Below are 72,089 nucleotides of genomic sequence, written 5' to 3'. Positions count from 1 at the left end.
GATCAACTTACCACCTAGGAATACCAAAAGATCATCCCGCACATTCCTTGATCTGCACTTCCCCAGCTGCAAAGGAATGAAATACAAACTAATGCATGCGTCAAACTTCACCTACCTGAGCACACAGTTATGGAATGCACTACCGCGCAGCTTGAAATCGGTCTACGAAAGAACGAACTTCCGCTCATTACTGAAGACCCACCTCTTTAATAAAGCCTATCACAAAGATCAACCAATGTGAATATGTACAAATCGCCTATCTATATTTAGAATTGTCTCTTAATATCTGCTTGTACACTATTATTCTGTCTTATTATCATCATGCTGACCAAAACCCTGCAATACTAAATGTTTATTAACTAACATTCTTCCACTATTCATGATGTATTGTAAGCCACTTTGAGCCTGCAAAGAGGTGGGATACAAATGCAACAAATAAAATCAAGTATGTAAAAACCTATCAAAGTGACTTAAATGAGGAAATAATGTATATATGAAATTCATATACTAGTGAAATGTGTGAAGACCATTTTAAAAACATGAATGAGTGAAGAAATCAGATTGCTGAAAGAATTGCTATCCAGTATCAAACCTTGAATAACAAGGGAAACGAGTAAGAGCGTGCAAAAGTTTATTTGCCCAAGTAAATTGACCCAAAAGCAATTGCGTTCCTTGGTTGGCTGGCACCTGGGGCAGATAACTGCTGTGCACCCCCCCCCCCCCCCCCCGGGTGCATTCTTCTTGCCTGCTGGAGTGCTGGGAGCAGCTGCATGGCTGTCGGCTCTGCTGGTTCCCTCTGCCCCGGAACAGGAATTAACAGCAGAGGGAGCAGGGAACCGGCAGAGACGACAGCCCTGCACCATTCCTGCAGCATGCACCCAGGGCAGACCACCCGCACTGCGCCACTGCCCAAAAGACCCTACATGGGCCGTGTTTCAACACAATGCTTTCCTCGGGGGATCAAGATGGTTCAGATAGATCAGTTTCTCAGAGAATGTAAATGGTAATAACCATTAAGATCAGTGCTTTTTTTGTAGAAAAAAAGGTGCCGGTACTCATTGTGGGCGGGGTCACCACATATGGCTCCACACCTATGATAGCCACACCCACATTGGCCACACCCCTTATAGCAGCCATGGCGCATATAAACAGACATCATTGAAAATATACTAGTATAGGAGAAAAAAATAACATGATTTTTTTCATTATAAATAATTTCTGTAAGCTGCTACAGCTCCAGTATACCCAGTGCAAAATAAGACAGCAGATGTAAACACTAAAATGAAAATAAAATGATTTTTCTACCTTTGTTGTCTGGTGACTTTGTTTTTCTATCCATATTGGTCCCAGTCTCTGATTCTGCTGCTATCTGTTCTCTTAACTCCATTTCTAGAGCTTCCTTTCCATTTATTTCTTTCCTTTCCTCTTCTTCATTTCTTGCCGTACATCCATAAGTAAAAGCTGGATCCTCCTCTGCGGAATTGACTGGAGGAGGTACAACATGGATCCAGCTTTTGCCTATTTTCTCCATCCAAGTGCAGTTTTTCTCCTCTCTTTCCTTTCCCTCATCTCCATCCATGTGCATCTTCTTTTTTTCTTTCCTCCACTCCATCCATGTCCAGCATTTCTCCTCTCTCTTCCCTCCCCTGTATCCATATAAAGAAATAATTCTCTCTCCCCTCTCCTCCATCCAAGTGCATTTCTCCTCTCTCCCCGCCAACCCCTCCATCCATCCATCCATGTCCAGCAATTCTCCTCTATCTCCTGCTCTCCTCTCCATCCATCCATCCATGACCAGCCATTCTTCTCTGCCCCCTGTCCTCCCCTGCCATCTGTGACCAGCCATTCTTCTCTGCTTCGTCCTCCCCTGCCATCCGCGACCCATTCTTCTCTGCCCCCTGTCCTCCCCTGCCATCCGTGACCAGCCATTCTTCTGTGCTCCGTCCTCCCCTGCCATCCGTGACCAGCCATTCTTCTCTGCCCCCTGTCCTCCCCTGCCATCTGTGACCAGCCATTCTTCTCTGCTTCGTCCTCCCCTGCCATCCGCGACCCATTCTTCTCTGCCCCCTGTCCTCCCCTGCCATCCGTGACCAGCCATTCTTCTGTGCTCCGTCCTCCCCTGCCATCCGTGACCAGCCATTCTTCTGTGCTCCGCCCTCCCCTGCCATCCATGACCAGCCATTCTTCTCTGCCCCCTGGCCTCCCCTGCCATCTGTGACCAGCCATTCTTCTCTGCTTCGTCCTCCCCTGCCATCCGTGACCAGCCATTCTTCTCTGCCCCCTGTCCTCCCCTGCCATCTGTGACCAGCCATTCTTCTCTGCTTCGTCCTCCCCTGCCATCCGCGACCCATTCTTCTCTGCCCCCTGTCCTCCCCTGCCATCCGTGACCAGCCATTCTTCTGTGCTCCGTCCTCCCCTGCCATCCGTGACCAGCCATTCTTCTCTGCCCCCTGTCCTCCCCTGCCATCTGTGACCAGCCATTCTTCTCTGCTTCGTCCTCCCCTGCCATCCGCGACCAGCCATTCTTCTGTGCTCCGTCCTCCCCTGCCATCCGTGACCAGCCATTCTTCTCTGCCCCCTGTCCTCCCCTGCCATCTGTGACCAGCCATTCTTCTCTGCTTCGTCCTCCCCTGCCATCCGCGACCCATTCTTCTCTGCCCCCTGTCCTCCCCTGCCATCCGTGACCAGCCATTCTTCTGTGCTCCGTCCTCCCCTGCCATCCGTGACCAGCCATTCTTCTGTGCTCCGCCCTCCCCTGCCATCCATGACCAGCCATTCTTCTCTGCCCCCTGGCCTCCCCTGCCATCTGTGACCAGCCATTCTTCTCTGCTTTGTCCTCCCCTGCCATCCGCGACCCATTCTTCTCTGCCCCCTGTCCTCCCCTGCCATCCGTGACCAGCCATTCTTCTGTGCTCCGTCCTCCCCTGCCATCCGTGACCAGCCATTCTTCTCTGCCCCCTGTCCTCCCCTGCCATCCGTGACCAGCCATTCTTCTGTGCTCCGTCCTCCCCTGCCATCCGTGACCAGCCATTCTTCTCTGCCCCCTGTCCTCCCCTGCCATCTGTGACCAGCCATTCTTCTGTGCTCCGTCCTCCCCTGCCATCCGTGACCAGCCATTCTTCTCTGCCCCCTGTCCTCCCCTGCCATCCGTGACCAGCCATTCTTCTGTGCTCCGTCCTCCCCTGCCATCCGTGACCAGCCATTCTTCTGTGCTCCGCCCTCCCCTGCCATCCATGACCAGCCATTCTTCTCTGCCCCCTGGCCTCCCCTGCCATCTGTGACCAGCCATTCTTCTCTGCTTCGTCCTCCCCTGCCATCCGCGACCCATTCTTCTCTGCCCCCTGTCCTCCCCTGCCATCCGTGACCAGCCATTCTTCTGTGCTCCGTCCTCCCCTGCCATCCGTGACCAGCCATTCTTCTCTGCCCCCTGTCCTCCCCTGCCATCTGTGACCAGCCATTCTTCTCTGCTTCGTCCTCCCCTGCCATCTGCGACCCATTCTTCTCTGCCCCCTGTCCTCCCCTGCCATCCGTGACCAGCCATTCTTCTGTGCTCCGTCCTCCCCTGCCATCCGTGACCAGCCATTCTTCTGTGCTCCGTCCTCCCCTGCCATCCGTGACCAGCCATTCTTCTCTGCCCCCTGTCCTCCCCTGCCATCTGTGACCAGCCATTCTTCTCTGCTTCGTCCTCCCCTGCCATCCGCGACCCATTCTTCTCTGCCCCCTGTCCTCCCCTGCCATCCTTCTGTGCTCCGTCCTCCCCTGCCATCCGTGACCAGCCATTCTTCTGTGCTCCGTCCTCCCCTGCCATCCGTGACCAGCCATTCTTCTGTGCTCCGCCCTCCCCTGCCATCCATGACCAGCCATTCTTCTGTGCTCCGTCCTCCCCTGCCATCCGTGACCAGCCATTCTTCTGTGCTCCGCCCTCCCCTGCCATCCATGACCAGCCATTCTTCTCTGCCCCCTGTCCTCCCCTGCCATTGGCGGCCCATTCTTCTCTGCCCCCTGTCCTCCCCTGCCATCCATGTCCACTGATTATCCTCTCTCCCCTCCCCTCTCCTTCATGTCCAGCAATTTTCTCTTCCCTGCCCTCCCCTTCTTCTCCAGCCCCAGCATCAGACCCTCAGCCCCAAACCTCAGTGTCTGTCCTTGGTCCCTTTTTCTCCTTGCCACAGAGTCAGACTCTTCTCCCTAAATCAGCTCCCTTCTCCCAGCCCCAGCAAAATACCCTTCTCTCTCTCCTCAACCCCTAGCGCCCAGCATGTGCCCTGTTCTCCCATCCCCAGGCTCTGCCATTCATCCAACCCCCACATCAAACCTTCTCCCCACCCGACGTCGAGATCCAGCGCCCCTGCCCCAGCTGCCCGCCCTCTGTGCTTCCCGACAGCCCAGCTTTCCGGTCCAAACCTCCCCCCCCCCCCCCGCAACGCGTTTCAATCTTTTATTTATTTTTTTTTCTTGCAGTCACAGCGCCGGCGTTGTTGAGAGGACCAGGCTCGCCTCCTCATGCTTTCCTTCCCTTCGCTGTTCCGATTCGCTGCCTCTCAGTGTCCCGCCTTCGCGGAAACAGGAAACACGTCACAGGAAGGCGGGACACTGAGCGGCAGCGAATCGGAACAGCGAAGGGAAGGAAAGCATGAGGAGGCGAGCCTGGTCCTCTCAACAACGCCGGCGCTGTGACTGCAAGAAAAAAATAAATAAATAAAAGATTGAAACGCGTTGCGGGGGGGGGGAGGGGCGGTGGTTTGGATCGCAAAGCAGGGCTGTCGGGAAGCAAAGAGGGCGGGCAGCTGGGCAGGGGCGCTGGATCTCGACGGGCGGCAGGAACGCAAGTCAGGAACCCTAGGGAAAAAAGGTGCCGGTACGCCGTACCGGCGCGTACCGGCACAAAAAAAGCACTGATTAAGATACTGGAGCACAATACACTGCGTGCCGTGGTAACTGGTCCTCTCTGGCAAATAAACTTTTGGATGATCTTACTCCTCGTTTGCCTCGGTCATTTCAAACCTTCATCACTTTCACCCCTGTTGTTTTTGCTTGCATTCCTGGGGAACCAAATTCAATTCCCTCTGCAGTTCCATGTGACCCTGGGCAAGTCACTTAACCCTCCGTTGCCCCAGGTATAATATACTACTTAGATTGTGAACCCATTAGGGACAGTGCCAGGACCTGTACAATTGTATGTATGTAAACCAATTCATGCTTTCAAGAGGTGCTATATCAAATTAAGACACGATAAGAATGATGATAATATCAATACATTCTATATGTATTTTCTGATGATAGTTGAATTTCTGTCTTTTAATTTCTTGATATGTTTATATTTTGTGTATTTTAGATACTTTTGATATTTTTTTACGTGTTTTATTTGACTGCTTTATATTTTTTAGACTCCAGAAGCAGGTGCAACTAGTGCTGAAACACTGCTCTGTGTCAAGTCTACAAAGTGTACTTCATGAATAAATTCTGTTTGATATATCTTTGATTCCCTCATGTCTTTTGGAAGTGCCATTTTCTTCCTTGACTGCTTTTGCTTCGCTCGTAATGTTCTTCGTTCCTCTACTTTGGTGGTTGACCCCTTACATTTAAAAAGAGGCAGACTGTGTTGATGTTAAATTCGAATACCCTAATGGGATTTTAAAAATGTACGAATAATACAACAAAGGGGCATTTGTGCATAATCTGCCGGATTCCATATATGGTGTGATAAGGTACGTGCGCGCCGAGGGGATCCAAGATGGCGACGGTATGAGAAGCGTTGCCAGTCGCGTCTCACTTTCCTCTGCGAAGTTGCTCCTTACCTGAACCCTGGAATGGGGAAACGGAGAGGCAAGATCAGGGAGGCTCCCTCTCTCCCTGACGGGACAAGTCAGCTTCAGCAGGCTAAGATGGAGGATTTTGCAGTCGCGCTGGGTCCAGGGAAGATTTCTACTCCGGTAGCTGCGGCTGGCGCTTCGGCGTTTGCCGACAGTGTAGATGGGGCTTCCCTTAGCCCAGTCGAACGTGCGGCTCCTCCACAACCAGGAAGTGAACGTCTCCAGACGAGCCCTGTAGCTCAGATCCAAAGTGGAGAGCAGAGCGTGCAGGGAGGGAGCCTTTTGGAGACATGGGGCGATCAGAGGGACGACAGCTTGGGAGCTCCAGAAGCGACCGGCTCCTGTACTGCCAGTACAGACAGTGAGTATCCTGGGAAATGCTGCTAAAGCACCCCTTCCTGAATTGACATTGGAGAAAATGGAAAAGCCAGCCGTAGTGACGCTAGAGTCACTATGGGACTTAACCTTTATTGCACATTCCTCCCTACAAACTGTGGTAACTAAAAATGCTGTAATTATTAAGACTTTATCAGAAACTGCATTAGCCCAATTGCAAAAGACTGAACATCAAGCTGCGGAAGTAAAATCTCTTACTGAACGAACGAAAAAAATGGAACTTGTGGGTCAAACATTGATTACAGATAAGAATTTTACTCTCCGAAGGCTGGAATGTCTTGAAAATCAGTCCAAGAGACTTAACTTGAGGCTAATAAATTTTCCTGGTTCGCCTCTTATTACTACAAATGATTAAAAAATACCTTGTGGAAATATTGGGCATGTCAGAAAATTCACTACCACCAATAACTAGAGCGTTTTATTTGCCAACTGATTCTAGAGTGGAGTCTGAAAACCTTCCTCAAGGTGGTGCAGTGATGAATCTGACTACCTTTTTGGAGTCATCCTTAGAGGTTGTAACGAAAAGAGCAACATTATTAGTCTCATTTGCTTTAGAAATGGATCGGGATGCAGTACTGAGACTTTCTTTAAGACATTTGAATTCAGTTTTTTGGGGTCAAAAATAAGAATATATCCAGATTTATCAAGAGAGACTCAGAAGAGGCGTAAAGCCTTTTTGGCTTTGCGCACAAGAACTGTGGCAATAGGAGCTACCTTCCTATTGAAATTTCCTTGTGTATGTAGAATTATGTTTCAATCTAAACAGTTTCAATTTTTTTACCCCAAACAGCTAGAGGAATTTCTACTTAGTAGGGAAGAGGTTAATGTAGTGGTTTAATCCCATATGTACACTGTTTAACAGCCTTGGAGTGAATCACTCAGGACGTGACGCTTCATTAATATAATTTACAATGTATGATTATTTCCTTTAGATTATATGATTAATCTTACATCTTGGATTGATTTCTTATTCTTGTGGTCGATAATTATATGAAACTTAAATAGTATTTGCTTGTTTATATAATTTTTCATTTCCAAATTGTGCATTATCATTCATAAATGTGAAATTATGTTTGTTAAAAAGTTTAATAAAAATAAAGTTTTTTAAAAAAGGTACGTGTGCACCTCAATTGATTAATGAGTCACTTATCATTAATTGGATTTAAGTGGAATGTACGCACGCACTTTGCTCGGCATATTCTATAAAGCAGAACGTGTAAATTCTCAGACTTGCAGCCAAAAAGGGGGCGTAGCAATGGGAGAAGTCTGGTCTTGTTAGGCCTATCAATCACATCTATGCACCCAGTTATACAATTTGGGCCAGTGTGCATAGATGAAGGCATAACATTACACTGGCGTAAATGGATGTTCCTCAATGTAGGCGCATCCACCCGGCCCATGGTTGATGCGCCTCTGTCTGATGCACCTAGATTCTAGGTAAATCTCCTTAATCGGTCTCCCAAATCAGCAAAGGTATCTCTATCCTATATAATAATTTGCACGTTCAACGTCTGGATGCCTGGGTTCGTAACATCCATTCCGATTGGTCCGCCCTTGCGTCAAAACGTAATGACAGAGGGCGGAACAATGAGAGGGAAGGGAACACTGGAGGCGAGCTGATGTCAGGAGGGATGTTACGAATGGAATGGAAGCCAGCGCCAATCAGCCAGAGAAGTTCAGGTACAAATCGAGGTGAGGAGAGAATCTCAAGACAGCGAGGGAGGGAGGAAAGGAAGGGGAGGGGAGGGCAAGGCAGAGGAGAATTGATGGGATGGGAGAACAGTAGAGGAGAGAATCGCGGGACACAGATGGGAGGGCAGGGAAGAAGAGAATCGCTGGACATGGAGGGGAGGGAAGAATCACTGGACATGGAGGGGAGAGCAAGGGAGAGAGAAAAAAAAAGCTTACAGGACAGCGTACCTAGGGCCCGTTTCATTGTTGAGGAAACGGGCATGGTTCCACTAGTATATACATAATTGATCACCCAGCTGTAATTATTTCAGTCTATTTATAACACCATTCAAATCAGACTTCTATTTGTATTTCAACCATCTTGAAACTTTATTTTTGAACAAAGAATTCTTTAAAACGCTTTACAGCTTCAATTTGTATCACTTGCATATCTTCCAAACAAGTTTACATAACCATAAGCAGAAATGTAATGACATCAGGGGTGTGGTTATTTGTTTCTGACGTTCTGAGCCCTGAATTTTTATATAAAAGGCGACACTGCACATGGGGTGGAATGAGCACAAAAGATGGCAGACACCGATGCAATGTGGAGAAAAACTGTTCTGCATGTAGGTATGTGATATATCTTTTGTACTGTTTTCTGACTATTAAGAGTTTTCAATGAAGGTTGATAGAATGTAGGTGGAGGTGTCCGTGTTGTGCACTTTATGTAAACTTTGTTTGGAAGATATGCAAGTGGTACAAATTGAAGCTGTAAAACGTTTTAAAGAATTCTTATGAAAAATATGTTCAAGAATAAAGTTTCAAGATGGGTGAAATAATTACACCTAGATTCTAGCCCAATGTAACTTTGGTAGTTAATGCTAAATACAGTAATTAAGGGGCTCTTTTACTAAGCCGCTGGAAAAAGTGGCCTATGGCAATGCGAGCACATCTCTTGGGCGTACGCTGGGCCATTTTTTACTGCGTCCTGGACAAAGGGCCTTTTTAAAGGCACCGGAACACAGTCATGTGTTAAGATGGTGTTAAGATGAAAACCAGCATGTGTCCATTTTGGGCCCGAGACCTTACCGCCACCTATTGACTTGGCAGTAATCATCGGCGTGCGTACAATGCAACCTGCTACACTAACCTTAGGCCACTCCTCCATTCCCATCCTCTACAGCTGTAATGATGCTCGATGTCTCCACCTTTCTATGGTGATGATGATGAAATGGCTTCATAGTGTCTTGTACCTCAACGATAGCTGCTGTTTCTCAGCTCTGAACCAGTACTTGCCAGCACACAGTATGTCAAGTTCCTCTTTATTAAAGCAACAAGAAACATCTCAACCTAACATTTCAATGATCATTTCTGCACACCAACTTTGAGAACCTATAGTCCACAGTCTCTTAACATTTTCCCCCAAATGTTTCCATCCCCTGATAGGTTATACCAGTCTTAACATTTCCCCTTTTTTAAATTAAACTTTATCTATATTACTACTACTACTTATCATTTCTATAGTGCTACTAGACGTAGGCAGCACTGTACACTTGAACATGAAAAGACAGTCCCTGCTCGACAGAGCTTACAATCTAATTAGGACAAACAGGACAAACAAAAGATAAGGGAATATTAAAGTGAGGATGATAAAATAAGGGTTCTGAACAAGTGAATAAGGGTTAGGAGTTAAAAGCAGCATCAAAACGGTGGGCTTTTAGCTGAGATTTGAAGACGGCCAGAGATGGAGATTGACGTACCGGCTCAGGAAGTCTATTCCAGGCATATGGTACAGCAAGATAAAAGGAACACAGTCTGGAGTATATTAAAGCACAGTACAATAAAGAGAGAAACAGACAAGCATAAATGGGAGACTGAGTGGGCCAGAATAAACTTCCTATGCCTCTGTCTCCTTCTGCCAGGGCTGATCAGGTAATTCATATGGAGAAGGTCAATAAACTGTTTGCCAACAGTATTAGAAGAGAAGCAGGCTGTTTGCTACGCTCTCCCTCTTTTGCTGCAAATCAAGGGTTGCTGAACAGGCCCCCTTTTACAAAGCTGCGGCAAAAGGGGGCCTGTGTTGGCATCAGTGCATGTTTTAGACGTGCGCATGTTTTAGACATGTGCCGAGGCCCCCTTTTACCGTAGCTGGTAAAAGGGCCGGTCTCGGTTTCCTTCAGGAAATGGCTGGGCAGCAAGTAAATCACTTGCCACATGGCCATTTCGGTTGGGGGGGGGGGACCCTTACCACAGCCCAAAGGACTCCTGCGCTAGCCCGGTGGTAACCGGGCAGTGAGCGGAACTGCCCGATTACCGCTAGGTAGTATCTGGCGCTACAAATTTGTGTAGTGCCAGAAATGACTGCACGGTAGGAGTGGGAAGTACCGCTGGGCTGCTGCAATAGCTCAGTGGTACTTCCTAAATAGCGAGCGGTAAGCCTGCGTTGGGCTTACCGCCGCTTAGTAAAAGGAGCCCCTTGTGTTGTTCAGAGTACTTAAGTAAAAGTCAAAATAAATGTATATTTTAATTCTTAAGTACAAGTACAGTGAGGAACACATTTGAAAATGTACTTAAGTGAAAGTAAAAAAATTATTTCCTAATGGAATACTTTTTGAGTAAAAAGTAAAAGCACCACAACTACAATGAATGCAACTATTGTTAACGTTTTTATCCCAACAATGTTATTGCTCTACAATTATATCCACTTTGCTCTTAGCAAAAGTACATTTTTGAAAATGACTGTCATTCATGCGAGTGCACTTGTGCGTCATTAATCCAGCACAGCTCAAAAGCTCTTCAACAAATCCACTAGAGAAAATGGATTGTTCAGTGTGATAAAAAAAATATTCCTTCAAATCAGTTCAGATTGCAATATTATTGATGTCTTCTGACTGCGTCTGCAGCGTTTTATCATGGGAATCTCCGAGGGGCCCTTTTACTAAGCATGTCAACGTGTGGCTATTCTGAGTTACCGCATCGCTCATGCAGTAATTTCATTTTTTTTAGACGTGCACCAGAAAATATTTTTATTTTCTGGCCTTCGTGTGGTAATCAGGCAGTAATCAGTATTTTATGTGCGTAGACCATTACCACCTGGTTACCACTTGAGACCCTACCACTAGGTCAATGGCTGGCGGTAAGGTCTCAGACCCCAAATGGACGTGCAGCAATTTTCATTTTGCCGTACATCCATTTTCAGCCAATTTTTTTAAAAAGGCGTTTTTTACAAGTGCGCTGAAAAATGATTCTGTGCACAGCCAAAACACGCGTCTATACTACTGCAGGCCATTTTTCAGGGCACCTTAGTAAAAGGGCCCCTGAAACACTTAACTTCCATATAGGAAAAAAAAGAAAAAATACTTTATCATCATTATTATCATCTGCATTAGGAGTAGTGCTGTCTAATTCATCACTTCCATCTCAAAGTTGGAATCATTGGGACTGATATTCACACCATGGGAGTTAGACTGGTTAACAACTTCCGCCATCAGTGCTAAGCCTGGCCATTTTTGGCCGGTTTAAAGATAACCAGCTAAGTCAATATTCAGATCAGTGGTGTAGCCAGACAGCCAATTTTGGGTGGGCCTGAACCCAAAGTGGGTGGGCACAAAACTTTCTCTCTAACCCCCTCCCCCAGCATTTCCCAACTCAAAAGATAAATACTTTAGCTGATGAAGATCCCCAAGCTCTGTCACCTGAAAATTTCCACCAAAGATGGCCAGAATTTACGTTTACCAAGCTTGGTCGGAAGCAACAACTCCTTGAGCCACCGATAGCGGCACCCCATGCATGCTTAGTTGTCAGTGGCTCAAGGATGCTGCCCCCATTTGCCAAGCTCAGCAGAAGGGATTTCTGGCCACCTTCAGTGGAGGTCCTCAGCTAGCAGGACTTGGGGATCCCAACCAGCTACAGTAAGGGTCAGGGCTGCTGTTAGCCATGCTGGGGCCCAGGGCAGAAAATAATGAAGCCCTCTCCTCTTTAATCTCCCCATCTGCCCTTACAGTCTCACACTGACAGACCATCACCAAATACAGAACAAGGGATAACAAATTAGAAATAAAAATATGTAGACAAAAATTGAACTGAGAACCTCAACATTTAGTGCAACAGTGGAGAAATAAAAACAAAAATGCATTTCCTTTTCTACTGAACACAATAAAACTGAACATATTCCATTTAAAACATTCAAAATAAAATTATTTTTCTACCTTTTGTTGTCTGGGACATTTTATTTTTCTATCATGTTGGTTTCAGTTTCTCCTTCCCACTTTCCCGTCGTCTTCTGCTAATTCTTCAAGCAACTGTTGTCCATTTGTCTTTTCTCTCCTCTCGTTCCATTTCCTCACTACAACTGCTTCTGAAATATTGATATTTCCATTTTAGCTCTTTCCTTTCTGTTTTTTGTTCTTTTCTGCCTCTGTCCACTAAAATTTAACCCTCTTTCTAAACTTTTTCCTCCTTTTTACTTTTCAGATATCTATCAAATTTTCATCTCCTTTCACCCACTAGCTCACCCAGCCTTCCATTTCCTTCCATCATCAATCTACGCGCCATTACCATATTTCTACCATCTTGCAAGGGCAACACAGGGCATCACACAGCCAAATTTTAGACACAATGCAAGTATTAAAAAGAGCATTTAGCATCAAATTTGAGCAATTTAGATCATACACAGCAAACCCTGGTGTGTAAATGAAACCCATTGTGGACAATTCCAAAGCAAAACAAATATCCTCATTCCCTATGGTGTGACTGATACTCAACTAGGAATGAAACTGGATAAAGACTGGATGCAAAATTAGAGACTTTTTCTTTAGCAATGCTGTGGTACAAAGGACAAAATCTGACTGCCTACAGCAGAACTGCAAGAAAACTATAGTAGGTTAAAAAAAAACCCTCCTCCCCACGAGAGGAAGAGGAGAGCAGGAACAAACAATTGCATCTTCTGTATATTGTTATCTACCATCTGTAATCACTATCCTCTCATTCATTTCATCTCCCCTCTCTCTTTATCCTTTCTTCACTCTCATAGCCTGACATCTCCCTTTTACCCCCTCCCCCCACCAGCATATGCCTGTCCCCTCCCTCCTACCCCTCCCTCCATTGTCCTGCATTTCTCTCTCTTACCCATTGTCCAGCATATCTCCCTTCTTCCCCTGGATCCAATATCTCCCTCCCCCCTCTCTTGTGCAGCATCTCTCCTTCCCTTTGCTCCACCTCTATGTCCAACATCTCTCCCATATTGTCCACTATCTCTTTCTTTCTCTCTCTCTCTCTCTCTCTCTCTCCCTGCCTTGAGCCCCTGGTCTAACATCTTTTTCTCTCCCTTCCAGCCATGTTCAATATTTCCTTCTCTCATCTCTCATCTCTCATCTCTCACTCCCTTCCCTCCACTGTCATGTCCAACACTTTTTTCCTCTATCGTCCTTTGCCACTCCTCTGCAGCCTTTCCCTTCCTCTCCCCACCACACCCATATCAAACAATTCTCCCTCTCTTTTCCTCCTGCATCTCTCCCTCCCTCATGTCAAACAATTATTTCTCCACCCCACTGTCTCACTCTCTCCACCCCACCCCCTCTCACGGGGCAGGCCCAGGGCAAGGACACTGATGCCCAACCACTAGTTTCTCCTCCTGGCCACTGCTGTAGTGTGGCGGCCTTGAGGAATTGCTGCAAGGCAGCTTTCACGCCCTTCCCTGCCTCTCTCTCCACCCCTGTGTTCCACCGCACCTGCAACGGAAATGCTTGTCCTCCCCGCCGGCACTGCCTCTGTCCCTGCACGCTACCCTGCCTCTGTCCCTGCCTGCATTCTTTTCTTCGATCGTCGCGTCGCCGGCAGCGCTGCCATTCACTCAGGCAGCTCCGCTCCCCTCTGCCGCATCCATCCGGCTCTTTCTGACGCACTTCCTGTTTACGTAGGGCCAGATGGACGCGGCAGAGGGGAGCAGAGCTGCCTGAGTGAATGGCAGCGCTGCCGGCGACGCGACGATCGAAGAAAAGAATGCAGGCAGGGACAGAGGCAGGGTAGCGTGCAGGGACCAAGGCAGCGCCGGCAGGGAGGACAAGCATTTCCGTTGCAGGCAAAGCTCTTGATGCAGAGAAAAGGCAGCGCACGACATGCGAGGGATGTTGGGTGGGCCTGGAGGGAAAGTGGGTGGGCCTGGGCCCATCCAGGCCCATCCGTGGCTATGCCCCTGATTCAGATTTAGCCAGTTATCTTTAAATCAGCCAAAGATATACCAAGTTTTCACGCAGCCAAATTTGGCCGCAAAACCCAGTTTAAAAATCAGTCACCAAGGTCTACAGCTGCTGATAGACCAGTGGTTCTCCACCTTTCTTCTCTTGTGACACATCTGACAGACAACGTTAATGTACGTGACACACTGAACACTAAGGGGCCCTTTTACTAAGCCGCATAAGCCTCTACGCATGCCAAAATGGAGTTACTGCATGGCTACCACGTGGCTCTTGTGGTAATTTCATTTTTGCCATGTGTCCGATACGTGCGGCCAAAAAATAATTTTTATTTTCTGATGCATGTATCGGATGTGCACCAAGTGGCTGTCGCGTTCCCGAGGACCTTGGCATACTGTCAGGCTTCTTCCCCGGGAGCACTGGGTTCGTGAATCCTTGGGCCACTACCGTGGAGCGGCAGTGGCAGGCAAGATCACCTTCAAGGTAGAGACGAGACAAGACTGGACCGGAACCCCGGACTGGAGTTCTACACAGGAATACACAGGACTGGAACGCACCAGACGGGTGCGCACTGGAGTGGATCCCACTGGACTGGAACACACTGGAGCGAAGCCCGCTGGACTGGAACACACTGGAGCGGAACCCACGGGACCGGAACCCGCTGTACAGGAACACTCTGGACCTAGGCTTCACCTACGCTTAGCCACCTTTCCCCGAGGGTTGAGCCCTCAGGTTCGGGCAGCCGGCAGGGCTTACAGGAAAAACCGGAACTGGAACTTGCAAGCAGGAACAGCAGGAATCAGGATACAGAAGTGCCCCCAGGCACCTAGGTGAAAGCAAGGCAGACAGGCAGGGAATGTCCGGGTTCCGGCAGTAGGCAGGTTCAACGCGATGGTCAGGTCAAGGAGCAAGACTATGGCTGGATCTCCAGTATTAAGGAGTACTGGCAACAGACAGAACAAGGGCAGAAGCTCCAGAAGCAAAAGAAAACACACACGGGAAAACCAGAAGGCTAAACACAGGAAGACTAGGAAACTGTACACAAGCTAACAAGAAAGCTATGCCCAAGCTAACCAGTCATACACTAGAAACATACACTAAGCAAACACAGGAGATCTAGTAAAGCTGTACACAGGCTAACAAGCAAAGCTGTGCCCAAGCTAACAAGTCATACACTAGAAACATACACTAAGCAAACACAGGAGAACTGGTAAAGCTATACACAGGCTAACAAGCAAAGCTGTGCCCAAGCTAACAAGTCATACCCTAGAAACATACACTGAGCAAACACAGGAGATCTAGTAAAGCTGTATACAGGCTAACAAGCAAAGCTGCACCCAAGCTAACTAGTCAAACACTAGGAACTCACACTGAGCTGGACAATGTAGCCGTGCACAGCACTCTACATACCAGGGCCCTAGACGATGCAAAGGCAAGGGCTGCAGTCTCTAAGTGATTAATAAAGCCCTTCAACACCAGAGGCACAGCTGCAGCAATCTCCTTCCTCCAAACAGAGGCTTGACACTCAGAGAAGTCAGCCCACAGGAAGGACAAGCGGGAGCCATCTTGGATACTGGCATAGAGGAGTCGGCAGCCATCTTGGAAGAGGCATAGCCCACACAGGTGAGGTCCAGTAAGGCAATCAGCACACAGAGCCAGAGAGAAACTAAGACAGAGACAGACACAGAGACAAGCAGAAGCCAGCACAGCCACTGACTCCCAGAAACAGGGTAAGAATGAGGGTGGTCACGGCCACAGACGTGACAGTACCCCCTCCTCAAGACCCCCCTCTTGGTCCTCCTGAGGAGTTCGGGTGTCCAGGAGTAACTATGGTGAAACCTCCTGATGGGTCTCAAAAGCCAGACATAGATCACTGGACTGGAAGTCACAAAGAAGTTCAAAACTGGCAGACAAAAGTAGAACTTGTGACCAGGAGGCTCCTTCGAATCACCACGGGGCAACCTCAGGAATGTGGATGCATCAAAAGGAACAAAATTCAAAAGGAACCCTTCCCTGAGGGAACCCACAATGTCTTGGACCTCTTGGCAAATCCATGTAATGGCAGGAACAAGGCTGGAACCACTACCCCAGCTAACATCAGAAGCTGGGCTGGGGCCCGAAGTGGCATCCCAGTCTTGACAGGAACTAGAAGTCTGAACAGAAGCAGATCTGGAACTGGAACTTGGGTTGGCATCCAAAACGGAGCCGGGATTGGGACCCGGACTGGAATCAACCCCTTGACTGTAACTGGAACTGGATTCAGGAACTTGACTGGAACTGGGACTCAGCAAGAGGTCCGCTTCCTGACGGACACTGGAACTTAGGGCGACCTCAACATCTTGGTTGGACCTGGAACTGGAAACGGACTCAGCCTCCTGGCTGATACTGGAACTCGGAGCGGACTCAGCCTCTTGGCTAGCGCTGGAACTCAGAGCGGACTCAGCATCTTGACTGGAACTGGTACTGGAAATGGACTCAGCCTCTTGGCTGATACTGGAACTCGGAAGAGATTCAGCTGCAGGGCTGGACGCACCCCTCTGGCCGGACTGGGATGTCCCTCTAGCGTTAGCTTCAGGAGTCGTCCGCCGAGCAGGGTCCAAGAGGAAATGGCCATGGTATCCCCAGAGCATGCGAGCAGGGTGAAATGCAAAAAATGGGTTTCTCTGGACCCCAAGCCGTTGAACATGCCTTCTCTCAACTATAGCTTCGGGGGTATTCTCCAAGGCTGAATCAGAACAAGGTCTATCACAGTCCTCTTGAAACGTCATCTCATCCTCAAGAGCAGTAATAGAAGCAAAACTTATGGGCTGGACGCCCACGCTGGAATCAGGAACGGAACCGGGGCTAGGACCCGGGCTGGCATCCAAGTCTGAAGTGGAACTGGAACTCTGGACAGGAGCTGGACCGGGACTGGGACCCGGACCAGTATCAGGGTCTTGGCTGGAACAGGCACTCGAGGCGCCCTCTGCCTCCTGGCAGGGACGGAACTTTAACTGAGGCTTGGCAGAAAACCCCCTTTGGACAGGGATCGGAGGCTCGATCTGAAGCGCCACTCGAACTGGCCTTCGGAGCTTGATTGGAGGTGCCCTCTGGACTGGAAGAGGAGGCTCCACCTGAACCACCCTGTGGACTGGCACCGGAAGTCACGTTATGCAAAAGAGAGATCTAGCTGTAGGAAGAAATAGGCAAATTGTCGAGGTCCCTTCTGGACATCGAGGATAAACGCAGTTCAGAGAAGAGCCACTAAAGTGATAAAATGTTACACAAAGAGGCTTAAGAGCAGCACCCCTGGTGTTTTGTGATTCTGCAGTTGTAGGAAGGGTGACAACACCAGTTTTTCTTCTACAATTCTCTTGTCCCTGTAGAGCCACCATGAAGCAGTGGTGAAGCCACAGGTGGACCCGGGTGGGCAGGGGCTCACCCACTTTAGGTTCAGCCCCACCCAACAACTGTGGTAGTGGTGGTGCACATTATTGGTGTTGCTATGAGGATCCCCAAGCCCCCCCCCCCCCAGCTGAAGATGTCCTCTACCAGAGCCCCCTTAGCATCTGGGAAGTCAGCAGCAGCCCCATGCATGCCCAGTGTGTATGAAGTGAGCGTGTGTGTGGTGGGGGAGGGTGCCGTTGTTGGCAGCTGGAAGTGTACCATTGACTTCCCTGCTGTTCAGATTGTCCAAGGGACTCTGGTGGGTCTTGGGGGATCTCCGCCAGCCAAGGTATTAATGGGGGGGGGGGGGGGAGAATGCGTGAGCCCACCCAATCCACCCCTGGGCTCACCCAGAAATCCACTTCTGGCTATGTTACTCCCATGAAGTCCAGAGAGCCAGCTCAGGTCATAAAACTGAAGGGTGCTGTCCCACAGGAGCATGTTCCAATGTGTTGGTCACACAGCAAAAGGAGGAGAAGAATGGCCTACATGTTGAATCACATCTTCCTCCTGCCATTCTGGGTCTCACTGCTCATTTAAACTCTGCACCACACAGCAGCATTTGACCCTAGGTAGCAGAGGAGAAATGGGCCTGATGTGCAGCTGCTGTTATCGATTAGGACAGAGGTGGGGGCTGTGTACAAAAGAGGTTGATGTGGTGTGGGGTTATCACTATAAATTTCAAAAATAAAAGAAGGGAAAAGCCTCAGAACACTCACAGGGGCACTATTATTGTCGTGCTCACCTTATTCTAGTCATTGGCTCAAAAAACCTTCCTACAAAAGCTTTATTGTTAAATCAAACTCATATTATATTTATACATGGCAGACTTTTCAAAAAAGTAGCTATCTCAATAGAACACATCTGAAAAAAGCAACAGCACCAAATTCAAATACTTCTGACAGTAGTGAGCACTGGAAAGAAAGTTATCATCTTACAATTTGACATATCGAGTGCTTTCGACATAGTCGACCATAATATTCTATCCTCACTATTGGATGAGATTGGCATATGCAGAAATGTTTATAAGTGGTTCATGGGCTTCCTAAAATCTAAAGCATACCACCCTTCCTTCCTTCCTTCTCACCCATTACTTCCCTCACCCGTAACTGTTTTGTCTGTCTGTATTATTTAGATTGTAAGCTCTTTTGAGCAGGGACTGTCTCTTTGTGTCAGGTGTTCAGCGCTGCGTGCGTTTGGTAGTGTAATAGGGGGCTAAGGGTTAAGGAAAACAAAATATAAATACTTACCTGGGGTGGCAGGACGGTTTTGAGGCCGTTCTGAGATGGCAGGGTCTGCTTGGGAAGTTGGGGGTGGCACCGCGTTGCCAGGAGGACCGTCGCCGTCGTTTTTGGTCTCCCGTGGGGGAAGTGAGCACATCTCCGGGAGCGGCGAGTTGGGGCCAGGTAGTCGGTTGAGGAGGCCGGGGTGTTGCACTAGAGGAGTGCTCTGGGCCGAGTGACGATTTTGTTTTTTTGTCCCGGAGACGATTGAGCACGTCTCCGGGTATTATGGGAGCAGGCTGGAGGGCGCGCGGAATTTTGGAGGTCCAGGGACTGTGGAGCATGTCCCCGGACATGAGGATGTGGGTGATTCCCGGGGCTGTTTCGGGGCATTTTGGGCCCTGTTGCGGTTCTCTTCGCTGGAAACGGCGGCGCGCGTCTGGAAGAAGACTCCGGGAGGGCCGAAGCCGGGGGCTAAATTTCGGGCCTGGCCACGGAGGTTTTTTTGTTTTTCCTCCGGTTTTGAATGAGGGCCATCGGGAACGGAATCAGCGGGGGTCGTCGCGAAAGAGGAAATTCTTCTGTCAGGCAGGGGGTCGTTTGACCCGAAACTTTAATTTATTTAATTTTAAAATGTGGAAATAGCGTTTTTTATTTTTAAAAATTCGGGGTTTTGAGTTTTTTAAATTTGGTTTTCAATTTTGGGGTCGGGGATTTTTTGGGGATTTTTGTAGCAGGTTAGATTTTGAATTTGGATATTTTTAGTGGGGGTTTTTGGTAGGGTGCTGTTTAAAGGGGTTCTGAAAGAGTTAATTTTTTTTATTCGACGGGGTAGGTTTAGAGGGGGGAGTTTGAATTTTTGGGATATTTTTTGAATTTTTTTGGGATTTTTAAAAGGGGTTTGGGGGGAAATAGTGAGGTATGGTTTAAAAAGGGTTAAATTTAAATTTTGAAATTACAGCTAGGTAGGGAATAAAAGTGTTATTGAGTATGGGAATTTTGGGGTAGATTGGAAGATGTTTAGTTGGGTTTTTATTTTAATTATTGATTTCCCCATTATTTTCTATGGGAAATCAGTAATTAAAATGGGGATTTAGCACTGCTGGCCAAGATTCCGCTGGTCAGCAGTGAAGCTCGGAATGTTGAGGGAAGATGGCTGATTGGTTGGGAAGGGCTTGGAATGTCACCGAAAGCTCCGTATCCTTGGTTACGGAGTCGTTGGCGGTTGGCAGAAGGAGTTGGGATCTGGTGAGGAGAGGGTGTGTTTTGGAGTGGCTGGTGGAGATAGGTGATTTGAGGGTGAGTGGTGTTGATTTGAGTTGGAAGAAGGGAGTGATTGGTCAGGAAGAAAGTGAATAAAGAAGGAATTGGTGTTAAAGGGTGAATTAATGCTGGTGGGGCTGATTTGTATATATTTGGAGTTGAATGTGAATGTTGGGATTACTGGGGGGGAAAAAGTGATTGTGAGATGTTGTGTTGGGTTCCTGTTGATCACCTGATCGCTCCTTTATTAGTTTAGGGTCTATAATAAAATAAGGTTAGTTTTTTTTAGACTAGGGAATTATAGTTATATTTGTTTAAAAGTTAAAATTTTTCCAAAGTTTTGATAGATATAAAAAATAATGTCATCAGGTGGGAGTTTCTGAAAGGGAGAGAGGGTCTTGCCTCCTTTTTGGTTGTTAAGGGTGAGGTTTAGAACGTGGACAAGCCGGAGAAGTGGAACAACTGAGAACACGGGCCCCCACGCAAGAAAGACCAGCGACGTTCCAAAGGAAGCGTAAGAGAGAGACGGTGTTGCAGCATACTCGGAAGCTGGGACATTGGAAGAAAGGAAAGGGAGGGGGTAAAATAAAAAGAAGGGAGGAGTACTTACCTGGATCCAGGAAAGGTGTGGAATCCTGTAAAACATAAAGGACACACAAAGAATCAAAATTCTTATATATGTAACAGATTCCTGGAAAGAATTTTTGGGTAATAGGGGAGAAATAATCACAAGAGTAGATATACTTATCTGATATTGGGGGGTGTGGTAGAGCAACCTGTGGAAGAAAAAAAAAGAAAGAAGGTTAAACACATAATTTACATTGCAAACTTTATACATTGTCTGATTAAAATTTTAGAATGTTAAATTAAATAAGTTATTAAATTTCTTCATGTAAGGTGTGGAGGTTTCTTGTTCTTGACACTGGGAAAATATTGAAATTAGTTAAAATTCCTCTCCTGCTTCAGAAGTAGGGGACGAGGTTAGTGACTGTTGTCTGCTCCTCACTCCTGGGAACTGTTTCCTGAAAAGTCGTCACGACTACTTCCATCAGGCTTACCAGGGTCCAGTTTATTTACATCATCCCGGGCGGGAGGGCCGACTAACAGTAGCGCTATACAAATGCTAATAATAATAATAATCTATCTCACCAGCCTGGTTCCCAGACTTCAGTGTGCCACAGGGTTCACCCATTTCCCCCATACTCTTTTGCATCATGATGGAACCATTAGGGCTCATACTGGAAGTCAAAGGTATAAAATCTGTTGATACTCTCATTCAGGATATCCTTAACACTATTCAAAACATCCTTGATCTGATGGAAAATTGGGCCTCTGCCTTCCATCTCAAGCTAAATTGGGAGAAAACCAAATTCCTAATCATTTCTAATCCGCATATCAGTCCCCAACCTTACCAGCTTCACTATCAACTCCATGGTCTCCAAAGCCTTCAAGTCTCTTTGGAAGTTAAAAAGAATTAAACCTTTCTTTCCGACAAACACTTTTCATTCTCTTGTTCAAACTTGGGTTTTATCTCAGTTAGTCTATTGTAATGCAGTCTACCCAGGGAATAGGGAATCTCTAATTCAGAAACTTCGAACTACCTTAACCACAGCGTCCAAATTTGATAGGGCATCTCCACTCTTAATTAGGTTACATTGGCTACCTATCACAGCCAGAATTATATTCAAAACTTGCACGTTTATTTACAAAATAATCTACAGGATGGATCCAGATTATATGTTGGAACTGATAGATCTCTCCAGCTGTAATGCTTCTCCAAATTCAATTATTCGGCACTTTATTAAATAGGGATTTCTCACAGTTAGAAGTAGAGAGGTGTGGTAGCCGTGTTAGTCCACTCTTAAAGGTTATCAATAGAAATCAAACAAAATAAAACATGGAAAAGAAACTAAGATGATACCTTTTTTATTGGACATAACTTAATACATTTCTTGATTAGCTTTCCAGTCAAATGGTGGAATTCCATTCCAGGTGAAATAAAACGTATCTCAAGTTACTTAACGTTCCATAAATTCCTAAAGACATTCCTCTTCAACAAGTTTCTTCACTAACTGCACAAAATTAATGTTTTTGAACCGCTATGATTCTTCCTCTGACATCTTGGGCAATTATTACTGTACAACTTCTTTGTTTGCCAAACTGGCTTAACTTTAGCTATAATTTCCACATTAACTTGATCTTTTCAAGTATTATGACTGTAAACCCATTGCTTGCCTAACTTTTGTAACCTGGTTTGATAGATCGTATGAATTTCTCTTCTCCTTCAGGTAATTTTACTATAAACTTCTTTTTGATACCCAGTTTTGTTACACACTGAGTTAGAAATTGTGTGCTACCTTTTTCATCATATGTAAGCCACATGGAACTGAATAATGAAATTCAGATAATGTGGGATACAGGTACCAATAAATAAATAAATAGGTGAATAAATCCTTCAGTCGCCAGCACTGGGGTGAGTTAGGTTTTGTGTAGGTAGTAAGTTATGAGAACTTTCAAAGATCTTGCAAGGTACCAGTTGTAGTTCAAGAATCCTGGAAACCTGTCATATCCTACATGATGCTCTGATGCCACCCAATGGCCAAATGGTGCCACTGCTCTGTGCCTCTGACAGAAGATGGGCTGATTTCCGAGAAGTCAGCTGGAGGGAAATCTGCCACGGGAAGAGAAGAAAGCATACACCCACAGCCAGGAGCTGAGCTGAACAGAACAAGGTACAGTGCCCCCCCTCCTGGCAGAAAGTGGGTAATACCTTGTATAGGAATAAAAGAGTTGCAGTCACAGAGCAAGGGCAACACAGGGCATCACACAGCCAAATTTTAGATACAATGCAGGTATTAAAAAGAGCATTTAGCATCAAATTTGAGCAATTTAGATCATACACAACAAACCCTGGTGTGTAAATGAAACCCATTGTGGGCAATTCCAAAGCAAAACAAATATCCTCATTCCCTATTGTGTGACTGATACTCAACTAGGAATGAAACTGGATAAAGACTGGATGCAAAATTAGAGATTTCTTTAGCGATGCTGTGGTACAAAGCACAAAATCTGACTGCCTACAGCAGAACTGCAGAAAACTATAGCAGGTTAAAAAAAAAACCCTCCTCCCCACAAGAGGAAGAGGAGAGCAGGGACAAACAATTGCATTTTCTGTATATTGTTATCAACATCATCCATCATTCTGCCACCCTATGCTATGAGACTTCCCCAGCTGACAATATAGCCTTGTTAAGCCACTTTTCTCATTTGTACACTAGGACTAGCATTAGGGGGGGTGCAAACAGGGCAATTGTCCTGAGCACCATGTTTTTCAGCGATAATGGAAACAAATGCCGGCCATCTCCAACCCGGCAAAATCCAAGGCATTTGGTCGTGGGAGGAGCCAGCATTTGTAGCGCACTGGTCCCCCTGCCATGCCAGGACACCAGCTGGGCACCCTAGGGGTCAGTGCGGTGGACTTCAGAAAAACCTCCCAAATGCGTAGCTCCCTTACTTTGGGTGCTGAGCCCCCCCAACACCCACTACCCACAAATGTACAACTCTACCAAAGCTCTTAGGGGTGAAGGGGGCAACTACATGTGGGTACAATAGGTTTTGGAGGGCTTCCATTACCAGCACAAGTGTTACAGGTAGGGGGGGATGGGCCTGGGTCCGCCTGCCTTCAGTGCACTGCGGTACCCACTAAAAGTGCTCCAGGGACCTGCATACACGCAGGCCTCTAGGACTTGTTGCTGCTGTATAACCTTGGCACATCAGTTGACACCTGAAGACTAATCTCTTTGAAAAAGTCCTTTATTTGAATAAGCACATTTACTCACAGTTAACTGCAGATCACAGGTTGTGCCCCACTGGCAAAGAGTCTCCCTGGTACTGAGATTAGCAGTAGGTCAGAGCTGGCAGAATGGTGTACAATGCCCTCTTTCAGCAACATTCAAGGTAATAACTAAGTTCTCTAACGTGGGTGACACATGAAAGGGATCTAAAACTGGCTTACAAAAATGGCCACTACCTCATGGACTACCGGAAACAAAACAGGGCACACTCTGACCCAGTTAGCAGGGGGGAAAAGCACCATGGGAGTACAGCCCAGTACCCTACACCCACCACAATGCATTGCTGATGTGACTCTGCAGGGCACCTAACAGAAAAGGTGTCACACTCACCCGAGAGCCACATCGCAACCAGGGAAAGGCTGTCGGAGGATACAACAGATTCTGCTGTCATGGAGGTGGGTACGGCATTTGAGGCTGGCATACAGGCTGGCAAAAAGGTTTTTAGTTTTATTTTTTTTTGTATGGGAGGGGGTTGGTGACCACTGAGGGAGTATGGGGAGGTCATCCCCCATTCCCTCCAGTGGTCATCTGATCATTTGGGGCACCTTTTTGAGGCTTGGTCGTGAAAATAAAAGGACCAAGTAAACCCAGCGATATACTGCTTATCGCCGTTTTTTTTCCGTTATCGCCGAAAGCTGGCCATCTGGTAGCTACACCCATGCCTGCCCATGTCCCGCCTTCGCTTCGCCGCCGACATGCCCCTTTGAACTTTGGCCGGCAACGCGATGGGAAAGCGGCGATGTTGCCAAAAAAGCGGCTTTCGATTATACCGATTTGGCCGCTTTTCCGAGCTCGACGGCCATCTCCCAATTTATGTCAGAAAATGGCCGGCGATCACTTTTGAAAACGAGCTGGTTAGTCAAAATTCAGGAATTCAATATTTCAGATCTTTTATTTAACATGGCTACCAAAAAGACGGGATTTAAGCGTTGTGCTACGTGCACACATAAACTATCTATTACAGACCCTCACATGCGATGTCTCCATTGTTTAGGAGAACATCATGACACAATAAATTGTTTTTCTTGTAGGAGCATGTCACAGAAGTCTCTAGAGTTCGAGCTCTCAAGCTGAAACAATATTTAGCTACTTCACATTCGGAGACTTCATCGGCAAGTTCGACAAGGAAAAATTATACAGCTCAATGTTTACCTCTATCAGCTGATTCAGCACAACAGAATGACACTTCAATCCCTGCTCTCCCCCTTACCTCAGTGCCCGGGGATCAGGTGCCTTCATTTCCTGCTCTCCCCCTTGCTTTAATGCATGGGGATCAGGACTTCTCTTCGAAGAATTTGCGAACTGTGTCAGTGTCAGCTCAATTGCCTGAGGTAATTTGTGCTGACTCTCTGCCTGACATCAATGCTTCCACCTCGGCTTTGAAATCAACTGTTTCAACGAGGTCAGTTTCTAGACATCGGCGTCAGCATTCCTCAACGTCATCCCCATTTTCTCTTAGTTCAGGTCAACTAAACGGAGTCGAGCTCACTCTCGGCAGCGGCACCACAAGCCTGCATGATGTCGACATTCTAGGCATTATCTTGTGCCTCTTCTATATCTCATAGAGGCAGAGGAACTAGATCTCAATCATCTTCCTCTAATGCACAGTTGCAGTTAATTAATTTACTCACACAGGTTCTGAAAATTCAGCAGCCTGTTAAAGAAGCTTCTTCTCTTCCATCCAAAGCTAAAGAGATTATTATACCTCAGTTGCTTTCATCCAAAACTTCCTCTCACCATAAATCTCCTCATAGGCAGGAATTATGGTCTGTTTCTCCTTCAAATTCTAGAGAAGATATTGTTTCTCTAAATTCACCACCAAATTCACCAGTTCCTTCTCAAGTTTCATCAAATCATAATTTACAACCTATGCAGTCTGTTCATCAGATACCCTCTACCTCTAGTTTACACTCACCTAAACAAGATGACCTTCAATCTGTACAAGATGATTCTAATTCAAAGTTTTTAGCTAAGTTAGCTAACACATTGAATATTCCTTCATCCTCTCAGAATGGCTCTTCTGATGACATAAGATCAGTAACCAAATATCTGAATGTCGTTAAGGAGGCTATTGCCCTTCCTGTAGCTCAAGTTCTCCAAGACCACCATAAATGAATCTGGAAAAATCCTTACTCTATAAGACCTACTCAGAGAGCTTTAGAAAATAAATATAAGGTACAGGAGGTTTTAGGTCATGATAAGAATCAACTTCCTCACGCTTCACTGGTAGTTAAATCAGCAATGCATCAAAATAAGGATATAACTAACCATCCTCCTCCAAAAGACTTAACATTTATGGATATAATGGCAAGAAAGGGTTTTCAGTCTGCTATGCTTTCAGCTCGTATTTCAGTTCACACTTTTCAACATGTTGAATATTTATATACCATTATGGATGAGTTATCCAAGTTGCAGTCCCTATTGCCTCAGGAAAACATTCCTTTATTTGTATCTGTTATGGCAAATTTAGAAGAATATTCTAAACAAATGATCCGAATGACTCATGACCAATTTGATACCTCTATCAACGGTACGACTACTGCAATAGCGGCAAGACATTTATCCTGGCTGAGAACTTCAGCTTTAGGAGAAGACATTTATGAAAAAGTAGCTGATGCTCCTTGTTTAGGTGATTCATTATGTGGGGACAGAGTTAAGGAGTTAATTGAAGGTCTCAAAGAAGATTGTACAACTCTTGATACCTTAGAACAGGATAAACATCAACCATCCAAATCAAATTATAAAAGGTTACCTTACTACGCCTCTAGGAATAGATTTCAACATCGTAAATCAATTTCTAATCAGCGTGCATCTTATAATTTTAAATCTCATAATAACCGTTACAATTTCCATAATAGAGAAGGAAGGGAGAGACGTGCTCAGAAACCAGCTACTACTCAACAACAACAAAAAGTACCATCTAGTTTTTGACATCACATCTCAAATTCAGGATCCAGTGGGGGGCAGAATTCAAATGTTTTTGGATGCTTGGAGTTCAATAACATCAGACAATTGGATTTTACGGATAATTCAAAAAAGTTATTCCCTTCCCTTTACACATACCCCACCTACGAGCACCTACACATCTTCATGTCCCAAGGTCCCAAATTCCACTATTACAACAGGAAGTTCACAGGCTACTTCAACAGCAGGCTATAGAGTTTGTTCCTCTTCAGGACAGGAACAAGGGGTTTTATTCCCGATACTTCCTCATCCCCCAAAAAGGTGGGGGCTCGCGAGTGATATTAGATCTAAGAAGACTCAACAAATTTATTCTAAAACAAAGATTTTGAATCACTATACTGCCTGCAATACTTCCACTTTTACAGCAACATGTATGGTTCACAGCCCTAGACCTTCAAGATGCTTATCTTCATATTCCTAACCATCCGTCATCTAGAAGATTTATTCACTTTGTACTCCAAAGACTCAAAGACTTTAGGACAGTGTTTTGAAGATTTACGGTTTTGCGTTGTATTTGTTTACAAGAAGAATTGGAGAGGTGGACCAGTTGACACTTTCCTCCTAAGAAAGGAGCAACAATTTATTTTTGAGTTACAAACACTACATCCTAAAGGTCTGAACATGGAGACAGATCTATCAGTCTTTCTTTGAATAAATTATTCTTTTTATTTATATTCATTTTTTATTTTGTCATCCCATTATTTTCAATTTTTATCAATCATGGGTACATATATATATGTTTTTTTATATTTTTAACTTTGTTCATGCATTCTATATATTGCCCTAACTATGAGCACTTTTTCACTTAGGGTGACTATTATTGCATTTTATTTCTTTGTTTTTAGTCGTTTGCATTTCATTAACAATCATTATGTTGGGTTTTTTTTTTTTTTTTGCAAGTCTAGTGCTTTTTAATTATCCTAATACATATATATAAACTTCCAATGTCAATACTACATAGTATCATTCAATATCCTCATTTACATTTTTTTTCTAATTCAGCATTGTTGTTTTTAAGATTTGTTTTTTTGTCACGTATGAATATTTTTTGATATTTGTGGTCATTCTTTGCCAATAGCATACAGTCCTTTGGCTTTTTAATTCATTTTCCTTTTTTTGAACTTTGACCTGGAAATCAAGGATAAAAAACATCACATGACACTCCTCAAAGTTTTTCCAGGTTTGACAGCAGTGCATCTGCTTGCGTTGTATTAAGAGTCACAGTGAGTATAGCCTCTGTTTCAAGGTACTTTATAAGATCCTTCAGATAGTGTCTCCGTTATACTAGTGCTATTTCCCTCTCTGACAACAATTGCATGCAGCATTTAGTGGTGGTTCTTTCTCCCCTCCCCCTTCACTTTTGACTTGGATTTTCAGGCACTGCTCATCTCGGTTTCATTTTATTACGCACTATTTTTTCTGACACAGCAATATATAGTATAACCATGACATCATTCCATTAGATGTTTCTCACATACACTCAGTATATTGTGCATCTCCACATCCTGTTAGTCTGGACAGTAGTGATTTTATATACATTATTCATTTTCATTTTTAATTTTCATTCCTTATTTTTTTGGACAGTCATTTTAGGCATCTGCTGTATGCGCTGTTTTTTTCCAATCTATTATACACCACAAGTGAGTAAATTTTTATTGCATAATCTTATTCATATTGCTATTTATTTTTGTTTTTATTTCTTATTTTTTAATGTTTCATTATTATGATCTTTTATCATTGCTGGTTTGATATATTTATATTTAGTGTTTGATTACATTCATATTTTTAGGTTTTCCGTTTTTAGAGTTGCTCCTTTCAGAAGGTTTCAAATTAGGTATGTGTCCACCACTCCATTTTTATTATTTAATATGTTACACAATATTTTCACATATTTATATATGTTCAAGGTCTAATGCTGTATATCAGTGCCCTTGCTTTGCTGTTTTTATGTATATGTTCTTATATAGATATTTATTATTTATTATATATATATGTTGGGAATCGTATACATGCTTGTATATATATACAATTTTTAAATACATATAATGCGTTTTTTGTGATGGGATGATTTATTTATTTATTTGTATTAAGTGGTCCTTTCTATGTACACCACATACTTATTTATTCATGTTTAGATTTCACATACATGTATGTATAACATTTTATTATCATTTTATAGCTTATACATTATCTATTTGTTCATGAATATATGAGGAACTATGGTGGTATGTTGTTTTTATAGTTTAAATTTGATGTTTTATTTATTATAATTCAATCTCTTTGTTTATTGTAGCCCCTGACGCAGCCCTTGGTGGGCGAAACACGGCCTGTGTCGGGTAATTTGTTTACATGCGGTATCTTCAATAAAATCTTTCTGATGTTATATTGATCTGCTGGCTTCTTTTTCCACTTTGTACTCCAAAGCCAACATTACCAGTTCAAAGTTCTGCCATTTGGTTTAACATCAGCCCCCAGAGTATTCACAAAGTATGTGATAGCACCAGTAGCTCATTTACATCAGCAAGGGATTGTGCTATTCCCATATCTCGACGATTGGCTAATAGTAGCTCCTTCTCCACAGCAAAAACTTCAGGCTCTACAGCTCACCATCCATCTTCTCAGAAGGTTAGGTTTTCTAATAAATTACATCAAATATGATCCCAACACAGAGCTTAACATTCATAGGAGCAGACCTGTTTTCTCAGGACTCTTTGGCAAAACTACCGTTATCTCGAGCTCAACTGTTGAAACACTTAGTACACTATCTGCAATCAGTGCAAACGACAACTGCTCGCACTATTGTAACTCTTTTAGGTCACATGGCCTCCACAGTCAGTGTTCTTCCACTGGTCTAAAGATGCGTCCATTGCAATGGTATTTAAAGAAAAGATGGGTTCAATATCTACATCCTCTTTCTGCAAAGATTTTTATTTCCAATCATATCAAACTACAGCTTCTATGGTGGACACAACAGCAGAATCTATTGGTGGGAATTCAATTTCATTCACCTCACCCTACCAGGATTATAACAACAGATGCCTCCAAAATAGGTTGGGGGGCATATCTCAACAATTATTCAACACAAGGACATTGGAGAGTTCAGGAGAGAACTTCTTCCATCAATCTCCTAGAATTAAGGGCAGTCAGATTAACTGTTTGTATATGCCTTCCTATGCTTGGCCTATGACTAAGGGCTAGGCCTAAGGCCTGTACTGTCAGTTTGGTTCTCACAAGTTAGTCTACTAATTCAGCATCTTGTGTAACAATCATTGCCTTCTCAGGAGCTGAGAACTGACACTTCATAACATTTGTTTGCAGCTGAGTATGTTTTTCATATAAGGTGGATGTAACCTTGACAGTTGCTAAGGGACTGAGGATACAGTGAAGCCTACCAGTATGTTGCATTTGTGGAGACAGAGAGAGGACACAAGGGTATTGTTCTATGTAATGTTTTTGCTCTGTGACTAACTGCACGCTATACTGATAATTGACTAGCCAATGGCCACTGTTCACGTGCAAACACATCAGGAGAGACTGATAGAATACATGACCAATCCATATATGGTAGAAGGCAACCTAATGGTGTCAGTTTATGGGAAATCACATGATTTATGAGAAATGGAATTTGCAACAGTATATATGTGATGTCTGGGAGGTGTCAGCTGAGCAGTCCTTGTCTTTCAGGATGCACATTTGCTGACTTCAACCTGCTTCAGGGAGAGAACTATTGAAATACACATGTTCAAACTTTTCAACATCTTCTGCATTCTCAGGTGATACAAGTTTGAACGGACAATCAAGTAGCAATATTCTATATAAACAAGCAGGGCAGCATGGGCTCACATCACCTTTTTTTGCGAAGCTGTCAAGTTATGGACTCTAGTTCTGTCTCTAGATTCCACAATTCAAGCAATTTACCTACCAGGGTTCGACAATCAGATAGCAGACTCATTAAGCAGAAAATTACAACCACACGAGTGGCCCACCTGTCAAAGTAATGTCTAGGCGGCTTATAAGAGTAATCAGGAAGTGTTGAGAAAACAAGAGCGTCACACTGAGAAGAAAGGAGGGGATGAAATACATTGTTCGATAGGAAAGCTGGGTGGAAATAAAGTAAAAAGGGGTGGGGAGTATTATGTAATTCACGCCAGAAGCCAGTGTCTTCGTACATGTATTTTTAAAAGAATTAATTGTAGGCATCCACAAATAGGAAAGCCTTTAGGTCAGTTTTGAATTTCTGAAGGGAAGATGAGAGACAAAGATGGGTTGGCATTTTGTTCCAGAGCTCAGGGCCTTGGACTGAAAAAACAGACTGTTGTATGGTGTCATTTCTGATTTTCCGAAAAGTGCGGACTATAAGCTGGTTCTGTTGGAAAGAACCAGGCACACCCATTAAAGGGGGGCCGACCACAACCGGGCTGAAGGCCAGCGAAGACAGAAGTGTGGGGGAGGGTACAGGGAGGGCCTAGCTAGAGAGCAGAGGTAGTAGTGGGAGGGAAACAAGGGGTAGCAAGGGGAGGGGGCAGGAAAGAAGGGGAGGAGCAAGGGAGGAGGAGAGAGGAATTAAAACTTTGTGCAGCTGCAAGGCATTTTAGCTTTCTCCTGCCGACCCCCATTTAGCTTTTCCAGGATGGCCGGCCATCTCGGGTTAGCTGCCTATCTCACGGCATTACGCGCACTAGGCTAGAGTCCCACATACGCTGCCCATGGCGCATGGCAGATGGGTTTGCCACAGCGCGGTTGCCGTTTTTGGCCGGCCATGCAGTGCTCGCAATCCGCAGTGCATAGCACGGCACTGAGGCACGACTCGGAAGACCTTGTGCACAGTACTGAACTGAGGCGCAAACGATCTCAGGGAGACGAAAACACCTTTAATGGTACGTCATTTTTGCTCTTCTCCTGCCTCAGCGGCACACCGCACGTTAAGATGCGGTGATGGCCGGCCACTAATACTTGGCCGACAGTTACGCACTATACGGCAATGGACCTTTGAGCCCCGTTGTGGCCGGCCACGCCGTGTTATCTAATTCGAAAAATTAATGCGTTATAAGCTGTCCATGCCAATACGGCGACGGACCTTAAAACCCGTTATGGCCGTTGATTGTTCTACAGGCACACGTGTCTAGGCCCATTTCGGTTGATCTGGCAGACCTAGTGCATAGCACGGCACTGAGGCATGACTTGGAAGACCTTGTGCACAGCACTGAACCGAAACGCAAACAATCTCAGGGAGACGAAAACATCTTTAATGGTACGTCATTTTTGCTCTTCTCCTGCCTCAGCGGCACACCGCATGTTAAGATGCGGTGATGGCCGGCCAATAATACTTGGCCGACAGTTACGCGCTATACGGCAACGGACCTTTGAGCCCCGTTGTGGCTGGCCACGCCGTGTTATCAAATTCGATAAATTAATGCGGTATAAGCCGTCCATGCCATTACGGCGACGGACCTTAAGCCCCGTTATGGCCGGCCACACCAGATTTTCGATGTAATGCAGCAAAAATGAGTGCAGTATAAGTCGCTCATGCTGTATAAGCCGCCCAGGCCACGCAGAGCTATACAAGCCCCATTGTGGTCAGCCACACCGTGCTATCTAATTCGGTAAAATTTAGTGCGGTATAAGTCGCCCATGTTGTATAAGCTGCCCATGTCACGCAGCACTACGGCCATGCCATGTTTTCTACTCGGTCGACTACGCTTCATCCTAAACGTTACTTACCAGCGCCATGTCTGTATGATTGGCCTGCCATGCGATATTTGAGATGCGGGTTTTTGCAGAAACGTCCACATTGCGATCCTCGCTAGTCAGGGTCTTCTCTAGCGGGCCACTTAGGGGAGTCCCAAATTGGCGGGACATGCGCTTCGCTACGCGTTGTAATTGCCCGCCCATACAGTCAGCCATTAACCTACAGAGGCACGTACGGCAGCGGTGAATTTCGATAGGGTGGCCATTTGCATGAGTGCCGATTGTAAAAACGGTGGCCACTTTCAATAAACCACCCATTCCGACTAGCAGTAAAATTTGGAAAAGGCAGCCAGTTTTATGGCGCAAAAATTCACTAGAATGGACATTCCAAATACAAATTTAACCGCAGCAGCCACCTTGGATACCGCACGCATGTGTCTTTGACACACGGCATAGGCTGGAACAATTGATATCATACCGTTTGGTGCCAGCATAGCGGGACACAGTACTTAGGGGCATCAGACAAACATATCGGTTACAGTATGCTACTCTCAGCTGCCGTTAGGACCAGGTCCACGGGGGGAAGGGTTGGTACAACAGTGTTAGTCCTAGAGGGCCATGTGCACTTAGCGGCCATTTTGACTAGAGCGGCCACGTGGACTAAAGCAGCTAATGTGAAAACGGTGGCCATTTTGATAGAAGGACCACCGGTCTTACTGATTTATCTGCCGGATTTACAGGGGCCCGGCCATTTTAATTTTAGCGGCCCATTTTGCATACGGCAGCCGTTTTGACTACCAGGCCAAATTTGAATGTAACAGCCATCGCCCGTGGGGCTTTAGGCCGGCCATTTAAGGAAGGGCGCACTGCGCAGACAGCACGCAGTCGGATATGTAGCTGTGAGCAAGGAGGGTACAGTTTACACAGGCACCATAGGATGCACGCAGCGATTGGGGAAGCCGGCGTCACCACAATCAGTTATTATGAGGTCATTTTGCTTTAAATTGTCTATTCTTTTAGTCTCTCCATTGCAGTAATGTCATTGTAGTGTGCGAAGGAGACCTATGCACCAGCAAGGCCAGCCAAGCGGCCCACCAAAACTCCGCCAGCTAAGACGCGGAGTGCTGCGGCCCCAGACCTTTGAAGTCACAGTGGACCTACACCACAAGCACAGACGGTGCGGGGGCCTGCAAGGGAGGTAGCAGCACCGCAGACTCCACCTCCATAGTTGCGGGGCTACCGCCAGTACCGGCAAGGGGTAAGTCTAATGACAGCACCACACTCCTTCCAGCGCAGACGCATGACATAACTAGATATGCAGTACGGGACGATAAGAACGGGTAACGGAGCCCAATATGGCAGGACAGAATGCGGTTGTGGCACCGGTCGGTGCACAGGGGACCAGTCAGGATGTGGGAGTACTTAATCACAGGAGCGATACATTAGGTACCGTTCTCACTGTTCTGTTCCCTGACAGCCTTGCACTAGTTCATAACGTGATCCTAAAATGTGTGTAATGTCTTTACTGTTATTCTCATTTCTAAGAACTTTCGCTGCTGCAGTCTCTCATTGTAAAGATATATGAGCAATGCACTGTGGGTAATGTAGTTCACAGGCAATGCAACCACACTTGTTTGGCTGTGTAAGAACTGCTATCACTGGTTGTGAGGCTGCTCAGACCTTCTCTCTCTCCCTCTCCCTCTGCCAAGCTTGGCTCTTTTGTCTTCCTGTTCAGTCTTACTATCAGAGGTCAGCCAGGTATGACCTTTCCCTCCTATCTCTAGGACTACCCCTTGCTATCCGATAGCAGGCTCTGCCCCCCCATTGGTCTCTGTCTGCTCCTCCCTGTATGAAGCCCCACCACTTCCCTGTCCTTTCAGCCATGTGGGGCTTCTTCCTCCATTATAGCCAGGGCATGGAGCCCACCACCATCTCGCTCCAGACAGCTCTGTCCTGCTGAAAATCCCTGTAACGTCTAAGCCCTCGCACTCCCTGTAACGAACCTGGATTTTTTACCCTGTAAATATCTTCTTCCAAATGAGATATTGCACATTGCAGTCACTCAGCTTTGGACTATTTCTACCTGTTCAACTACCTTCTCCTCCCCCTGCAATACAACTACCTCTCTTCAGAACTCCACCTCCCTCAGCCTCCAGATTAAGAAGTCTCTGTATCCTGAACATCTATCTGTGAGTAAATTATCTGTGATTTATTCAATAAAAGAGACTTTATAAAATAATAGAGACTTCAGGTGATTGCTGTGCCAGGGTTATACTCCATGATATTGGGACTTCTTATTATCAAGCCCCGAGAGTCATGACACTCACAATACAGGTGGATTGATATCTTCTCCCTCCTTGTGTGGGAGTTGCATGAGGAGGATACCGTAGGCAGGGATAGCATAACAGATAAGACCCCAAGATATTCGGGTCCTTCATGGACTGGTCGTAGGCTGTTCACATACTTAGGACACTCAGCTGTTCACATACTCAGGACACTCACTATAGTGAAGGAAACGGAAAGGGGCCCGGACTTGGTGTGGGATATGGAATATAATTTTAAAAGCGCATGAGATATTTAGGGGACAGGCATGGCTTAACTAAGATATTAAATTTACAAGAAAGCAGTGCAGACAATCCATTCATATCGGGTCAGCACCAGTGGTAGTCCTGTCAGGCAATGCCGTCAGGACAAAGGCAGGATGGAGGCAGCGGACATTGCACCTAGCACCCGACACGCCCGCGCGGGCAGGCATGCTGCAGGGCAAGGCAGGCTCCCCAGAGACAGGGAACAGCAATCTAGTAACACGGGACAGGGTACTGAGGGAGCTAGTGCTCCCCCCCATCAAGCTTATGAGACAGGAGAAAGCAACCTATTAACTCAGGACAGGGTCCGGAAGCCATCAAGCTTCAAGGTTAGCCCGTTACCCTGACAGAACGGGTGCATCACCACAGGTTTCCAATCAGGTTGCATGATTCCATATTAGAGGACAACACCACAGTGACAACACTCCCCCAACAATGCATCCTCGATTCACATGCATCGACAGATAGCTGCAGGCAAGATTACCAAAGAACTATTGCTAGGCTGCATAGCAGGGCTGTTTGAGGACCCGCCCTTCAAGGCAACAACAGTGTCCCCGCTAGGCATAATACCAAGGAAGGAGCTGGGGAAAGGTAGGCCCAGTCGTAATTTGTCCTGCCACATAGGAACATCAGTAAATGACTACATTGACCATAGCAGCTGTACAGTACAATATGCATCTGTAGACAATGCCATTCAAATAATTCGGCGGCAAGGCAACTAGGCACATTGGGCTAAGGTGGACGGAGATTCGGCTTTTCGCACCTTGCCTTTACACCCACAGCCCTTTCCCTTGTTAGGTGTCAGGTTCCAGGAGAGGTTTTATTGCGATAAATGTGTCCCCATGTGTGGCCACATCTAGTGCGCATACTTCAAAGAGCTTAGCATGTTTGTGCATGGGGTAGTGGAGCAACTAGCCCCCTCTAGGTCTCTGGTCCTCATCTGAAGGACTTCCTGTTCAAAGACCGGGAATCACAAGAGTGGACGGATGTGTTACAGGTCTTTATCCACTTGGCACAGAAATTGGACATCCCATTAGCCGTTGAAAAAACAGTAGGCCCACGGCGAATCCTTACGTTATAGGTATTGAATTGGAACTAGATGTTCCAGACTTCCGGCTGACAAAATTGATAAGCTTGCCAGAGCGGCGAATATGAGGTGGCACTGTAAAAAAGCAAGGCTGAAGCAGGTACAGGAACTCCTGGGTCCAGTAGGCTTCGCAATAAGGGTGATTCCCAATAGCTTTAGCAACATCGGGAACAAACAAAGCGCATTTTCATCTCAGACGTACACAGGACATCAAGCGAGATTTAGCAGGTTCTTGGCCCATGGGATTTCATTTTGGCACGATTCACCCACTCTCACGGAAGCCCTGCATTTTCTTTACAGATGCGGCAGATTTACTTCCAGGGAGCGTGGTGCGCAGCAAGCTCGGGTTTCAGCAGGGACCACGTAGGATATCATGTTTCCTGGGGGGACCTGGCATATCTCACAAGTCAATTGTAATTCCCTCAGACAATACGGCAGTAGTTGTCCGCCATGCACTTCCCACAAGTTATGTGCGCAGACAGATAGTTCCGCAGTGATTACAGCTAAACATATACCAAGCAGGGAGAATGGTTATAGTGGATGCTCTTTCTCGTTTTTAGAGCGCAGACCCGGAAATGGGACCCGATGCTGCGATAGTTAACAGATACCTCGCGAACAAGATACACAACCGCACATATAGTCAACACTTAGAAGAGAAGGGTGGTACTGATATATTCCCGGCCCCCGGCATGTATGAAGGGAATTAGCAGAAACCAGGTCTCAATCATGTTCGCAGCCATCAGTTTTCTCGCCAAAGCGGTGGCTGTTCAAAATCCATCTAGGCCATTTGTTGTCACGAGACTGATGAAAGGATGGGGCAGGCCGGGAGTACCCTACCCAGGTAAAAGAAAACCCAGTACCGGCAGGGAAATGGGCTGTCTCTTTGCATCATTAGAGGAGATAAGTGACACTGAGTTTGAGGGCAGTCAAGTCAAATGTGCATTCTCATTAGCTTTGCATGGTGCTTTGCGAGTCAGTGAGTTGGTGGCTACGTACAAGCATGCCCACTATGGCATGTCCCTCTTAATACGTGACGCGGCCATTACAGCCGCGGCAACTGACCTACTTATTCGCAAATCAAAATGGATCGGAACGAACATGCCCTGTCTTGAACCTTCAAGCCGACTTAAAACAAAGACCAAAGACCAGCCTGCTGATTCATACACTATGTACAGTACCCACTCATTTAGGATTAGGGCAGCTACGGCAGTGGCAGCGCTAGGAGTGTCCATAGAGGCCATCAAAAGACTGGGCCGATGGCAACCTAATGTATACAAGCGCTACATCAGACCCATCTAGTGTATACAAGCGGTACATTGGACCCATTAAGGCATCCACAGCAAAGTGATAATGGTTGCTTGCACTGTGCTAACATGTCGCTTCCCATTATATTCTATTACAGGTATCCATATCCAGAATGAGCTGCAGCGGATTTGGATATGCAGTCACTCATCACTTGTATGTACATTGGGCACAGGGAAAGGCGGTGGGCGCATAGAAGGGCAGCAGTGAGACCGAACAGTGAGAGCCTGGGTTGTCAGGGCGATAGAGGAGCTAGGGTGATAGAGTAGCCATAACAGGGTATAGGTAAGGGAGGGATGCTTCAGGCATTCATGTGTGCATTAAAAGTCATACGATCCCACATGACTTGCGAATAGATACAAGCCATAGTGTTAGGGCATGACCGCAGCTAGGAGGGGTGGGGGACCACGGCAAACGAGGTGTCGTTGTCGTGGCCTGTGGCGTTAGACTACAATGTTTACGCACAGCCAGCAATGGGTACACAGCAGCTTGACACATAACAGTTACAAGTTTGGGGTAACTACTGCTGCAGAAAGAGTTGTGTGGAAAATTATCAAGTTGATGCAAATGGTAGGCTTGCATGTGAGCAGCCTTGTTATAAGGAAACAACGTGTATACAGCTTGTCTCCTGGCTTGGGCGGCCGGGAGGCCTAGAACGTCATTTTGTAAATGTGGTAGGTGCCTCCTTCAACAGGAAACAACGTGTATATAGCTTGTCTCCTGGCTTGGGCGGCCGGGAGGCCTAGAACGTCATTTTGTAAATGTGGTAGGTGCCTCCTTCAACGGGAGACACCAAGTGACGTCGGGTGCTTGGAAAACAGCACAGGGGGCCACAGGGGCTTGGTACGGCTTGGCCTGTGGCCCAGAATATGCAACTACGTGTAGAAGCTGTGTACCCGGGTAGAAATGCATGCTGGCATAATGATTAGTAGAAGATGTAATGTAATTTGTTTAAGTTGTAACAATTTTGATGTTCCTGGCTGCGGCCAAAATAAATCCAATTCTATCGAAGATATGGCTTGTAGTGTGGTATTGAAGGGGGCAGGGGTTGATACGTCTGAGTGTGTGCCGATTGCCCGAGTTGAGAACCAGGCACACCCATTAAAGGGGGGCCGACCACAACCGGGCTGAAGGCCAGCGAAGACAGAAGTGTGGGGGAGGGTACAGGGAGGGCCTAGCTAGAGAGCAGAGTTAGTAGTGGGAGGGAAACAAGGGGTAGCAAGGGGAGGGGGCAGGAAAGAAGGGGAGGAGCAAGGGAGGAGGAGAGAGGAATTTGAACTGCACAGGAAGTCCTTTTGAATTTGGAAGCAGGAGAAGAGCAACGCCCACCCGCCCACCCACTTGAGAGGCAAGATTTGTCGCAGCGAGGCGTTAGACTACAATGTTTACGCACAGCCAGCAATGGGTACACAGCAGCTTGACACATAACAGTTACAAGTTTGGGGTAACTACTGCTGCAGAAAGAGTTGTGTGGAAAATTATCAAGTTGATGCAAATGGTAGGCTTGCATGTGAGCAGCCTTGTTATAAGGAAACAACGTGTATACAGCTTGTCTCCTGGCTTGGGCGGCCGGGAGGCCTAGAACGTCATTTTGTAAATGTGGTAGGTGCCTCCTTCAACAGGAAACAACGTGTATACAGCTTGTCTCCTGGCTTGGGCGGCCGGGAGGCCTAGAACGTCATTTTGTAAATGTGGTAGGTGCCTCCTTCAACGGGAGACACCAAGTGACGTCGGGTGCTTGGAAAACAGCACAGGGGGCCACAGGGGCTTGGTACGGCTTGGCCTGTGGCCCAGAATATGCAACTACGTGTAGAAGCTGTGTACCCGGGTAGAAATGCATGCTGGCATAATGATTAGTAGAAGATGTAATGTAATTTGTTTAAGTTGTAACAATTTTGATGTTCCTGGCTGCGGCCAAAATAAATCCAATTCTATCGAAGATATGGCTTGTAGTGTGGTATTGAAGGGGGCAGGGGTTGATACGTCTGAGTGTGTGCCGAATGCCCGAGTTGTGACCTAAGTGTGTGCGAGAGACAGTAGGGGGTCAAAACAAAAAAAGCAGGGATAGAAATTATATCAGAATGACAGGATGGTTAATTTGGCAGAAGGGTAGTGCTATATGTTAAAGGCAGCATGGAGTTGAACAAGATAAAAGTTCTGTAGAAAACACAAGTGAGAAAAGCATACAGAGCATGGTTCATGGTATTCTTTCCAGCCCCTCTGCACATGTATCTGTGTATGTGCTCACATTCTCCCCAAACTATGTATGTGCATTGCCTGTTTTCACAGTGTTTGACATATGTGGTGAGGGTATGTATATCCTTGTTTTGTATACTTATGCTGGTTTTTTTTTTTGGAGAGGTGGGGGCAGTTCAGGGACATATTGGGGTAGCTGCAGAGTTTAGTTTTCTGGGGTGGGTGCAGTTTGTGGGATGATAGGAAAGTTGGAGGGGGATTATTTTTTAGGGTAGGGCATTGCAGGGCTAGTTTTGGGGTGGTGCAATTTGCAAAAGGATAGGTTTTTTTTTGAGTGGGACAGTGTTTAGGGGTGGGAAGGTTTGTGGGGTTGAAAAGAGCAATTTCAGAGGGTAGATTTTGGGAATCAAAAGTTTGGACCTTGGGGAGAGTTGAGAAAAGGAGATAGGGAGGAGCGTGCTGGTGGGAGAATACCACTTGGGCAAGATAAAGAAGCAGACAATGAAATGGGAACTGAAATTAGGAAAGCTAACAAACTGGTAAAGCAATAATAATGAACAAGTTCAATTACCCCAATTTTGACTGGGTAAATGTTTCATGTGCACATAACAACATAAGAATAGGTATACTGGGTCTGATCAATGGTCCATCGCGCCCAGTATCCTGTTTCCAACAGTGGCCAATCCAGGTCACAAGTACCTGGCAGAAAACCAAATCATGGCAACATTCCATGCTACCAATCTCAGGACAAGCAGTGGCTTCCCATGTCTGTCTCAATAGCAGACTATGGACTTTTCCTCCAGGAATTTGTCCAAATCTTTTTTAAACCCAGATACATTAACCACTGTTACCACATCCTCCAGCAGCGAATTCCAGAGCTTTATTGTTGGAGTGAAAAAATATTTTCCGCTATTTGTTTTAAAAGTATTTCCATGTAACTTCATTGAATGTTCCCTAGTCTTTGTACTTTTTAAAAGAGTAAAAAATCAATTCACTTCTACTCGTTCTACACCACCCAGGATTTTGAAGACCTTAATCACATCTACCCTCAGCCGGCTCTTTTCCAAGCTGAAGAGCCTGAACTTCTTTAGCCTTATATGAGAGGAGTTTCATTCCCTTTATCATTTTGGTTGCTGTTCTCTGAACCGTTTCTAATTATGCTATATCCTTTTTGAGATATGGCAACCAGAACTGAACGCAATACTCAAGATGAGGTTGCACCATGGAGCAATACAGGGGCATTATAATATTCTTTGTCTTATTTACCATCCTTTTCCTAATAATTCCCAGCATCCTGTTTGCTTTTTTGGCCACCGTCACACACTGGGCATAAGATTTATTTATTTATTGAGGTAGCTACAGTAGCCTTGCCTCATGATAAACTTTGGATTTTGAGACTTTTTTTTCCAAAAGAGAGATAACTTGTTTAAAGGATTAAAAGTCCGAATTTTCCCCAACGTGTCGAGAGACACACAGAGACGGCGTCAGCAATTTCTTCAACTTTGACAACAGACACTTCAAGTAGGTGGTGCATTTTTCCTCAAGTACCCGTGTAAATGTTTGGTCGGTTACCAGTCACAGAAATTTGTTTTTTACGAACCTTCTCAGTTGTTATCATTTGTTACAGCAAGACAAGACGGAACTAAAGACACTTAGAAGCTCAAGTATAAATAAACCGTCACATGTCCAGTTGTGTAAATATTATTTAAAGGGATTTTTTTAAAGATCTCTATCCGCAAACTCTCCATAATGTCATCTTGGGATCCCAGATGAGGACTTATGAGAATTAAGAATAATTAATATTTTCTTTTTACATGTTCTTTATTTAACTTCTTGTATTAATTTCTCTTTTCAGTGCAAGCATTTTTGCTTGTAAAGTTATTGAAAGAAATGAATAAATAAATAATAAAATAAAAAAAAGATTTATTTATTTATTGAAACTTACTATACTGCCATTTCTAGCAAGCAATTCATAGTGATTTACAATTCAAAAAATTATAACATAAAACATGTAGGAAAAGAACTACAGTTTTTGATAGGAAAGAAAAGATAAGATAATCATGCATTCAGATGAGGCAAAAAGGCATGGCAGCATATGTCACAAGACAATTACATTAAAAACTTATCTCCTTCGGTCTTGCCTAGGTTTTCCTCACAGTAAGAGTTGTAAACGGAAGCGAAAGGGCACCTTGAAACAAGGCAAAAAGGCAAAAGCTGATAAGCATGTGAGCCGGAGGCTCATGATCTGATGACATTCTTGCGTGCAAGCGTGGGAAGAGAGCAATTATAGACAGAAAAATGTGGTTTAACAACAGAGAAAAAGCAAATGGCATTGAAATAAAACAGGACGATCTGTGAGGAAGATAACTTGTTAAAGTAAGGTGAAGCATGGTTTAAAGGGTATATAAACCACTGAACAAGTGCATTATGTTGGAGAGAGAGTGGCAGAGAACACTTATGTGTAGCAGCGCTGATCTCCCATGAGAAACTATTAATTGCATTTGTACTTTGGTAAGTAAATAAAATTGCTTTTCTCATACGTGGCCTTCCTGGTCTTTTATCACTTCAAATTGTGGGTGGCTGGTACATAATTTAATTGGAGTGGTGGTAAAAAGTCTAGCATTTATAAGAGAGTGCGAGGGGCAGCATGGGTTAAGAAATAGGAAAGGCTTGTTGAAAAAGATTTGAGGAGTGATTTGAATTTTTTTCAAGGATGTTACTGCTCTAATGGAGGGAAGGAGGGAGTTCCAGAGAGCTGGGGCAGGGAAGAAAAATGGCTGGCTTCTGGTTGATTCAAGAACAGCTTGCTTTGGGTTTGGGATGACAAGATGATGGTCATTGAGAGAGTGGAGTGTGCTAGAAGGGCAATAAGGGATGGTGAGAGATGAAAGATATAGTGACAGCCAATACGGAAAGCTTTGAAAGCAAGAAGAAGGGAAATCAATGATGAGATTTGAGAAGAGGAGAAATATGGGCTGAACGATGAGCATTACATAAGAGTCTTATAGCAGATATTCTGTAAGGTTTAGATCTTTTTCAACTGAAGGCAAGTACAACCCAGGTAAACTATATTGCAATAATCTATTTTTGATGTGAATAAAGATAAGATCAAAGTATGTAAAAAGTCATGGTTTAAGTAGCGACAAAGAAATGTAAGCTAAGAGTAAGAAACTGAGTTTGCAAAGCTGAGAGATTTGAGCCGTGAAGGACAATTTGGAGTCCAGGAGGACACCGAGATAGCAAAAGGTATCAACGGGGTGGATAAGCATTCCAAATAAAAGAAATGGAAATACATATTTTTTTGGGGGGGGAGGGGGTAATGCCTCCTGAAAATCAGCAGGCTACAGTCTTCTGTTTATTAAGAACAAGTTGTGATCCCTAAACCAGCTTGATACTGAGATTAAACAAGCTTGAAGGGAAGTTATAGATGGAGAGAAGGGATTGGTAGGCTAAAGCAGCAGAATGTCATCCACATCCAGACAACAGAATATCCCAAATGACTGAATAAGTGTAGTTGGACTTAGGAAGAGGTTGAAAAGTAGGGGAGAACGAATAGAACCCTGAGGGACCCCACAGGACAGAGACGAGCGGTCAGACGGAAAAGAAGAAAACCAAACCAAGTTAGGACTGTTTCTGTGAAACTGAGTGATGAGAGACAAGAGAGTATGGGGTGAAAAGCTGCTGAAAGATCGAAATTGCTAGAACAATGTGCTGTTTGTCTAAGTGGAAGTTTGTCTACAATGACACCTAGGGGAGTAAAGATTCTGGATATCATTAATGGTTGCTTCATGGAGGAGTTGGCCCAGGAACTGGCTAGAGAGGAAAGTATTTTAGATCTATCTAGTTCTTACTGGTACAAGAGGTAATGGTGGTGGAGCCGCTGTACAACTGAGATCATAATACCATCAAATTTATCACTACGCTAGAGAGAGGTGAAGTGCATTTTTTCTAGCAAAAAAGGTGCCAGTACTCAAATGCCAGGCCACCCTTCAGGGGTAGGGTGATCACTGAGGGACCCACCCCACAATAGCCAGGCCCCCTGCAACCAGTCACAGAATCTATGACAAGGCAGAATTGGTGTGTAGAGCCTGAGTTCTTTCATTAAAACTTGGGGATCACAGGTCAATTTTAGCAGACAATGGAAAAGGTGTCGGTGCTCAGTACCCCCTCAAAAAAAGCCCTGGAGAGGTGTGACATGATACATACATTTAAGTACTTGAAAGGTATTAATATACAAACAAATCTCTTCCAGAGACGTAGGAGAGGTAGAAAAAGAGGGCATGAATGGAGATCCCACGGAGGTAGATTTAGGAGTAATGTCAGAAAATACTGTTTTACAGAGAGGATAGGGGCTGCCTGGCAGGGCCGTGCCAACACAGTAAGCGCGGTAAGTGCCGCAGGGGGGGCGCCTGCCTTCAAGGGCGCCGCGCCGTCGAGCTGTATTTTAAAAAAAAACTTACTCCTCCACTCCATCCCCGATTCCCCAGCGCTTTAAATTTACCTCACTCCGCCTCCAATGTCTGCGCAGCGTCAGTGAAAGCGCTGCCTGTCTGACGTCTCTCCACCAGCCTTCCCTTCGCTCGTTCCCTCTGTGTCCCGCCCTCAAGGAAATGACGTCAGAAGAAGGTGGGACACAGAGGGAACGAGCGAGCGAAGGGAAGGCTGGTGGAGAGACGTCAGACAGGCAGCGGTTTCACTACTGCGCAGACGTCGGAGCCGGAGAGAGGTAAATTTAAAGCACCGGGGAATCGGGGATGGAGTGGAGGAGGCTCAGGCCAAACCCAGCCATTTCCTCCATCGCGCCCCAGATGGCAGCTTGGGGGAGCAGCGCTCGGCTCTTTGGCACCGCCCAGCTCTTCACGCGCCTTGCAGCCAGGCAGGTCCGGGGGTGGGGGGGGGCGCGCGTATGCGCGCCAACTGATAGTCTGCAGGGGGCACCAGAGACCCTAGGCACGGCCCTGCTGCCTGGAACACATTTCGAGGAGAAATGATAGAGTCAAAAACGGTGAGCAAATTCAAGAATGTGTGGGATAGCCACAGAGAATGCCTAAATAGAAAAAGGATAGAAACACAACTTGACTGTTAAGCTGTAGTATTAGTTAAGAGTAGTGGGAACTAAGGCTGCTGCTGGACAAACTTCTACAGCAGGGGCGTAGCCACGAATGGGCCTGGGTGGGCCTGTGCCCACCCACTTTGGGCTCAGGCCCACCCAGCAACGGTGCAGAGAGAGATGCCGCGGCCAAAAGAATTGCAAAGATCCGCTGCCGGCCTTCTTTCCCCTTCCTCCCTCCCCCTCGGGCAGCGTAGTCTAACACTACAACAAAGCTGCACCGGGTCCGTCCATCGTACCGCTATGTTGCTGCCCTCCGGCTCCATCTTTGTCTGTTCTTCTGCTGCTTATCTGCAGCGGATCCGCGCGCTGCCAAGGCTGTCTGTGTCTGTATGCTGCCTATGACTTCTTCCTCTGCGCTGGCCCCGCCTAAGGGGGCGGGGCCAGCGTGAGGAAGCAGTCATAGGCAGCATACAGACACAGACAGCCCTGGCAGCGCGCGGATCCGCTGCAGATAAGCAGCAGAAGAACAGACAAAGATGGAGCCGGAGGGCAGCAGCGTAGTGGTAGGATGGACGGACCCGGTGCAGCTTTGCTGTAGTGTTAGACTGCGCTGCCCGAAGGGGAGGGAGGGAGAGGGAGGGGAAAGAAGGCCTGCAGCCAGCGTGCCAGTGGTGGCTGGGAAAAGGGAGGGAAAAAACCTGCAGCACATGCTGGCGGGTGGTTGGTTTGTTTGTGTGTTGTGTTGGGGGGGAGGACAGGAGCACTGTAGGGATGAGGGAGTGAGACAGGGTACAGCTAGGTGAGGGGAGGGACTGAGAGATGCTGCAAGGGGAAAGAGAGGGAGAATTGTTGGATATGGGTGGGATGGGGAGAGACAGGAGCACTATTGGGATGAGTGAGTGAGACAGGGTAGAGCTAGGTGGGGGGAGGGACGGAGAGATGCTGCATGGGGAAAGAGAGGGAGAATTGTTGGATATGGGTGGGATGGGGAGAGGGAAGGAAAGGGCATGAGAGAAAAAAACGTGTTGGACATGGAAATGGAAGGGAGAGATGAGAGGGGAAATGTTGAACATGGCATTGAGGTGAGGGAAAGGAAGGATGGAGAGATGGTGGTAGGTGGGGGGGGGTGGGTAGAGAGAGATGTCAAACCAGGGGCTCAAGGCAGGGAGAGGGAGAAACGTTGGACATAAAGGTGGCGAAGAGGAGAGGAAAGGAGAGATGCACAAGTGGGGGAGGGGAGAAAGAGGGAAGATGGATCCAGGAAGAGAAGATAGACAATGGATGGTAGGGAAGAGAAAGGGAAAATGCTGGACAATGGGGGAGGGGAGAGAGATGGGACAGGAAGATACTGGTGGTGGGAGGTAAAAGGGATAGGGAAATATCAGGTTACAGGGTAGAAAGAGGGAACAGATGCTGGGCTGGAAGGGTGGAGGGAGGGAGACACTGGGAATGGTGGAAAGCATGGGGGAGAGGCCCAGGGAGTGGAGATGGCAAGGAAAAAATGAGAGAATAGTGATCACAGGGGGTAGAAATATGGTAATAGCATGTAGATCGAAGATGGAAGGGAACAGAAGGCTGAGAAGGAGAGAGATGGGGAATGGGAGAGCTAGTGGGTGAAAGGAGATGGAAATGTGATAGATATCTGAAAAGTAAAAAGAAGGAAAAGGTTTAGAAAGAGGATGAAATTTGAGTGTAGAGAGGCAGAAAAAAAAAAAAAAAAGGAAAGCGGTAAAATGGAAGGATCAATATTTCAGAGGTAGGTGTAGTGAGGAAATGAAACGACAGGAGAAAAAAGACAAATGGACAACCGCTTGAAGAATTAGCAGAAGACAGACAGGAAAGCGGGAAAGAGAAATTGGAACCAACATGATGGAAAAATAAAATGTCCAGACAATAAAGGTAGGAAAATCATTTTACTTTGAATATTTTAAATGGAATATGTTAACTTTGGGAAATGTGGATAGCGGATGTCTTTTTATTGTGTTAAGTAGAAAAGGAAATGTGCTTTTGTTTGGGGGGTTTTTCTCCAGTGTTCCAGTACATGCTGAGGTTCCCAGTTCAATTTTGTCTATATATTTTTATTTCTAATTTGTGATCCCTTGTTCTGTAATTTGTGAGGGTCTGTCAGTGTGACTTTAACGGCAGATGAGGAGAGGGAATTGGGGGAGGGGCTTTATTTTCTGCCCTGGTCACCAGCATGGCTAACGGCAGCCCTGACCCTTGCTGTAGCTAGTGGGGATTCCCAAGCCCTACTAGCTGGGGTCTCTTCTGAAGCTGGCCAGAGATGCCTTCTACTTAGCTTGGCAGATGGGGGCAGCATCCTGGAGCCACTGACAACTAAGCATGTATGGGGTGCTGACATCAGTGGCTTGAGGAGTTGCTGCTGCCTACTGGGCTAGGTGGAGAGGAGTTCTGGCCATCTTTACTGGAGGCCTTCAGCTGACAGAGATTGGGGATCCTCATCTGCTAAAGTATTTATATTTTGAATTGGGAAGTGCTGGGGGGAGAGAAAATTTTGTGCCCACCCACTTTGTGCTCAGGCCCACCCAAAATTGGCTGTTTGGCTACGCCACTGTTCTACAGTCTGTGTTCCACAAATGGCAAAAAAACTGAAAGATTTGCCAAATTCAGCATGGGGGAACTAAGGCTGATGCCAGACAGATTTCTAGTTTATGTCCCACAAATGGCAAAAGAAAGATGAAGTTTGGCAATTTCAAATGTTGTAGATCACTTTGTCACATGCTGCGAATGAGGGTGCTGTGCATCAGGGGGAAAGAGAAGACATCTTGGCTAGTAAGTTGAATACTGTCAGCAATACTTGGGGATAATATGTGGTTATAATCAAGTTGCCATCATGTTTGGCTACCTATATGGTTGGCATGATTGTAAGCTCTATTGAGCAGGGACTGTCTCTCTGTGTCAGGTGTTCAGCGCTGCGTGCTTCTGGCAGCGCTATACAAATGCTAATAATAATAATAACTGACAACCAGTATTTAAGCATGGGTGACTGGGACTCACAGTAGAGAGCTGCACGGGAACGGGGTTTGCTGGAATCTTGCGGAACCTGCGGGATTCCCGCAGGGACGGAAGCAGTTCTGCGGGGTTCCCGTGGGGATGGAAGCAGGTCCTGCGGGGCTCCCGTGGGGATGGAAGCAGTTCTGCGGGGTTCCTGTGGAAGTGTAAGCTGCACTGCATCAGCCTCTCATCTACCGAGTACCTTGAGTGCTGTCTCCTCCTCCTCCTCCTTGCTTTAACAGCACAAATGTGGAAAGTCTTCCATTAAGGAGGTGGTAGAGACACAAATGATGATGTTATTCAAAAAGACTTGGGATGAACACAGAGGATCTAAAATTAGAAAATGGAAGTTATAAAAATCCTAACCTTAAATGGCTGCATGTGTGTGGATGTGTCAAGTGACGCTTAGATGGCGACTCTGGCTGTGATTAACTAGGGCCGATACCGGGCAGACTTGTATGGTCTGTGTCTAATATAGAGCAGTCTGGTTTAGAATGGGCTAGAAAGGGCTTAAACAAGCAACTTCAGTGGCTGGAACATAAGGACAGTGCTGGTCAGATTTGTACGGTCTGTATCCCACAAATGAGAAGACGAATAGACTGGAGTGGGCTTCAACGAGAACTCAGGTAGTTGGAACATAAGTATAGGGCCAGATAGACTTCTATGGTCTATGTTCCAGAAACACAAAGAAAGTATATAATATCACACTTGTTGATTTAATCATGAATTGATAATGAGTGTGACTATTGGGCAGACTGGATGGACCGTTCAGGTCTTTATTTGCTGTCACTTACTATGTTACAATTAATCCTCTTTGCTACCGGGCTGATGCGCAGACCTCAGGTCTGACACCTGACCTACTGGCGCGTGCATGTGGTGACCTCTCAGCACACAGTGCCAGAAATCAGAGACAAATCTTACATGTGCACACCAGAGTGTTCTAAGTTTCAGCTTCCATTCCTTCCTTGCCTACAGTGATGTGGCTCAAATCCAGAGAGAGACTGAGGAAGCTGACCAGAATGTTCTTTTATGTGCCATTAAATTCTTGCGGGGATGGGTTAAATTCTTGCGGGGACGGGTTGTGATGGGTTAAATTCTTGCGGGGATGGGTAAGATTCCAGTGGGGACGGGTGGGAATGGGTGAGATTCTAGCAAGGACGGGCGGGGATGGGTAAGATTTCTGTCCCCGTGCAACTCTCTAACTCACAGTGGCAGGCACGGCTCTGGCCACTCTGTTGGGCAGACTGGATGGCCCACACCGTGTTTATCTGCCTTTTATTTGCTGTTATTGTTTGTTACATTAGAGCCTCTGATTCCTTACTTAAAGCCAACCCTGAATTTTTCCCCTAAACCCCCCCCCCATACATTTGTTCTGCAACCTGCAAATGGCCACCCCCCCGTACATATGCACATTCTTCCAGTCTCTTTAGCTTCTGAAATCATAGGTGCCATTTTTACGGGTGCTGGGGATGTTTGAACACTCAGTATCGAGCACACTTTTTGTTCTAGGTAATTTGTGTGGTGCATAGGGCACCCAGTCATTTTTACAGCACAGCTCATTTTCAGTGTTGTTACTAAGATCCCCTATTGCATTCGCAAAAAAAAAAAAAAAAACCTCCGTTTTCTCTGAAGGAAAACACAAATTCGAGCTTTGTGAAACAACAGAAGCTCAGCTAGTCCCACCACCCACACCACAAAGAAGAAGAGTCACGACAGAACACAGACAGTACAGGCAGCGCCGAGTGTTGACGTCATTCAACCCTCAGCCACTCCCAGCACGAGGCCGTAAACAGCTCCGGGAGATTACATCATGCAGGACATCGGCCGCTGCGAATGGAAAGTTTCTCTCCTGCCCTGTGACGGGCTTATCATCCAATAGAACAAAAGTCACCTTCGTCCTGCCCCTAACTAATCATGGGGCGGAACGGGGCGGAAGTGACGCTAAGATGGGGGTGAAGATAGAGGTGTTCCGGGTAAGTGTGTGTGTGATGCAGATAGAGGGAACGTTAAAATCGGACGTGGTAGACAGTTCCCGCCGGCCCATGAGCCCCTCCCCAGTCCCTATTACCTTCACCGTACGGGGAACGGGGAAGATGTTCAGAACGTGTGTACACAGTATCTGCACCCATCTATATACTAGATCTGCCAAATTAAGCGAATTCCACGAGGGAGACTTTTTAGCCAGTCCTAATTAAACTTACATCCAGTTTGGTATTTGCAGCCCCTAGAAATGCTAAGTAGTAGTAGTAGTAGCCCCTAATTTAACTGTTGAAACCTGTGCTGCTGTTCTTGTAATGCATCAGGATAAGGTTATCAGTAATCCAGAACTGGCCTGAAAATTTCACTCCTGCAATTGGGTATCTTGGAAGTGCTGTGGTCCAGGGTAGGCTCCAGATAACACTGTTTGTGACCCAGGGGTCAGAACTAGGAAAGCCAGGGTGATCCTTCTATACCCAATGATGCTTCCTTGGGCAAGTCACTTATCATCATCTCAAGTGCCCACCTAGAACTTACATATTGCACATGAGAATGTACCGCTGTCCTAAATTGCTGTGTAAAATGATAAATCTACGTTGGTCAGCCATGAGAGTCATTTAGAACAAACCATGCTTTCCACCTGAAATCTACTAGAACAAGATCTGGAAACTGGTCAAAAAGAAAAAAAGTCTGAAAGAGAAATTTCACTTCATTCAGCATACTGGGGAACTTTTTGAGATCTGGTTAATCTGAGAACAGAGTACATGGGGAAGGGGGGGGGGTGGGGGGTCCAGTTCAACTCTTTCTTCCCTGCCTATCCTTAAGGACACAACTAGGCTTTTGCAAGTTTCCTCAAGCTAATGTTGTCTCCTGCCTTTACTGGTATCCACAGATTTAGCTAGAAAACTTATCAGTCTATATAAAATACTAGAGTGTCAGATGTTTATGTTTATTAATATTTGATATACCCCTCTGAGCAAGCAGGTCAGGGTGGTTTACAATACTAAAAAGTAAAATTGAAAAGGAACTACAAAGTTATAAAAGGACAGACACATCCCAACAAGGGAACAAATAAGCCAAAAGGTAAAAACGGTAACGAAATTCAAACATGAATGGGATAAACATAAAGGAATCCTTTTCAGAAGGAATGGATCCTAAGGAGCTTAGCCGAGATTGGGTGGCAGAGCTGGTGGCAGGAGACGGGGATGGTGCTGGGCAGACTTATACGGTCTGTGCCAGAGCCAGTGGTGGGAGGCAGGACTGGTGGTTGAGAGGTGGGGATGGTGCTGAGCAGACTTATACGGTCTATGCCCTGAAAAGGACAGGTATAAATCAAGGTAAGGTATACACAAAAAGTAGCACATATGAGTTTATCTTGTTGGGCAGACTGGATGGACCGTGCAGGTCTTTTTCTGCCGTCATCTACTATGTTACAACATTAGATAACACAATACACATACTACTACTTATCATTTCTATAGTGCTACTAGACGTATACAGTGCTACAATAAATGCAGACAAAAATAGTGACAAGAAAGTTCTCTAGTGCTGATGTCCAAATGCCTGAGAGGAATTATGAATCTTTAAAAGTGATGTAAAACACTTTGTACAACACTGCTGACCCCTCCACCCACCCTCATATCTTTGAGGGAAGATCATTTCAAAGCTTGGGGCAGAGAAAACAAAAAGCAGAATGTCTTGTTGATTTAAGATGTGCTTGCTTGCTTGAGGGCTGGCAAAACTAACCAGTGGGAATCAAGAAATCTGAAGGTACCTGATGGGGTGTAAGGGACAGTGAGAGGCCAGAAATGAAGGAAGGCCAATATATGATGTACCTTATGGACTAGACAGAGAATTTTGAAATAGATCCAAAAGGGAAAAAGAAGCCAGTGGAGGTGGATGAGTAATGGTGGAAACAGGAGAGTAGATATCTTTCTTTGCTGATTTATTAGGCTAGCTGAAAAGATACTCTGGAGTCTAAGGGAATGTATTACTAGCAGAAAAGATGTAGTCGTATTGCCTATGTAGGTCACCAGTGTGATCTCACTTGGTGCATTTTGTTCAGCTCTGGAGGCCAGGCCTTTGGAGATCATGAGGATGAAATCAGTTCAGAGAGAGCCTCCCAAACTGATATAAGGCCTGCAGCATAAATCTGACAGCGAAATACTTGAGACACTCAAATTATATCCATGCCAGGAGAGGAGACATATGATTAAAATAGAGGAAGAGGAAATCTTCTTAGCAGCAAAGTGAAAATTAAGAAGTGATCTACAAAAATTAAGAAGTATGGGTAAATGCTTGGTAGTGAAGCTTTAATTTGACGTTCTGTAGAGTGATACATTTGAGGTGCAGAAATCCAAAGGAACTGTATGCAGTAGGCTGTGAGAGGCTGATGTGCACAGACCAGGAAAGGGATCTCAGGGTGGCCAAGGCCAGAAGGATGATTGGGTGCATAAAGAGGGGTATAACCAGCAGAAAGAAAAAGGTAATAATGCCCCTGTTCAAATCATCAGTGAGGCTTCTCTTGGAATACTGTATTCAGTTTTGGAGTCTGTTTCTTGCTCATGATATAAAAAGGCTTGAAGCAGTTGGAGTATGGGGTCTCTGCCAGAGGATTTATTAGAAGAGACGTGAAGGCTTGAATATGTATACCCGTGAGGAGAGGAGGGACTGGGGAAGTTTGATACAGATATTTATATTCTTGAAAAATATAAATGCATAAACAAACTTTTTCCAAAACTGGGGAGACTTAAGACATGAAATGAAGCTGCAAGGAGTGAAACTGTAAAGCACCACCAAGAAGTACTTTTTCACAGAGAATATGGTGGATGCCTGAAATGCTCTTCCACAGGAACTGGTGGGGACAAAAACTCTAGCAGAATTCAAAAAGCATGGGATAAACACAGAGGATTCCTATACCCCGAAGAGATGGAATAAAAGTATAGATTATTTCCACGCAAATCAAAACTTAAATAACTCTCTCACATGCATAAAAACTTGTGAGTCTTTATTTTTACTTCACACCAAACAGCAGTCAATAAGTACAAACGAAAGCAGAGTACAAGCAGCTACTAATACTTAGAAAAGAGAAAAAAAGTTTGGAATTGGGAAGAACTAGCAGGACACCTGGCTCCCCAGAGGCCTACCAGATCCTGCCACAGGGGCTAATGTGTTCTCTCATTTTATAGGTTTTTTTTTACCCATCTTTCTATCTCTCCTTCTTTTCTGCCTGTCTATTCTTTCCACCTATCATCACTCACCCAGTCTTCATCCCTCCTAAGTTTCAAAATAATCTTTCCCGCTTCTTATCCCATTTCTTTGTCCTGTCCAGCTACAATTTGTTGCTCTAAATTTCTAACATTCCAGAATCAACTCCTGGTACTTTCCATTATCTCCTTAAAATTCAAGCTAAGGATGCTGTATCAATATGGAGCTGATTTTAAAACACATATTTCCATTCAGGCTTCTTTTAAGGCAATTCATATGTGTAAGTTCGTTGCCTGAAGAGCTTATAAAGTTACCTTTTCTGCCATGCTCAAAGTGCACTGAACTCCCATACATTCTTATCAGCACTGCCACACAGTTTACACACACTGATCCAAGATCCTTGTCCTGAATCATGTCTTTCATATTTAAACTATGTGACAGGTCTGCGCAATCCCTCTGTTCAGTTCTTATTTGTCCAGGTTATTGGCCTGCTCTCTGGCTTACCTTCCCAGCAGTAATAGGGAGAAGATACCGGTAGGTATCCTGTACAAAAGCCTAGCATACAGATACAGAGGTTAGTGGGAGGAATGGCTCACCCTTCCTCTGCATTTTGAGATGATGTGACTTGCCCTGGGAAGGTGAGATAATCAGCTGGTTATTTGGAACCTGGATTGGCCACTGTCGAAGGCAGAATGGTGCTGAACATAGCATACATCTTATGCCCTTGTTCCAGTGCAGAGGAAAGAGGCAGTAAGGGGAAAAATGGTTGGACAAAGGAAACACGGTGGAGTGAAATTACAGGTGGTAGGAATCACATTCATTCCTGCAGCTAGGTCTGCCAGGTAACAGCCTCACGAAGGGGAGAACTACTTGGTGATGGATTAAGTATGAAAATGGAATACTCAGGGTGGTGGGGAACCAGTGAGGAATAAAATTAAGTTGACTAAGAGAAGGGAGTGTTGATGTAGAAGTGGTTAACTTCTATAGCTGGGCAGGCTAGATGGGCCAAGTGGCCTTAATCTGTGTAGTGTACAACGCTATTATGTATGTTGTATTATGATGTTATGTATTTATGTATTTTTTTATGTTATGAATTTTGTATTTGCATTGTATTGTTTGTCACCTGTTTCAGGAGTTCCATGGCTATCCTTGGTTACGCCATAGGGCCACTGTACAGAAATGTGGTTTCCTATTGCCCTGCCCACTTTTCACAGAATGAGCCAGTGCAGAGTTTGGACAAAATATTTGCCATCTCCAGCTGAAGGGAATCAGCCATATTCACCCTCTTTTCTTTCACCTCCCAGATCATTCCACACTGCCAAAATCATCTACCTCCCTCCTCCTTGTCCCACCCCAGCCTTATGTCTCTTCATTGCAGGCAGCTTTATTTTAATAGAATTGACCAGAGCATGAGTGACCCATCCTTTCGTCTTCCTTTCTTCGCAGATGATTCTCTACCTCACCTTCCCAGTCTCCATGTTCTGGATCTCCAACCAAGCTGAGTATTTTGAGGAATATGTGGTGAAACGGAAGGTCAGTGGCCGTTAACGCGTGGCACCGTGCCATCTCTGTGTACATCCTAGAGTACCGAAACTGCACTGTGACCCAGAGGACAGGAACATGCCACTATCATTCCCAGAATTTCCTCAGAGGGCCTGTGAGCCCTGCTTCTTGGTCTCCTTCCCTCCCTGCCAAACCCTGACCTGGTCTGATTTTGTATGGAACATCAAATCTCCTATACATGAGCACTTGATGGACACAGCTAATGTTTTGGGGGTTTTGTTTTTTAGATATGAATATTTATTGTAGAATTTCAACCTAATAGAATGCTCGACACGGGCCATGTTTCACCCAAAGGGGCTGCGTCAGGAGCTAATGTTTTACTGTACTAGAGAGTATAGTGCAGCTCTGGGATTATCTAGTCTGTATTACGCTATGCCCCAGGTGACCCTGCAGTGGCGTACAGCGTTAGGATTGTCTTGTTCATACAGTATGTGCTGCAGTAAACAGTTGTCTCCCATGAGCAATATTGATTGTACCTGTCCCATATTCAAACTGAGTTAACCAGTTAAGAGAGGCTCTTATTATTTAACTCACACTGACTAGGCCTTGAGGAAATATTTAGTGGTAATTACCCGGATAGTACAGCTGAATTATGCCCTCTAACTGCTAAAGCTGAAACCGGATATTGTGTGGTGAAGTCAGCACTTCACCAGCTAAGATAACCAGCCAAATAGGACTATATAAATGTATTTATTTTAAAAATACGCACACCGCCTAATCCTTAGGTGGTTTACAGGAAAACCAATGCATAATAAAACATGCCACACACACACACACTTAAAATCATAAACAAGGAAATAATACTGTTCCTTCCTTATGAAATATCATGACAGGATGCGCCTATCTAATGCATCAACAAACAGCTGTGTTTTCAACATAAATGAATTTGTCCAGGAAAGGCATTGCACAGGCATCAGAGAAAGCAGAAAACTCTAATGTCAGCATACTGAACCTGCACTACAGAGTGTAAAGACAGTTCTCCGAGGACAAGCAGGCTGCTTGTTCTCACGACTGGGTGACGTCCGCGGCAGCCCCCACCAACCGGAAATAAGCTTCGCGGGACGGTCGACACGCAGGGCACGCCCACCGCGCATGCGCGGCCGTCTTCCCGCCCGTGCGCGACCGCTCCCGCCAGTTACTTTTTTTCCGCGACTGAGAGAGTTGTGTTTTCCCCTCTCTCTCGTTTCAGCCGCCGGATTTTTTCGACCGCGTTTACGCGGATCGTCGCTTTTGGCCTGTTCGGCCTCTTCTTCTTCTTCTTTCTCTTTTATTAAAAAAAAAAAAAAAAAAAAAAGAATTTTGCGCGTGTGGAGCACGCGCTCCTTCTTTTCCCTCGCTTTCTAGCGGGGACGCCTCGTTGCGGCCTAGTGGCCGCTCGGTCGGTTTCAGTTTTCGTGGTGTGATTTTAGCCACCATTGCCGACTTTGACTTCGCCGACGCGATTTTTCCGTCGATGTCCTCGAAGGTCCCGAGTGGATTTAAAAAGTGTGGTCGCTGCGGCCGGCCGATCTCGCAGACCGACACCCACGCTTGGTGCCTCCAGTGCCTCGGGCCGGAGCACAATCTCAAGTCGTGCGTTTTGTGTCTCGGTCTCCGGAAACGGACTCAGGTTGCGAGGCAAGTTCTGCGGGACCGTCTTTTTGGAACTTGCGCCGGCCCCTCGACGTCGACCTCGACGGCATCGGTATCGAAGACCGGTTCTTCGGTACCGGTATCGATGCCCGAGACATCGGCACCGATGGCAGCGACCCCAGGAGAACAGGTCCCGTCGGCCCGCCGGTCCGCCGGCGAGAGTGGGGTAGAGAGACCGCGTGGGCAGTCGGCCCCGGTCACTCCCTCAACTCGTGAGCCACGGGACCGAACCCTGTCGGACCCGGTACCCCCGAGACCGAGGGGGATCGACCTCCTCCTCCTCCATGCCCTCCGGCACCGGTGACGTGCACCGGAAAAAAGACAAGAAGCGCCGTCACCGGGAGCCCTCGGTGCACCCTGAAGAGGAGTCGACGCCGAAGCGTCATCGCAGAGAGGAGAGATCTCCGTCGGTGGTGGAGGTACCGACGCGTCGGGGTTCCGGCACCTCGGTGCCGTCTCCTGGCCCCCAGCAGCTTCCGGCACCGACACCCTTACCGGCCCCACCGCCTTTCCCGGCAGCGGGCCTGGACGAGTGCCTCAGAGCCATCCTTCCGGGGATCCTGGAAGGGCTGATGCGCCAGGCTGTGCCGGCGCCGGGGGGTGCTTGCGCCCTCGGCGCCGATGACTGTGGCGCCGGCGAGCTCTAGCCCGGCGCCGGGGCAGTCGACACCGCCGCCGCTTGCGGTGCCGGTCTCGACAGCCACGCAGGTGGAGTCCCCGTCGACGTCGATGGAGGGAGCTCCGTCCCCGCCGGCGCGGGAGTCCACCGCTCGACGACACCGAGACCTCGGTGCCTCGACGTCGAGCCGGGCCCGGTACCGGACGCAGCTACATGAGCTAATGTCCGATACCGAGGATGAGGACTCGTGGGGGGAAGAGGAGGACCCGAGATATTTCTCCTCAGAGGAGTCTACGGGCCTTCCCTCGGACCCCACGCCGTCACCGGAGAGGAAGCTCTCACCTCCTGAGAGTCTCTCCTTTGCCTCCTTTGTGCGGGATATGTCTATAAGCATTCCCTTTCCCGTGGTCTCTGTGGAAGAGCCGAGGGCCGAGATGCTCGAGGTCCTCGACTATCCATCACCACCTAGAGAGTCCTCCACGGTACCGCTGCACAATGTCCTGAAGGAGACGCTGCTCCGGAACTGGGTGCGACCACTAACTAATCCCACCATTCCCAAGAAAGCAGAGTCCCAATACAGGATCCACTCTGACCCAGAGCTCATGCGGCCCCAGTTGCCCCATGACTCAGCGGTCGTGGATTCTGCTCTCAAGAGGGCACGGAGTTCGAGGGATACCGCCTCGGCGCCCCCGGGGCGGGAGTCTCGCACTCTGGACTCATTTGGGAGGAAGGCCTACCAATCCTCCATGCTCGTGACCCGCATCCAATCTTACCTGCTCTATATGAGCATCCACATGCGGACCAATGTGCAACAGCTGGCGGACCTGGTCGATAAGCTCCCGCCGGAGCAGTCCAGGCCTTATCAGGAGGTGGTCAGGCAGCTGAAGGCGTGCAGAAAGTTCCTGTCCAGGGGGATTTTTGACACCTGTGACGTGGCATCTCGTGCTGCGGCCCAAGGTATAGTGATGCGCAGGCTCTCATGGCTGCGTGCCTCTGACCTGGACAACCGCACCCAGCAGAGACTGGCTGACGTCCCTTGCCGGGGGGATAACATTTTCGGTGAGAAGGTCGAGCAGATGGTGGACCAACTGCATCAGCGGGAAACCGCTCTCGACAAGCTCTCCCACCGGGCGCCTTCAGCACCCGCCCCCACGGGTGGGCGTTTTTCCCGGGCACGGCAGGCTGCACCCTATTCTTTTGCAAAGCGTACGTGCAACCAGCCGGCCCGAAGGCCTCGCCAGGCACAGGGACAGCCCCAGCGCGCTCGTTCTCGTCAACAGCGTGCGCCTAAGCAGCCCCCTGCGCCTCCACAGCAAAAGCCGGGGACGGGCTTTTGACTGGATCCACGGGAACATAGCCGCCCTACAAGTGTCCGTACCGGACGATCTGCCGGTCGGAGGGAGGTTAAAATTTTTTCACCAAAGGTGGCCTCTCATAACCTCCGACCAGTGGGTTCTCCAAATAGTGCGGTGCGGATACGCCCTGAATTTGGCCTCCCTGCCTCCAAATTGTCCTTCGGGAGCTCAGTCTTTCAGCTCCCTTCACAAGCAGGTACTTGCAGAGGAACTCTCCGCCCTTCTCAGCGCCAATGCGGTCGAGCCCGTACCACCCGGGCAGGAAGGGCAGGGATTCTATTCCAGGTACTTCCTTGTGGAAAAGAAAACAGGGGGGATGCGTCCCATCCTAGACCTGAGAGGCCTGAACAAATTCCTGGTCAAAGAAAAGTTCAGGATGCTTTCCTTGGGCACCTTCTGCCAATGATTCAGAAAAACGATTGGCTATGTTCCCTGGATTTAAAGGACGCATACACTCACATCCCGATACTGCCAGCTCACAGACAGTATCTCAGATTCCGCCTGGGCGCACGGCACTTTCAGTATTGTGTGCTGCCCTTTGGGCTCGCCTCTGCCCCACGAGTGTTTACAAAGTGCCTCGTGGTGGTGGCGGCGTATCTCCGCAAGCTGGGAGTGCACGTGTTCCCATATCTCGACGATTGGCTGGTCAAGAGCACCTCGGAGGCAGGAGCCCTCCGGTCCATGCAGTGCACTATTCAACTTCTGGAGCTGCTGGGGTTTGTGATAAATTACCCAAAGTCCCATCTCCAGCCTACTCAGTCTCTGGAATTCATAGGAGCGCTGCTGAATACCCAGACGGCTCAGGCCTACCTTCCCGAAGCGAGGGCTACCAATCTCTTGGCCCTGGCTTCGCAGACCAGAGCGTCTCAGCAGATCACAGCTCGGCAGATGTTGAGACTTCTGGGTCATATGGCCTCCACAGTTCATGTGACTCCCATGGCTCGTCTTCACATGAGATCTGCTCAATGGACCCTAGCTTCCCAGTAGTTTCAAGCCACCGGGAATCTAGAAGATGTCATCCGCCTCTCCACCAGTTGCCGCACTTCACTGCTCTGGTGGACCATCCGGACCAATTTGACCCTGGGACGTCCATTCCAAATTCCGCAGCCCACGAAAGTGCTGACGACGGATGCATCTCGCCTGGGGTGGGGAGCCCATGTCGATGGGCTCCACACTCAGGGTCTGTGGTCCCTCCAGGAAAAGGATCTGCAGATCAACCTCCTGGAGCTCCGAGCGATCTGGAACGCACTGAAGGCTTTCAGAGATCGGCTGTCCTGTCAAATTATCCAAATTCGGACAGACAATCAGGTTGCAATGTATTACGTCAACAAGCAGGGGGCACCGGATCTCGCCCCCTGTGCCAGGAGGCCGTCGGGATGTGGCGTTGGGCGTGTCGGTTCGGCATGCTCCTCCAAGCCACGTACCTGGCAGGCGTAAACAACAGTCTGGCCGACAGACTGAGCAGAGTCATGCAACCGCACGAGTGGTCGCTCCATGCCAGAGTGGTACGCAAGATCTTCCGAGCGTGGGGCACCCCCTCGGTGGACCTTTTCGCCTCTCAGACCAACCACAAGCTGCCTCTGTTCTGTTCCAGACTTCAGGCACACGGCAGGCTAGCGTCGGATGCCTTTCTCCTCCCTTGGGGGACCGGCCTCCTGTATGCTTATCCTCCCATACCTTTGGTGGGGAAGACCTTACTGAAGCTCAAGCAAGACCGCGGCACCATGATTCTGATCGCGCCCTTTTGGCCCCGTCAGATCTGGTTCCCTCTTCTTCTGGAGTTGTCCTCCGAAGAACCGTGGAGATTGGAGTGTTTTCCGACTCTCATTTCGCAGAACGACGGAGCGTTGCTGCACCCCAACCTCCAGTCTCTGGCTCTCACGGCCTGGATGTTGAGGGCGTAGACTTCACTGCGTTGGGTCTGTCTGAGGGTGTCTCCCGGGTCTTGCTTGCCTCTAGGAAGGATTCCACTAAAAAGAGTTACTTTTTCAAGTGGAGGAGGTTTGTCGTGTGGTGTGAGAGCATGGCCCTAGAACCTCGTTCTTGCCCTGCACAGAACCTGCTTGAATACCTTCTGCACTTATCAGAGTCTGGCCTCAAGACCAACTCAGTAAGGAATCACCTTAGTGCGATTAGTGCTTACCATTATCGTGTGGAAGGAAAAGCCATCTCTGGAGAGCCTTTAGTCGTTCGATTCATGAGAGGCTTGCTTTTGTCAAAGCCCCCTATCAAGCCCCCTGTTGTGTCATGGGATCTCAACGTCGTCCTCACCCAGCTGATGAAACCTCCTTTTGAGCCACTGAATACCTGCCATCTGAAGTACTTGACCTGGAAGGTCATTTTCTTGGTGGCAGTTACTTCAGCTCGTAGGGTCAGTGAGCTTCAAGCCCTAGTAGCTCATGCTCCATATACCAAATTTCATCACAACAGAGTAGTGCTCCGCACCCACCCAAAGTTCCTGCCGAAGGTGGTGTCGGAGTTCCATCTTAACCAGTCAATTGTCTTGCCAACATTCTTCCCCAGGCCGCATACCCGCCCTGCTGAACGTCAGTTGCACACATTGGACTGCAAGAGAGCATTGGCCTTCTACTTGGAGCGGACACAGCCCCACAGACAGTCCGCCCAATTGTTTGTTTCTTTCGACCCTAACAGGCTAGGGGTCGCTGTCGGGAAACGCACCATCTCCAATTGGCTAGCAGATTGCATTTCCTTCACTTACGCCCAGGCTGGGCTGACTCTTGAGGGTCATGTCACGGCTCATAGTGTTAGAGCCATGGCAGCGTCAGTGGCCCACTTGAAGTCAGCCACTATTGAAGAGATTTGCAAGGCTGCGACGTGGTCATCTGTCCACACATTCACATCACATTACTGCCTCCAGCAGGATACCCGACGCGACAGTCGGTTCGGGCAGTCGGTGCTGCAGAATCTGTTTGGGGTGTAAATCCAACTCCACCCTCCAGGACCCGAATTTATTCTGGTCAGGCTGCACTCTCAGTTAGTTGTTCTTCGTAGGTCAATTTCTGTTGTTTCCTCGCCGTTGCGAGGTTCAATTGACCTGGGTTCTTGTTTTGAGTGAGCCTGAGAGCTAGGGATACCCCAGTCGTGAGAACAAGCAGCCTGCTTGTCCTCGGAGAAAGGGTATGATACATACCTGTAGCAGTTGTTCTCCGAGGACAGCAGGCTGATTGTTCTCACCTTCCCTCCCTCCTCCCCTTTGGAGTTGTGTATTTCATATTTTTTGCTAGTCATTCAACTGGCGGGAGCGGTCGCGCACGGGCGGGAAGACGGCCGCGCATGCGCGGTGGGCGTGCCCTGCGTGTCGACCGTCCCGCGAAGCTTATTTCCGGTTGGTGGGGGCTGCCGCGGACGTCACCCAGTCGTGAGAACAATCAGCCTGCTGTCCTCGGAGAACAACTGCTACAGGTATGTATCATACCCTTAGCATAGCATGCTCCGACCGCAAGGATAGTTTTGGGCGATAAGCACGTACAATTTGAGTAAAATAAAATGGCATTTTGCCAGATATAACACTTGGTGTATCAGAAATAACACCTTAAACTGAATTCTGTGAAACACTGGCAACCAGTGTAGTTTATTTTATTTATTTACCGCCTTTTTGAAGGAATTCACTGAAGGCGGTGTACAGGAAGAATAGATCAAACATGAGCAATAGGCAATTACAGCAGGTAAAATATTCAAATAACAATACAAAGTATGTTTAATACTATCTCAGCTAGGGTAGGAGTGGATAAACATGTCCTGCTGCAGTATGTGCAGCCCATGTCACGCCCTTGTGTGTGTGAGTGAGACTAACAAGTTAGTTACTTCTTCCATTAAAGGCCTGGTTGAAAAGCCAAGCTTTCACTTGCTTCCTGAAGTAGAGATAAGTCTTGTGTTAAGCGAAGCCGTTTAGGCAGTGCATTCCAGAGTGTGGGGGCTACTCCTGAGAAGGCTCGCTTGTAATATCTTTTGGAGAGGATGTGGTTAGTGAAAGTCCTTGAGAGGACCTTAGTGTCCTTGGCTGTGTGTAGAGGATCATCCTGTTCTTCAGGTACTCGGGGCCATTTTCTTTAAGGGCCTTGAAGATCAGACATAGAGTTTAAAATTTAGCCCTGTATTGTACTGGTAGCCAGTGAAGCTTTTCCATACATGGTGTGATGTGGTCATGTCGCTTGCAACCTTCTATGTGTCTTGCTGCTGAATTCTGAATCAGTTGCGACTGTTGTATAGTGCATTGCAGTAATCCAGTCTTGATTGATGTTATCATGGCATGCACAACTGAGATAAGATTTACCTTCTCGATGTAGCTGTCGCAAATGGTAGAAGCAGCTCTTGAAGGCAGTATCTTTTGGTTGTTTTAAGACCAGTGTAATCTGAGTAAACTTAGAGATCCCGGCTATAAGTCTCCTTTCTTTGTCTGGTTTAACTTAACTGGTTAAGGACTGAATCTCGGCACCTTATCCCAGTTAAGTACCGGCCAGCTGCACGTACCTGGATACTTAACGCTGGTACCTGGACATGGCCCGGGATTGAATATCCAGGCATAATTTTGGCAGCAGTGGTCAGCCTTTGAAAAAGAACACTGACTGTCGCCTGTGGTATATTATCCCCTATATCTGTTTCTAGCATCCCGTGTTCTACATGAGGTTAAATCTGTTTTTCTTTTCCTCCTTAGAGAGAGATTTATCCACCAAAGTTAAATGAGCAGGTAAGTGCTTCTCTAGCAGTTGACCTGGGGACCTGGGAAGGCTGTCACAGGTCTGACCTGACTGTAGCTTAGAAGCAGTAAGGAGGTGGAATGAGCAGTCAGATGTAATACATCACAGCTGGGGCCTGGGAAGTAGCCGTCTGGATTCACTAGTGTGACCTGCTTCATCGCTGTCTTCCCTGGGTGTAGGCCGCTTGGTCTTGGAACAGCTGATGGAGGTCTGGAATGAAAGTTCAGCTGCCAGATTACTTATTTGGGTAACACTTAGGTTGGCTGGCCATCTTTCACCTATCTCCTGCTTTTCTCCCTCTCGCTTCTCAATTCTCCCACATTTTCCTCTCTGATTCAGAAAGAACTTTAAAACGTATACTGTTTACAGCGAGCCATCATATCACATGGAGAGATGGGTGACTTGAAAGAAACTTGGCATGTGAGATCAATAACATTATCATCTGGGCTTCAAACAATATCATTATTCTATCCATAGGGGAGGGAGAGGTGGACAGATTTTTCACTGTTGGCAAAGGACACCAATGCCCAGATTCAGATGTCATGGTGTGGAATGGAGGAGTGGCAGAGCAGCAAGGAAGCAGGGATTCAAATCCTGTTTCTTCCACTGATAATCCCTTGTGACACTCAAGTCACTTCATCCTCCATTTCCTCTGCTCTAGAGCTTAGATTGTAAGCCCTCTGGTGCAGGGACCTCCCTAGTATACCTGAATGTAACTCACCTTGAGCTGGGGTTTGGAAAGGTTTATACTTCATTCAATTTTCAAAAAGAACATACAAATATATAAGGTGATAGATATTTTTATTTTATGTTCTGCTTTGTTAACCTTTATCTCTGTGCATTCAAGTGGATTGACACGACGGCCACACTGCTGGGTTCTGAAGAATATTTCTGTCTTAAACTGGATAGATGCAAGGATACAGGGACCTCTAGAATAGGATATCCAGTATGTCTGTCTGTACAGTGCTGTGTCCATCTGGTGTGCACTGGCAACGTTGTGGTGATGATAATGGCATTGGGATCATAACACAAAATGAATTCCAGACAATGATGAGGTTATGATTTCCTGGAGGATCCCCATTCTGACTGAAAAAAAGCTGGATGCATGGAAACTGGTCATAGGGGTGAAATTATCAACGTTAAGAGGTGTTATATTACCACTAACTTGTACTATTTTAGCACAGTCCCATTTTATATCGTGAGACCATGTCCTAACGGTAGGCCACGTTGATAACGCCCTCCTTAATTAAAGAAAAAAGAAATGTCTCATGAAATTGAAATCACATAATTAAAATTGGGCCAAGTATAGGGCAGTCAAGCCATTATGACATCACTGATGAAGTGAGGTTGGCTCTTAGGCATTGGTGGAATGAGGCATTATGACATCACAGTATGAGAAGTGAGCCAAGTAATCAAGCCATTGTGACATCACTGATGAGGTTGGCTCTTATTGGTGGAATAAGGCATTATGACATCACAATATCACTAAGGGGGGGAAGTTATCAACATGGGCTACTGTTACAGCATGAATTAGTGGTCAAATAACTACTACTACTATTTATCATTCCTAAAGTGCTACTAGACGTACACAGCGCTGTACACTTGAACATGAAGAGACAGTCCCTGCTCAACAGAGCTTACAATCTAATTAGGACAGACAAACAGGACAAATAAGAGATAAGGGAATATTAAAGTGAGAATGATAAAATAAGGGTTCTGAACAAGTAATTAAGGATTAGGAGTTAAAAGCATTATCAAAAAGGTGGGCTTTTGAAGATGGCCAGAGATGGAGCTTGACGTACCAGCTCAGGAAGTCTATTCCAGGCATATGGTGCAGCGAGATAAAAGGAACGGAGTCTGAAGTTAGCGGTGGAGGAGAAGGGTGCAGATAAGAGAGATTTACCCAGTGAACGGAGTTCCCAGGGAGGAGTGTAGGGAGAGATGAGAGTGGAGAGGTACTGAGGAGCTGCAGAGTGAATGCACTTATAGGTCAATAAGAGGAGTCTGAACTGTATGCGGAAACGGATAGGAAGCCGGTGAAGTGACTTGAGGAGAGGGCTAATATGAGCATAACGACACTGGCAGAATATTAGTCGTGCAGCAGAATTTTGAACAGATTGAAGAGGAGAGAGATGGCTAAGTGGGAGACCTGTGAGAAGCATGTCTTTTTAGCACAGGTCCTGTTTTACGCAGTGAAACCTAGTTACTAATAACTGGAGTTAATAGTAAAATAACACTTGGTAAGTGTAGCCCACATTGATACTTCATCCTATAGTGGCAAGAGAGAAAAACGCTAGAATAGCATCAATCACAGGGTTGTCAGTCCCAAGCAATAACTCTGTGAATCATGTGAAGTGAGAGAAGATCTTCTACCAAGAAATGCAGTTCAAGACTAAGAACTTGGGGGCAGAAAGAGACAGAGATATTTTCTATTGGAAATTCTTTTTAATCAAGCTGGTGGCACCTACAACAAGCCCACCTGGATAAGTTGCCTAAACATGTTACATCTTATGAACGCCAGAAAGAAGCTGGAAGCAGTAAATCTAAGAGACTGAGAGCATCCTCCACATACTCTGGTTTAGTAGTTAGACTCATCACTGTCACGATGGGTGCAAAGCTAATCCATGTGGAGACAGTTATCACAAAAGGAATATAGAACTTTTCTTCACTAGGATGTTTTGCTTAGGGGCTGGATCAGGATGGGATTGGTTTAGTTTCATTTGTACTCAAAAGTTCTATAAAAATGGTGCTACTTACTTTTGCTTGGTCAAGGTCAGGGGACCATTCCTGAGTGCTATTTTTACTTTGAGTTTCCTTTCTTCACTTGGTTAATTTCATTTGTTTTGTTTGGATAAACACAATTTCTTGCCTCTCTGCATTATTCATGCAAGCACACACACACTCTCTTTGCTTGTGAAATAATCTGGATCGACAACTGAAAAACCTCCAGAGACCTGCATCAATTGGAACAAAGGACACCAGGATCAGAAACTGCTAGCTGAAACCACCACTACAACTTAAATTCATATCTATAACTTATATTATCTCTAAATATCTGATATCTTGCTAAAGCTTCCTCAGCATTAAAACTTCCAAATAATTTCACAGGAGTGAAAGCCATCTGATGCATATCTCTAATGAACAGAAATGTCTGTTAAATATTAGATACTGGACTTTAAAAACCAAATTACCTTGCTTCAAGTTTTAAAAGTACAAAATATAGGTAGAATTAGCTGACTGACTTCATATCTCATTCCAAATAAGAAATTTTATTGAAGCAGCAACAAAACACATTTTCCTAGGAAGCTGATACTTCAGAGCGCCTCAGTCCCTCTGCAAGCACTGTCTACATATTTAACACACCATTGTTAACTGCTCCCAAAGACATGCCGTCTTTAGCTATATTCTGAAATGCTACAAGTCTATGTGCAGTAATTCCCAACCAAGAAAAGCAATATTCTGACTTAAATGAGACTGTTGAAGTTAATTTAGAAAAAGAACTAAACAGTAAATTGACTCAACATTTTGTACTAGCAAAGATAACCAAGGGTAATTATCAAGACCCAGGTTTTGTAAAGATTTTTTAAATAGCACCATATTAGCATTTCCCCTGGCCACATTCCAAGGTGTGCTTAAGGTCAGTGATGCCCCTTTGTCTTACAATTACCTGAATCTGCTCAGATCAATGGCCAAAACACCTACTCAAATCCATCTCTATGGAAGCAGTAAACTGGCTACTTGATAATCTCAGTGAGCTGTTAAAAACTGGCTCTCTCTCTCCTCACATCTGCAAAATTGTTCTCACTTCACTACTGAAGGGATCTGGGCTAGACCTAACATCGCCTGCAAACTACCATCCCGTGGCAAGCATACCCCTTTTTACTAAAGTATTAGAAACCTTCATTAGTAAACCTCTCTTTATATCTGAAAAAATGTTGTATTTTACACTGATCACAATTTGGCTTCAGATCGTCATATAGTATGGAAACATTGCTGCTACTTCTAACTACATATGTCAAACAACATCTATGCAAAGGTGACCAAGCAATTCTTCTCCAGTTCGATATATCGGTGGCATTCAATGCGGTTGACCACACATTGCTACTTGAACGCCTGATCAGATAGGAATAACAGGAACAGTGTTCAAATGGTTCAGCGAATTCCTTTCAAATCGAAGTCACTCTGTCAAGCAAAACAACCAACTTCCAGGATCTCCCCTCTCACCTATCCTGTTCAATCTCTTTATGTCATCCCTTGCCTCAATACACCTGGGATTTATTGAACTACTATTATCCTATGCGGATGACATCCTGCTTCTCCTACCAGTGACAGCATCAAACATAGATCCAACTCAGTCTGTAGCGAATGGTATGACTTGTCAGCACCTGGGTCCTGACCAATAAACTGAAATTGAATGCGTAATAAACCAAGGTCCTGTGGTTCGGAAATCAGGGAGTTGAGATCCCATCATCAATATCTTTGACCAGTGGTCAAATCTTTACTATCGAATCTGAAGCCAGAGTACTAGGTTGTCTTACTTAACTCTTCACTCACCTTCGCTTCCCATATTAGCCAGTTATGGAAGAAAACACTATTCAAAATGAGACAGCTACATCTAGTCAGATCATTCTTTGACCAACAAGCCTTTGCACTACTAGTCCAAATATTAGTCTTACCTCACTTGGATTACTGTAATGTTTAAGTGTCAATATCAGAAAAAACTGTCGATCATACAGAACATAACTGCTAGACTAGTATACAGATTGAGTAGATATACTAGTGTTTCAGCTCATCAAAACAAACTCCTCCGGCTTTCCGTAGCAGAAAGACTCGGGTTCAAAGCTACTTGTTTAGTTTTTCAAATCTTACAGGACTTCACCTCTAAACTGCTGACTAAGCCCGCTTCACTATGTCTGGTCCAATCCAACAGACTGAAACAACAACTGATGCGAGCATCACTCTTCCAAAAGACAATTAGAAATCAGAAGATTTTCAGCTCTCTATTCCCCGTTCTTGGAGTCAATATATGGAACTCTCTACCTATTCCCATCAGAAAACAGCTACTCAACTTCAGGAAGAGGCTAAAAACTACTTCATAACAGTCCATCCTGACTTCTACCTCCTATTATCATCCGTTATCCTTTCCTTAATGTTTCTAGTCTCATTTCATTAATCCAATGGTCTCTAATGTTTCTCAAACCTGGGTTGAGTTGCTTATTGGAACACCATCATTGCACTTGCACTGATATATTATGGATTCCAATTTTAATAAGTTCTTGAAAATTTTATGTATATATATATATAGTTATGGAAGATTTTCTTTAACTTTGGCTGATATTTTTGAGGTGCCATGAGGAAAATTGGGAGATTTCAAGATGATGGAAGAAATACTTTGTGATTTTCAAGTCCTTCATATTTTATTTATTTTTTTCAGTCACATCGTAGGGTGGTGATATTATTTATAGATTGTATAGCAAGCCAATTACATTTATTTTTGACTAGCTTTTGCCTTTTTCCGTTGTAGCTCAAAGTGAATCATATTCAGATATTGTAGGTATTTCCCTGTCAGGCTTATAATGTGAGTTTGTACCTGAGGTCATGGAGGGTTAATTGACTTGCCAAAGGTCACAAGAAGCAGCAGTGGATTTTGAACTGAGCTTCCCTTGTTGCTAGCTCATGCGCTGACCATTAGGCTACTGCTTCGCTTAGGGCTGGTGTGGTAATACAGAGCTTTTTCCTTGTAGGACTTTTCAGCTTTGGGTTCCGGACTGAGAAAAGAGTACAGAATCTGTCACTACCAGTTCAAAAGATTTATAAGGACCAAATGTTTCTTTACTCATGGACCGAAATGTTAAAATACTGCTTTATTCTTTAGGCATGATATTTCTGCTCTGTCTCTGAACCCCTCAGTGGTCCATAGAAACAGCAGAGACTGAAAACACTAAGATTCCCTTTCATATCCCTTCCTGTGGTGTCACATCTGTGACCTGCTCTAGACGTGCATAGAAAAGCCACTTGGATAACCATTAATTGAGGGGTTTTTTTCTTCTTTTATTTCAGAAGAGAGAGCTGGAAGATTTCAAGGAACGAATGAGAAAAAAGCGAGAGGAGAGGCTGCAGAGCCAGCTGGAAACCCTGAAGGAACAGTGACCGCAGTCACTGCTCAGTGGGATAGGCTAGATTAGAATGTCTGGCTAGGCTAGTTAGAATATGTGGCTCATATCATTTCCTGTAAGCTGTGATTACACAGCCTTCTCGGGCTGCCATTTCCCAGGCCACACAAAGACAAACTGGGGGGAAAATGGACAGTTCTTGTATTGTTATAGACCAGCACTTACCCTGTGATAGAGCTGCATCCATATCTGGTTCCCTATCAAGTGTCCCTGGAAAGCTGTAAATAAAATATTTTAAATTGAGAAAGTGTTTTGTCTTATGATTGAATTTATGCATGAAAAGTGCCCTGTCTGCTGCATTTCTCGGACTTCTGCAACTCTTACCATCCACCCAAAACTTTACACAAATACATAAGTGTTGCCATACTGGGACAGACTGAAGGTCCATCAAGCCCCAAATCCTGTTTCCAACAGTGGCCAATCCAGGTTACAAGTACCTGGCAACATCCCAAAACATTTTATGCTGTTTATTCTAGAAATAAACAATGGATCTTCCCTAAGTCCATCTTAATAATAGCTTATGGACTTATCTTTTAGGAAGCTATCCAAACCTTTTTTAAACCCCTCTAAGCTAACTGCTTTTACCACATTCTCTGGCAATGAATTCCAGAGTTTAATTACATGTTAAGTGAGGAAATATTTTCTCCAATACGTTTTAAATTTACTACTTTGTATCTTCATTGCGTGCCCCCTAGTCCTAGTAATTTTGGAAAGAGTAAACAAACCATTCACATCTACCCATTCCACTCCACTCATTATTTTATAGACCTCTATCATATCTCCCCTCAGCCGTCTTTTCTCTAACCTGAAGAGCCCTACCCCCTTCAGCCTTTCCTAATTTTCGTCAACCTTCTCTGTACCTTTTCTAATTTCACTATATCTTTTTTTAGATGCGGTGACCAGAATTGCACACAGTATTCATGGTGTGATCACACCACAGAGCGATACAAAGTTATTATCTTTATTTTTGTTTTCCATTCCTTTCCTAATAATACCTATTTGCTTTCTTAGTCACCACTGCACACTGAGCACAGGGTTTCAATGTATCATCAATGATGACACCTAGATCCCTTTCCTGGTCGGTGACTCCTAATGTGGAACCTTGCATCACATAACTATAATTTGGGCTCCTCTTTCCCACATGCATCACCTTGCATTTGTCCACATTAAATTTAATCTTTCATTTGGATGCCTAGTCTTCCAGTTTCCTAAGGTCTTCCTGTCACAGTCCGCATGTGTTTGAACAACCTTGAGTAGTTTTGTGGCATCTCCAAATTTAATCACCTCATTCATCATTCCGATTTCCATATCATCAAAAATATGTTGAATAACACCGGTTCAAAGTACTGAACCCTGTGGCGCTCCACTGTTCAACTACCTCCATTGAGAGATATGACCATTTAAATCTACCCTCTGTTCTCTGTCCATTAACCAGTTCCTAATCCACACCAGAACCTTGCCTCCTATCCCTTGGCTCTTTAATTTTCTCAGGAGTCTCTCATGAGGAACTTTATCAAAAGCTTTCTGAAAATCTAGGTACACTACATTAACCGGCTCACCTTTATCCACGTATTTATTCACGCCTTCAAAGAAATGAAGCACCTTAGTGAGGCAAGACTTTCTTTGGCTGAACCCATGCTGACTCTGTCCCATTAAAGCTATGTTTGTCTATGTGTTCTGTAATTTTATGCTTCCACTGTTTTTCCTAGCACTTAGACTTACTGGTGTGTAAATTCCCGGATCTTTCTGCTTTTGATATACCTGAAAAAGTTGTTACTGTGAGTTTTATTCTCTGCATATTTTCTTTTAGACTTCTTTATTAATGCTTTGCATCTGACTTGCCAATGCTTATCTTCTTATTTTCTTCATTTAGGTTCTTTTTCCATTCTTTGAAGGACAATCAGTTTTGGCTGTAATAGCCTCTTCATCTTTTAACCATGCTGGCTGTCGTTTTCTCTTTTTTCCACCTTTGCAAATGTTTGAAATGCATCCGGTCTGGGATTTCAAGATGGTATTTTTGAATAACATCCATACCTGATTTAGTGTCCAAACCTTAGCAGCTGATCCTTTTAGCTTCTTTTTAACCATTTTCTTCATTTTATTATAGTTGCCCTTTTGAAAATTAAATGCAGCTACAGTAGATTTCCTTTACGGGTTTATCCCAGATAGTAGCTCAAACTTGATCATGTTATAATCACTGTTTCCCAGTGGACCCAACACTGCCACCTCTTATACTATGCCCTGCACGCCATCAAGGACCAGATCCAAAATGTCTCCCCCTCTCGTCGGTTCCTGAACCAGCTGCTCCAAGAAGCAGTCGTTTATTACATCTAGAAATTTTATCTCCCTTTCACTCCCTGATGTAACATTTATCCAGTCAATATTGGGGTAATTGAAATCAGCCATTATTGTAGTGTTGCCCAATTTGCCAGCTTTCCTAATCTCTGTAAACATTTCTTCATCTGTCTGTTCATTCTGTCCCGGCGGACGGTAGTACAGCTGTACAAGAATTCTCCTTTCCATAATGATTCCATACTGCTATCTGATTCATGTGAAATGTTTATTTTATTTGACTCCATTTCCTTTTTACCATATAGCGCAAATCCCCCCCCCCCCCATTTGATCCTCTCTTTCATTGTGATACAGTTTGTACCCTGTTAACACAGTGTCCCATTGATTGACCTCTTTCCACCATGACTCTAAGATTCCTATTATATCTACCTCATTATTTACTGCTATATACTCTAACTCTCCTGTCTTATTTAGGCTTCCAGCATTTGTATACAGGCACTTCAGATTGTGCTTTTTCCTTTGATCTACAAGCTACTTAGAAGTTGAAGCGATAATGTGCATCCTTTATCCTGATCTCTCATTAAGAACATCTGGCTAAACTTCAGCATTGTTGAAACCTGTCTACTGGGATTCCCTAAATGTCCTGTTTTAATAGTATCCTTCAAGAATACTTCATCGAACCATGCGCTCCTGGGCAACTGTCAGTTTCCCTCCCCCCTCCCCATTCTAGTTCAAAAGCTGTTCTATCTCCTTTTTAAAAGTTAGGGCCAGCAGCCAGGTTTCACCCCGGTTAAGGTGGAGCCCATCCTTTCGGAACAGT

At 45.9% G+C, this 72,089-nt stretch overlaps 1 protein-coding gene across 1 annotated transcript; it reads left to right on the top strand.

Moving 5' to 3' along the window:
* The first annotated feature begins 49,617 nt into the window (after positions 1 to 49,617).
* Positions 49,618 to 69,218, top strand: LOC115466174 (protein PET100 homolog, mitochondrial-like). The gene is made up of 4 exons (XM_030197263.1): positions 49,618 to 49,706; positions 54,364 to 54,450; positions 62,762 to 62,794; positions 68,865 to 69,218. The coding sequence occupies exons 1-4, from the start codon at positions 49,680 to 49,682 to the stop codon at positions 68,952 to 68,954; spliced, it is 237 nt and encodes a 78-aa protein (XP_030053123.1). The 5' UTR covers positions 49,618 to 49,679; the 3' UTR covers positions 68,955 to 69,218.
* Positions 69,219 to 72,089: the final 2,871 nt, after the last annotated feature.

Source organism: Microcaecilia unicolor, chromosome 3, assembly GCF_901765095.1.
Source record: "Microcaecilia unicolor chromosome 3, aMicUni1.1, whole genome shotgun sequence".
NCBI classification, from domain to species: domain Eukaryota; kingdom Metazoa; phylum Chordata; class Amphibia; order Gymnophiona; family Siphonopidae; genus Microcaecilia; species Microcaecilia unicolor.
The sequence above is the reverse complement of the archived record's forward strand: the minus strand, read 5'-3'. Positions and strand labels throughout refer to the sequence as shown.

Excerpts from the sequence above, each read along its gene's own strand:
- LOC115466174 (XM_030197263.1), top strand. The coding sequence starts at position 49,680 with ATGGGGGTGAAGATAGAGGTGTTCCGG. Across the intron at positions 54,451-62,761 it reads AATATGTGGTGAAACGGAAG|AGAGAGATTTATCCACCAAA; the intron begins GTCAGTGGCCGT and ends TTTCCTCCTTAG. Across the intron at positions 62,795-68,864 it reads CACCAAAGTTAAATGAGCAG|AAGAGAGAGCTGGAAGATTT; the intron begins GTAAGTGCTTCT and ends CTTTTATTTCAG.